The 63715-nt window shown below is 44.6% G+C and overlaps 1 protein-coding gene across 4 annotated transcripts; it reads right to left on the bottom strand.

The window, feature by feature from the left end:
* Window positions 1–21481: 21481 nt before the first annotated feature.
* Window positions 21482–51039, bottom strand: CHST10 (carbohydrate sulfotransferase 10). Of its 4 annotated transcripts, none has more exons than XM_070573481.1 (8): window positions 50738–51039; window positions 48737–48843; window positions 40458–40565; window positions 39780–39911; window positions 32979–33070; window positions 27111–27345; window positions 24817–24922; window positions 21482–23343 (listed from the first exon to the last, which is right to left on the bottom strand). In XM_070573481.1, exons 3-8 carry the CDS (start codon window positions 40498–40500, stop codon window positions 22806–22808), a joined length of 1146 nt encoding a protein of 381 aa, XP_070429582.1. In that variant the 5' UTR covers window positions 40501–40565; window positions 48737–48843; window positions 50738–51039; the 3' UTR covers window positions 21482–22805. The 4 variants fall into 4 exon arrangements, with proteins under 4 accessions (XP_070429582.1, XP_070429581.1, XP_070429583.1 ...); XM_070573480.1 differs by having other exon boundaries at window positions 39780–39907; window positions 40454–40565; window positions 50738–50892; XM_070573482.1 differs by lacking the exon at window positions 50738–51039 and adding an exon at window positions 49491–50342.
* Window positions 51040–63715: the final 12676 nt, after the last annotated feature.

The raw sequence follows: 63715 nt of genomic DNA, 5'->3' as shown, positions 1-63715 counted from the left end.
CAAAGAAATAAGACAGTTAGGCCCATACACAAGGGAAAAAAGTGATCAATAGAAAATGTCCTTGAGCTGGCTGGGTAGCGCAGCAGTTAAGTGTGCACATTCCGCTCTGGCAGCCCAGGGTTCGCCAGTTTGGATCCTGAGTGTGGACATGGCACTGCTTGGCACACCATGCTGTGGTAGGCATCCCACATATAAAGTAGAGGAAGATTGGCATGGATGTTAGCTCAGAGCCAGTCTTCCTCAGCAAAAAGAGGAGCATTGGCAGCAGATGTTAGCTCAGGGCTAATCTTCCTCAAAAAAAAAAAAAAGAAAATGTCCTTGAGGAATCCCAGATTTTGGATTTACTAGACAAAGATCAGCTATGTTAAATATGCTAAAAAAAAAAAAAAAACTACAGGAAAACATGTCTAAAAAATGAAAGGAAAATATGAGACCAATGTTTCACCAAACAAAGAATATCAGTCATGAGATAGAAAGTATAAAAAAAGAACTAAACTGAAATTCTGGAACAGAAAAGTACACTAAGTTAAATGAAAAATTTACTAGAAGGTCTCACCAGTGTATTTGAGCAGGCAGAAGAAAAGAGTCAGCAAACTTGAAGATAGGTCAAAGGGATTATATAGTCTGAGGAAAAGAAAGAAAAAAGAATGAAGAAAATGGACACAACCTCAGAGACCTCTGGGATACCATCAAGCATACCAACATATGTATAACGGGAGGCCCAAAAGGAGAGGAGAGAGAGAAAGGAGAAGAAAGAAATATTTGAAAAAATTATGGCCCAAAACTTCCCAAATTTTATGAAAAATATTAATTTAGATATCCAAGAACCTTTAAAAAATTCAAGTAGGATAAACTCAAAGAGACCTACACTTAGACAATTCATAATTAAACCGTCTTAAGACAAAGGCAGAGAGAGAGTTTTGAAAGCAATAAGAGAGAAGTGACTCATCACATACAAGGAATCCTCAACAGATTAACAGCTGATTCCCCATCAGAAACCCTGGAGACTAGAAAGCAGTGGTATGAAATGTTCAAAGTGCTAAAAGAAAAGAGACTTTCAACTAAGAATTCTGTATCCAGCAAATGGTCCTTCAAAATTAGTAGAGTAATTGACATTCCAAGATACTCCAAAACAGAGAGACTGTTGTTATCAAGCTTACCCTACAATAAATAATAAAGGAAGTCCTTCAGAGTGAAATGAAAGGGCACTAGACAATAATTCAAATTCACGTGAATAAATAAAGAGTATTAGTAAAGTCAGTTATATAGGTAAACAAAGACAATGTAAACATAAAAGACAATGCAAATTGTTTGCAACTTTTTTCTCCTATATGAATTAAAAGATAACTGTACAAAGCAAAAAATTATAAATCTGTGTTGATGGGCACAAAATGCACAGCCTTGAATGCATATGTTAAAAGAGAAGAGGGGCTGGAAAATCAATGATTTAAGATGTCTTCTCAAGAAGCTACAAAAAATGGAGGACATAGTAAGGACTAAAGAAGTCAATGAAATAGAAACTAGTTATACAATAAAGCAAAATCAATAAAGCTAAAAATTGTTTCCTTGTAAAGAATAATAAAATTGATAAGCTCCTAGAGCAAGATCAATTAAAAAAAAAGAAAATCTAAATCACTAGTAGTAAGAATAAAAACAGGGGCATTGCTATATATCCTTAAGTCAAAGAAAAGAATATAAGAAGATAGTATGAACAATTTTGTACCAGTAAGTTAGGCAACTTGAATGAAATGAACAAATTCCTTGGAAAATGCAACTTATCAAAAATTACAGAGGAGAAAATAGAAAAATATTAAAAGTTTATACTTATCATATAATTTAAAGTCATTTATGAAACCTTTCCCACAAAGTAAACCCCAAGCCAAGGGGACTTCACCAATGAATTCTTCCAAATATTTAAGGCAGAAATAATACAAATATTACATAAACTCTTAGAAAAATATAACAGAAGTGAATACTTTCCAATTTTTCTATAAAGCTAGCATAATTTCTACACCTGAACCTGAAGAAGACTTCACAAGAAAGAAAATATTGATTTAATATTAATATTTAATACTAATTTCAATCTCTTTGATGAATATATACATAAAAATCCTAATGAAAATATTAGCAAATTAAATCCAGTGAAGTGTATTTGTAGGTATGAGTATGTGATTAGGAATATACTTTGTCTGATAATGCACCAACACTAAATGGGGTTTTACTCCAGAATTGCAAGGCTGGTTCAACATTCAAAAATTAATCAGGGGTTGCACTTCCTGAATGACAGCATAGGGAGTTCCATGAACCTGCTCTCCAGCAAAACTAGTAAAAAGCATGGAAAGAAAACAATAGAATTTTAAGTCTCTGAAATGGCCCTATGGACATGCAGCAAATGAAGAAATATTTATTTTTAAAAATGTACTAAATCTCAGTAAGAAGTGCAAGAGTCTCTGGTATAGAAATCAATACCTTCACGCTCTCTCCTCCCAGCTTAGTGAGATGGAACTCCACTCCAGACTGGCACAGCCAAGAATTCAGGGCAACTTCTTTGCCCTTCCCCCAGCTCCTACTCAGGGGACTATCTTCCCTTTCAGGGCAAGGCATCAGATTTCCCATCCTGCTACTAGCTACCTGTTGCTGAGGCCAAGTTCCAGGCTAGTGCAGTAGAGAGGTGAGGAGTCCCTTAACTCCACCCAGTCTACAATCATGGGATGGAGGCTCTTCCTTATGCAGAGCAATAATGAGAATACTGGGGCACCAAGTGCCTTTGCCCTGGCTTTTGTGTCAGGGAATCAATGCCAAGAGAGGCAAGCTGAGGAGACCTGGGACTGCTGCCCCCAATCCACTGAGTGCTCAGTTCCCAAAGCAGGGATGTCACTCAGAGGGAAGCGTGCCATTGTCCTCACCCCCAGTACCAGAGCAGTGGCTCAGAGATTTTGCTTGAGGGGATAAGCAAGCCATATAGCAGAGAGCTCCAAATTCCTCTGGAAGGGAACTGACTTCATCCACAATAGAGTGTGGAGAAGTTCAAGCTTAAGGGCTTTCTCAAAAACAGTGCAAGTTGCAGTACAAAGCAATTGGGAGGAGACTGATAGATTCATTGGAGATATCAGTGAAACTGTAGGCCAGCTATTTTCATGAGAGAAATAGGGAAAGAAAAACCTGGAAAGAACCTTCTTTGAGTCAGAACAAATTTCAAACAGTGGCCTAGGGTACTATTCTTTCAAAGCAGCCCAAAGTTGACTAGATTAGTCTATGAAACAATTCACATCCCAGGCATTGTTGAAAATAATAGGGCAAGCAACCAGAAATTGGTGGAATTTAACAGCTGAGCGTAGTCAAAGAAATAGACAAAGAGAGCCCAGTCAAAGCCACTGTTATCCCAAGGTGACTGATGGCATACCCAAGGCTGTGCTGTCTGAAGAGCAACATCAGAGGCTTCATATTTGGAGTGGGAGTTTGGGGCAGAAGTAGACTTCACAAAAATAACCCAGCCAGTCACTAAACAAATAAACAAGCAAATAACAATAACAAGCCCGGGGGGGGGGGTGACCAGTACCCAGAGTTGCTATAATATATTGTATAAAACGACCAGTTTCCAACAACAAAATCTTGTGATACATTCAAAGAAACAGGACAGTAGGATCCATACACCAAAAAGTTTTAAAAGAGCAGGCAACAAAATTTGGCTATGAAAACAATTAGAGATGGAATTAAAAGAGAAAAACTTCAAAGCAGCCATTACAAACATGTTTAAAGAACTAAAGGGACTCATGATTAAAGAAGTAAAGGAAGGTATAATGACAATGTCACATGAAATATATGATACTGATAAAGAGATGGAAATTAAATTATATATACATATAAAATTTAATTTCTATCTAATATATATATTAAGAACCCACATACTGAATAGTGTATATTCATATATATATATATATATTAATATATATATATATATATATGAAAATTCTGGAGTTGAAAAGTACAATAAATGAAATAAAAAATTCACAAGAGGGTCTCAACAGTAGATTTCATCTGGCAGAAGAAAGAATTAGTGAATTTAAGGATAACTCAATAGAGATTATGCAATCCAAAGAATGAAGGAAAAAAGAGTGAAGGAAAATGAAGAGAGTCTCGGAGAAAGCTGGGACATCACTAAGTGTAACAACATATGTGTAACAGAAATACTAGAAGGAGATAAGAGAGTAAAGGGAACAGAAAAAATATTTGAAGAAATAATGGCTGAAAACTTCCCCAATTTGATGAAAAACATTAATCTACACACCCAAGAAGCTCAATGAATCCCAAGTAGGATAAACTCAAAGATATCCACAAATGGACACATGGCAGTAAAAATGCTGAAAGCCAAATACAATGAGGAAATCTTGAAAGCAAGCAGAGTAAAACAAGTGTCACTTATGAGGGAACCCCAGTGAGATTAACAGCTGACTTTTCAGCACAAACAGTGGAGGCCAGAGGGCAGTAGGATAGCATTGTCAAAGTGCTCAGGGGAAAAAACTGTCAACCAAGAGTTCTATGTTAGCAAAGTGATCTTTCAAAAATTCAGGCAAAATAAAGATATTCACAGATAAACAAAAACTGAAAGAATTTGTTGCTAGTACAGCTGCCTTTCAAAAAATACTAAACAAAGTTCTTCAGGCTGAAAGCAAGTGACGTCAGACAGTAACCTGAACCCACACAATAAAACAAAGAGCACCAGGAACTATAATCATGTAATTATAAAACACAATATAAATGCATATTTCTTCTCCTTTATTCTAACTGGCTTAAAAAACAACTGTATACAATATGTATAGGATGTATTACTGCATCTATAACATATAGAAATGTAACATATTTGGCAATAAGAGCACAAAGGAAGTGGCTGAGAGAAAAGCTGTGTTGAGCTGGGAAAATTACTCTAGATAACTGAAATTCACAGAGAAAAAAAAAAAAAACGAAGAGAACCAGAAACAATAAATAAGAAGACTAATATAACAAAAGCTATAAATGTATACCTGCTCTCCTTTCTTTCCTTAGCTTCTCTATTAGTTTTCTAGAGCTGCCAAACTAAATCACAAAGTAGGTGGCTTAGAACAACAGAAATTTACATATATTTACATATATGATATTACACATCATATACAATCATATACACATCATATAGTTGTGGAGGCTACAAGCCTGAAATCAAGGTGCCAGTAAAGTTAGTTCCTTTTAGGGGTCTCTCAGGGAGGCTCAGTCCCATGATTCTCTTAGTTTCTGGTGGTTGCTGGCAATCCTTGGTACTCCCTGCCTTGTAGATGAGTCCTTCCAATCTATGTCTCCATTGTCACGTGGCTCTCTTCTCCATGTGCATCGTTGTATCTTCACGTGGCATTCTCCTCTCTCTCCTCTTCTTATAAGGACATCAGTTATATCAGGTTAAGGGCGCACTCTACTCCAAAATGATTTTCTCTTAACTAATTATATCTGCAATCACACTATTTCCAAAAAAGACCATATTCTGAGGTATTGGGGCTTAGAACACATTTTTTTTGGAGGACACAACAACATAGCTTCTTTAAGACATAAAATTATTAAAATAATAATTATAATGATATAGTGTTGTGTTTCTAACATTAATAGATGTAATAAATCACAAAAAGTGGGAAAGTGAAGAGAGCTATACAGAAGTAATATTTTTGTTTTTTTGAAGGTACGCTTTTTGGTGAAGAAGATTGGCCCTGAGCTAACATCTGTTGCCAACGTTCCTCTATTTTTTTTTCTGCCCAAAGCCCCAGTACATAGTTGTATATCCTAGTTGTAAGTCCTTCTAGTTTGTGTATGTGAGATGCTGCCCCAGTACGGCTTGATAATGTAGGTCTGCACCAAGGATCTGAACTGGTCAACCCTGGGCTGCTGAAGCAGAGCATGCAAACTTAACCACTATGCTGCCAGGCCAGCCCTAGAAGTAATATTTCTATATCTCACTGGAATTAAGTTAGTATGAATAAAATTGACAAAGCTTTAGCTGGATTGAGGAAGAAAAAAAGGAAAAACACAAATTAATAGAAATGAAATAGGGGACATCACAGGAATAAAAACGACTGTAAATGAATATAAGCAATTGTATGCCAATAAATTAATAAGTAACTTATGTGAAATAGACAAATTCCCATAAACTTAAAAATTACCAAAACTCACTCAAAAACAAATAGATAATCTACATAGACCTATAGCAAGAAAAGAGATTGAGTTAGTAATTAAAAACTATCCACAAAGGTAAACACAGGCCTAGATGGGTTCACTGATGAATTCTACCAAACATTTAAAGAAGAATTAATACAAATTTTTAACAAACTCTTCCAAAAAATAGAAAAGGAGCAAACACTTCGCAACTCATACTACTCACGTTATTATTACCCTGATACCAAAACCAGACAAGGAAAAGAATGGACCACTATCTCTTATGAATATGGAATGCAAAAATCTTCAACAAAATACTAAGAAATGGAATCCGGCAACATATAAAAAGGATTATGTACCATGACCAACTAGGGTTTTCCCCAGGAATACAAAATTGGTTTAACATCTGAAAATCAGTTAATGTAATATGCCATATCAATAGAACAAAGGAAAAACTATATGATCATCTCAATTGATGCAAAGAAATCATTTGATAAAATCCAACACCTTTTCATGATAAAACGAAAAGAACACTCAGCAAACTAGAAATACAAGAGAACTTCCTCAACCTGATAAAGAGCATCTGTGAAAAGTCTGTAATTAACATCATGCTTAATGGTGAAAGACTGGATGTTTTTCCCCTAAAATCAGGAACAAGACAAGAATGCTGGTTCTTACCACTTCTATTCAACATTGTAAGTGGGGGATCTAGCCAGGGCAATTAGGCAAGCTAATTAAATAAAATACATTCAGATTGGAAAGAAAGAAGTAAAACTATATCTATTTGGAGATAGCATAATCTTGTATAAAGAAAATTCTAAAGAGTCCACTAAAAAACCAACAAATGAGTTCAGGAAAGTTGCAGGATTTAAGATTAATGTACAAATCTGTTGCAATTGTATATACTCGTGATGAGTTACCCAAAAATAAATTTAAGAAAACAATTCCATTGACAATAACATAAAAAAATATTTAGGAAGAAATGTAACACAAAATGCAAAATTATACTCAAAATTATAAAATATTTTTCAAACTAAAGAAGATCTGAACAAATGGAAAAACATCCCATGTTCTTGGATCAGAAAACGTAATATTGTTAAGATGACTATACTCCCTGGCAATACTCTCAATTATCTACAGATTCAATGCAGTCCCTATGAGAAACCCAGCTGGTTTCTTTGTAGAAATTGGCAGACTAATCCTAAAATTAAAATGGATTTGCAAAGGACTTAGAATAGCCAAAACAATCTTGAAAAAGAAGAAAAAAGTCAGAGAACATAATTTTGTTTTCAAAGTGTACTATAAAACAACAGTAATCAAGAGTGTGGTACTGGCACAAAGACAGAGGTATAGACCAACAGGATACAATTGAGATTTCAGACGTGAATCATGTCTCTATGGTGAATTGATTTTTGACAAGGAGGCCATGACGATTCAAGGAGGAAAGAATTGTCTTTTCAAGCAGTGGTGCTGGTACAACTGGATAGCCACATGTGAAAGACTGAAATTGAACCCTTACCTCACATCATATACAAAAATTAACTCAAAATGAATCAAAGATCTAAATATAAGAGGTAAAACGATACAACTCTTAGTAGAAAACACATGGGTAAACCTGCATGACCTCAGATTTGGCAACGAATTCTTAGATACGACACCAAAAGTACAAGCATCAAAAGAAAAAACAAAGATAAATTGGACCTCATAAAAAATTTAAAATTCTGTGCTACAAAGAACATTATCAAGAAAGTAAAACTACAACCCACAGAATGGGAGAAGATATTTGCAAATCATATATCTGAAAAGGTGCTTTTATATAAAATATATAAAGAACACTTACTATTCAATAATAAAAGACAAATAACCCAATTAAAAATTAGGGCAAAGGATCTGACCAGACATTTCTCCAAAGATATATAAATGGCCAATGAGAACACAATTGACATCATTAGTCATCAGGGAAATGAAAATCAAAACCATAATGAGATACCACTTCACATCTACTAGGATAGCTAGAATCAGAAAGTCAGATAATTACAAACATTGACAAGAACGTGGAGAAATTTGAACCTTCATACCCTGCTTATGGGAATATAAAATGATGCAACCAATTTGAAAACGGTCTGGCTGTTCCTCAAAAGGCTAAGCATAGAATTACCTTTTGACTCAGCATCTCCTCACCTAGATACCCAAAAGAAATGCAAACATATGTCCACACAGAGACTTGTACACAAATGTTCATAGCAGCATTATTCACAATAGCCATAAGGTGAAAACAACACAAATGCCCATCAACTAATGAATGGACAAACCAAATGTGATATATCCATATAATGGACTATTATTCAGTCATACAAAGGAACAAAGTATTGACACATGCTACAGCACAGATGAACCTTGAAAAATTATACTTAGTGTAAAAAGCTAATCACAAAAGACTACATAGTGTATAATTTCACTTATATTAAACGTCCAGAATAAGCAAATCCACAGAGACAGAAAGTAGACAAGTGGTTGCTTAGGGCTGGGGGGATGGAGGAATAGCAGTGACAGCTAAAGGGTATGGTGATGCCTTTTAACATGATAAAAATATTCTAAAATTGATTATGGGATGGTTGCGCATATCTGTGAATAACTAAAAACCATTGAATTAGATACTTTAAATGGGTGAATTTTATGGTATGTGAAATATATGCTAATAAACTGGTAACAAAAATAATTCTTTTCACAAAACAAACACATACTTTTCAAAGTTGCTTATAAGCCCCACATCACTCTATGCTCAAGTGAGACAAAGGATGAGAAAATTATCTTTCTTGCTTTCAAACATTGATTTCAAAATATCTTGTTATGATGTTGTCATCTTCTGTTTGCTCTCTTCATTCTGTTTCCTCCTGTGCAGCTTTCTCCCTTGGTGGGGCTTGTGCTTCTGCTCCATTGTGCTGTTTTTTCCCCAAGTGTCTGGTGCTTCTTGATTTTGTGCTGACTCACTGGTAGCTTTGAGGTTCCAGGCTCCCACATCATTAGCTGTTGTCCTTATTTGGGATACCATGCCTCCAGTGTTTGAGGGGAAGGAGGCGGTAGACAGCAGCTCATTTCCTAGGTGTGAAGCTCCCTGTTCCTCCTGGGTGTCTCCGGGCCCAAGAGTTGAGTAGAATCCCCAGCCCAAGGGCACACCCACTCATGGCTCCAAGCTGGGAGCCAACACCTCTGTTGTAGCTGCTAGATACAAGCTAGGCAAAGGATCAACCCTAGCAGGCTGCTCCTAATGTAGTTCCCCAACCAGCGACTTTTCAGGTTGCCCAGGTCCCCTTGCTGCACCTTGTGTCTGCTGCCCCTAAGCCTAGAGCAGCTCCAGGATAGCAGCCGCCCTTTTGCCACAGCCCTCTCTTTGTGTGCTTTGGGGCTATTATTTTCTCCATTAATCTTATTCCATCTGTTTTCTGTTTTTCAGAGATAACCCAAAATTTATGTTCAAGTTATGATATTCTTTGTTTTTCTGGCATTGCTGTTGATTTGTCCTTCTATAAATATATTTTTTATGTTATTGCTATGGAATTTTGTTCCTGCTTCATTGTGCTGTTTTCCCCCCAAGTGTTTGATGCTTCTTGATGGTGTGCTCATTCGTCATTAGCTTCCCTGTTCACATGTCGGTGGCTGCTCTTCCTGTTTACTGTAACCTGCCTCCAGTATGTTAGACGAAGGAGGAAAACTTGCTCCCTGGGGAGGTGGGCAAGAAAGAAGTTGGAAAGCAATAAAGACAGAAGTGGGAAGGAGAGGTGACTGTTTGTGCTTAGCCCTCTTAAACTGTCTTTATATTTAGTCTAACTTCAACTACCTTGACCTCATCCCGCCAGGGGTCTACGGTGCTTTACTAATGAACTATATGTCCTGGCATTCAAAGTCACCCCGAGCTTACTTCCTACAAGAGGTTCAAGTTCTCCAAAAATATATTTGTTTAAATTTCTATGTTTCTCATTTACCCAAGGACATACTAAATTATTAGTTGATTTTAGAGTGCACATTCTCTGGAGACAGAGAGCCCTATCGCTAGATTATAAGCTCTTTGTGCGTCATATCTGAGCACTCCAAAGTGGTTGTCATTTGATGGTGATGATGACGAGGATGATGGCGATGCTCTCTATTCAATGCATCCTTTTGTTTCTGACAGGATCACTGAGCGATGGTATTTTGGAAAGGCTGACGGTGTCCATTGATCAACCTCAAAGTGAAGAATAAAACCAAAATATTCTACTTTCATTATTGAATTCTGTAGCATTATTATTTACTAAAGCTTGTAAAATCCTGATCTTAAGTACATTTTTTAGCCTGTATCACATCTTAAACCTCAAAATTTGAGGAATATCATTAGGTTTTGTAGCACAACATCTCAACGTGGTAGCTGGTATTACCATTCCTACTGAGAAAGACTAAGGAACACATGGGGTGAAGTAATTAATCATATGCCAAGACAGGAAAACAACCAAAATGAGACATTTTAAAAATTTTTTTAAATAAACAGTTTTTTGTTGCAGTAACATTGGATTATAACATTATATAACTTTCAGGCGTATATTGTAATATATTTCGAATTCTGTGTAGATTACATCATGTTCACCATAATGAGATGTTTTATATGTGGAAAGCCTACACTATCCAATAAACTCTGATGCCAGCCCTTGATGGGCCTGAGTATGTTTGTTCCTTATTTTCACAATTATACTTACACTACAATTATATTGAGAAAACATGCTGATGCCCAAATGACTAGGACTCTCTAAGGATGAAAGCTGAATGATGGATGAGGATTTCCTACAGGATGGTGAGGTGAAAGCCACTCAGCACAGTTAACCGCACCGACCACTGCATTTTTATACTGGCCCTTGGCAGACGGTTTTTTTACATCAGGCACAGACTTACAGGATTCATAGAGTATAAAAATAAACTATGGGAAACATTCCAACCATCTGTGAGACAGATGCACAGGGAACAGGAAATGGTATGGATTTCCATAGAAAGTGACCATCAGTCATTCTTCAAGCTCGGAACTTGCTGCCAAAAGTAGAAACAAGCCATCATTAGAGTTAGTGGAGTTACTGGCTGAGTGGTAATGAGGCTATTGATCAGACAAAAGCTATGTGGCCCTTTTTCCCCCTTGGAACTCCCTGAACCTGCGTATGTATAGGATCACAATGGAAATTTCTCTTGACAAATCCTTTCCACAATGTGCTGGTGAATCTTCTTCACAAAGTAGTCCTTAAATGTATAACTTGGTTTCTTGTACTGCCTAACGATTGGTTTACATTCTCCGGAATCATCTGGTAAGCAAGTAGGCTAAAAAAAAAAATTAAAGACATAAAAGCATCCTACCTATTCTGCATTGTCTTCATTCACAGCTCTTTCTGGGCTAGCACCCCTTCCTCAGACTCCCTCACTGTCCACATTGCTGCTCTTTACTCCCGGCACTAAAGGACTACACCCACCGAGGCCTCCCAGGTGACTGCATTCACACGTGGGTTCCCACCTACAGCTCTTGAGCCATCTTCCATTAATAACGCGAAGGCAGAATCAACAGGATACTGTGGTTTCCCTACACAGGGGACAACCACCTCAGTGATACAGGTTGTCAGAGAAGTGTGCACATGACAACAGGGCAAGCAGACACCAGGCAATGTATACAGCATAAAACTTTTAAAGAAGGAAAACTACAGTGAGTCACATAAAAATTAAGCGAACATTTTATATCTATTTGCCAAGAATGGAAGCTGTGGGCTTACTGAAATCAACCTAAATTATATACAGATGTACAGATATGTGTGTATGTGTACAGATAGACACACATGCACAGAGACACACAAAGCTTTTTCTGCATATTTTGATTTTACTATATTTGCAGGGCTCTTATTAAACAGGAAAACCTTTCTGTAGAATAATTAATCTGCAAGTTTGAGTGGTTGTTGAACAGAAAAATTGCTCATGAATGCTCCATGCCTAAGCTTTGTTTGGTTTTAGTTAGCTGGGTTTTGTTGATGCTGATGGGTGTGCAATTCTTGACAGGCCTGGGGAAAGATTTCTTTTTCTGAAACTTCCGCCAAAGCCCTGGGAGTGTCTGTTCAGGCCGAGCAGGCCGAGCCCTCGTGCGACATGTGCTTTCTTCACTGCAGGGGAAGACCGCCCTTCACAAACAGAAGAGCTGCTCTGGGCCCACAGGAGGTCTCCACTCCTTTCAGAACCAGATGTAGAGAGTTAGCTTGATTTGCTCCAACGATCACTGGGACAAGTTCCAGTAGGAGTAAAATAACGGTGGAATCATACAGGGACCAAAGCAAGGGGTTCCAGATTTAACACTAACGACCACCACCACCGACAAAAAGCCTGCAGGCTTTAGCAGCCCCTTGCTAAGAATTACCTCCTGCGAAGGGACGCTTTCGACAGTTTAGTTAGCACTTGTGATTCAGTAAATTAGACAACATTTCTATATCCATGGCTCAGAGATTTTTGGCAATCCTTCTGTAGACTTAGTCTGATTTCCTGTTCTCTACCTGCTCTTCAGCAGAGAAAATCTGACCATGTGTGTCCTGGGCCTAATCTCAGTACAGTAGTGTTTTGTACTGCCATCACTGGAGCTTCCCGGAATATCTTACTGAGCTCACCTGCTCACATAAAGGGAACCTGGGCTTAGCAGGTGCTAGAATAGGAGACAGCGCTCCCTGGAGGAATGTGGTGAAACAAAGCTGGTGGAGAAACTGCCACCGCAGGACAGCCAGTAAGGGGTGGCCTGGGACCCCCTTAACTTGTGCAGTTCCTGTACTTTGATACCCCAACTGTAAAATGGGCTTTCTCACTTCTTCCCTCCTATTCATCTTCTTATCCTTGGAAGTGTATATAATACTCTGCAAGTCAGAGGTCCTTGACATTTTCCTCCTAAAGAACCACTTTTGATTTATCCAAAATTTTAGGCGTTTCCATATTTGGCTATTTTTTTTTTTTTTAAAGATTTTATTTTTTCCTTTTTCTCCCCAAAGCCCCCCGGTACATAGTTGTGTATTCTTCGTTGTGGGTCCTTCTAGTTGTGGCATGTGGGACGCTGCCTCAGCGTGGTCTGATGAGCAGTGCCATGTCCGCGCCCAGGATTCGAACCAACGAAACACTGGGCCGCCTGCAGCGGAGCGCGCGAACTTAACCACTCGGCCACGGGGCCAGCCCCATATTTGGCTATTTTTAAGATCACTGAGAGATGCCATCGATGGGAATGCCGAAACCGTGAAACATCAGGAAGTTAATTAAAATTAACCATGAGGTTTCAATCAGGTATTCTGGGGGAGAAGGAAATGGGTTGTCACTTCTTTCTACTTTCCAGATCAGATGTCCCCGGGTTTCCCGCCCTCCTGGCCTGGGAAGGGGGACTACGCCCTTCTATGGGGTGGTCCCTGGTCCAGAAGTTGGCTGCTTTTGGTCATATTTATCTAAGATCCACCAACAATCTGAAGACTAGGGAATACATCACTGCTATTTTTACTATTATCCATCTAGTTTCCAGACAATTTCTTGGTGCAATTTGCTCATAGCTAATTCCTTAGTTTTATTCTCCATGTAACATGGACATTGGTTCTATTTTGTCTTGCCCTTTAGTAACTTCCTTCTAGCCATAGCACTGGTTTTTCTTTTAAGAATAATTTTTCTATGACCCAGCAATTCCATGCTTAGGTATCTACCCAAGAGAAATGAAAACATACATCTACCCAAACTTTTGTATGCAGATGTTCATATCAGCATGATTAATAAGAGCCAAACACTGGAAACCATCCAAATATCCATCAAATGGTGAATCAACACAATGTGTTATTTCCACAGGATGGAATACCACTCAGCAGAAAAAGGAAGTAAATATTGATACATGTGACAATGTGGATGAACCTCAAAGACTATATACTAAAGGAAAGAAGCCATACTCGAGAGTTTACCCGTTGTACGATTCCATTTATGTGAAGTTTCTGGTAAAGGCAAAACTATAGAGATGGAAAGAGGATTGGTGGTAGCCTATGGCTGAATGTGGGCACTGGGATTGACCTCAAAGGGGCACGCAGGGATGTTTTTGGGTGATGGACGTGTTCTAAACCTAGATTGTGATAATAGTTGCACAACTATATCCATTTGCTAAAAATCACCGAACTATAGACTTAAAATAGGTAATGTTTATGGCTTGTAAATTATCTCAATCAAAATGAAAAAAAACATAAAATTTTCAAAGTGTATCACCTTCAGCTTCATGAAGTTCGTATACTTAAAAAAACGTTATTTTGATAATTGAACTTCATGGTTATTGAGTTGACTTATTGACTTTAGAAATGTATTAGATTTATTTATTTTTGAGGAAGATTAGTCCTGAGCTAGCGTCTGTGCCCACCTTCCTCTACTTTCTATGTGGGACGACTGCCACAGCATGGCTTGATAAGCAGTGCATAGATCCACATCTGGGATCCAAACCAGTGAACCCCGGGCCGCTGAAGCAGAGCATGCAAACTGCTACACCACGGGGCCAGCCCCTAGGAATTTTTGGCATGCTAGTTAAATAAATCACACCAAAACTTGGGCAGCAAAACAATATCGTTGTTCAGGGTCTATCAGATGGGACTCTGCCTAAAGGGGAGGGAGTAGCAGAGAGTGGCAGGTGCTACAAAGCTCCAGGGAAAACAGCAATGTCCAGAGTGGAAGAAGGCCAGGGCCCAGGAAACGTGGAAAATGCTGGCTCAGTATTCTCACCCATAACCCAGGTCTGGGGGCTGAGAATAAATCTTTTTTTTTTAATTTTTAAAGTTTTTTAAAAATTTATTTTATTTTATTTTAGAGGAAGATTAGCCCTGAGCTAACTGCTGCCAATCCTCCTCTTTTTTCCGAGGAAGACTGGTCCTGTGCTAACATCCATGCCCATCTTCCTCTACTTTATATGTGGGACGCCTACCACTGTGGCTTGCCAAGCGATGCCATGTCTGCACCCGGGATCTGAACTGGTGAACCCCGGGCCGCCGAAGCGGAATGTGCGCACTGAACCGCCACCAGGCCGGCCCCTGAGGATAAATCTTCAGGTCTGGAGTTCTGAAAAATGCAGGGTCCAGAGCGCAGGTCAGTGTTCGAGTAACAAGAAGCCAGGGGCTCACACGAAGTTGCCTGAGGACTGGCTGGAACAGCAAGAAAAGAGAATTCCAGCCTTATGTTGACTTTGTATCCCAATGTTCACATTATGGCCTATCCTGAGATATGAGTGTACTTACTCATGTAGGGACATGGGTCATAATTATGAAATTAGAAAACATAGCTCTTGTATTGATACAGAATCAAAAGGTCTGTGAGCCAGATGCTTCAAATTTTTGTATAGGGGAGGTAGGAGGAAGGAAAAAGGAATACTCTTTTTCTCAGCACCTGGATTTTCAGCGAGTTTTCTGTGAAGACTTTGAAGCAAGGTTATTAAAGGGTATTCTCCTCCAGCCACAAAGCACTGCTCTAACCTACGCTAACCTCTCTGCTGTAGCCAGGAACAGTGCCCGGACAGGCTGCCCTGCTTCCTTCTTCTGCCCTGCTTGTGGCCACTCCCTCCGCTTCAGCTCGGAGGTGTATCTGCCTCTCTTCCTTAAAGCCTCTGGCCTTGGAGGAGTTCCTCTGGGCCTCCAGATCTTAAGGTGGAGCAGAGCCACCTTGGCTGGCTCAAGATGAGATTCTCATGTTCTTATTTCCGAAGCAGTGTGACCTGACATCAGTTGAACTGCCAAATGTTCACAGATCATTTTGCTATCATGCACAAAAGGTTCTAAAGTATACCTTACACTCAGGTCACTTTAAGGCATGAAGGAAATGCAAATTGTCACTGTTCTTCGACATACGGCACTCTGCTAAGGAAAAAGGCAACAGATAGCCAACAAGAAGAGCATGCATTTAGAAACTGGCAGCATTTTTGTGTCTGGGTTTGCTCCTTTATTTAGCAGCCCCATCCTCAAGTTATGGGATGGGGAGAGTGGGAAGTAGAACAGCCGCTCCAGAGTCTTTGGCATGGGGTGGGGTGGAGGCAGCTTCAGCGCCAAACTTACTGCTCAGTCGAATGCTGGCAGCTGGGGAGGAGGGCGGATCCAACGGTTGCTGCAGCTGTGCCAGGCTGTGCACTAGATGGGCAATCCAGGGAGTTGATGAGCGCCCCTCGGAAAACACTCCACTCAGAATGACTGCACCAAGTCAATTCAGCATTCAGGGAGCACCTACTACATTGAGGCTCGGGAGCCACGATGATAAATGGAAACAGTACTTGTCCTTGAGGGTCACACAGTTTTGGGTGGGAGGAGGAGAAGTGGGTAGTTTGGGGTGAAGGAGAGCAGGACATGTGAGAAGATATATCTATTTAAAAAATTCTTTCCTCTAACAGGTAACTGACCAGAGGCTTCCTTGCAGGGTGAGCAGGAGTTAGGCTCACTTAATCCAATATTCTGTTCGCAATTACAGCAAGCCCTCAAGGACTTGCAGAATGATGGCCTAATTTATCCACCTTGATGTAAATGTCAGAGGCATGGTAAAGCTCTGCTTTTCCTAGAAACTGTACTTGGCTTTGTAATTCATCGGCAGTGTGTGCTGGAGAAGAGGATAAGTGGACTGAAGTTAAAGAATGTGGGTTTTCTTAGTTCTGCTACTATTTGTATGATCTTTGTAAGCGGATGGGTTGTACACAACATATATAGTGAGGTCTTGCTTTTCATCCACTCTATAATCTCTGTTTTTTAGTTAGGGTATTTTGACCATTTACATTTAAAGTTATTATTGATATAATTAGATTAAGATCACATTTATAACTTCTATTCACTGTTCTGTTTCTTTTGCTTTTGCTTTTTCTGGTTTTGAACACTTTATATGATTCCATCTTCTCTCTTCTCTTGGAATATCAATTGTATTTCCTTTTTACGTTGTTTAGTGGTTGCCCTCAAGTTTGCATATACATGTACACTTCATCTAAGCCCACCTTCAAGTAACCCCAAACTGCTTCACGTGTAGTGTCCCCACTACTGATAAGCCTGTCACAGGTATTCTTAATTTGTGTTAAGTTGCTGTGGGTTTCTAGTATTTCCTTCCGATTTTTCTTAGTTTCCATCTCTCTGCTTACATTACTCATCTGTTCTTTCACAGTGTCTACTTTTTCCATGACAGCCCTCAATGTACTAATTGCTTATTTAAAATTCCTTGTCTGATAATTCTGACACTTGGGTCATATCTGTCTAGTTCTGACGCTCTTCAGATTATGTTTTTTCCTTGTCTTTTAGCATGACTTGCAACTTTTTGTTAAAATCCAGACAAAATGTATCAGATAATAGGAACTGAGGTGAAGTCCTTTAGTGTGAGGATTCACGCTCATCTGGCTGGGAGCAGGGCTGTTGAACGTTTCTGTAACTGTGGGTGCCAGAGGCTTCCGCCCCCTCTGGTGTGCTGTTGTCGCCTCCTCTGTCGCCTCTGGGCTGCCCTGAGAACCCCTCCTTAAACAGTCTGCACCTTGCAGCTCTTTCAGCTGTAACTCACTGTTACTATACTCAATTCCTGTTGATGTGGAGGGGAGGTGTCAGGGAGGGGAAGCATCCTATAATTTTAATGATTAAATCTCAGTCTTTTACTGGGCCTGTGTCTCTGGGCTGTCACCTTCACAAAGGATTCTTAGCACGTTTTTCACTCCTGAGGTGAGACGGGAAGGCTTGAGAGGGCTGGAATTGGGTAAATGCCCTTTTCTCATGGGGGATAAGGCTCTGGTAAAGTCTTTTCCCCTAGAGAGGAGGCCTTTGTTATGGAGAATGTTCTGGGCATATCTCAAAATGGTTACCTTTCTCTTCCACCTGCCAGAGCCAGCAGGGGATTTTTCTTGACTCTTCACCATAAAAAACTGGTGGGGTTCCTGGAGGTAACTGGAGAACCCCCTAAGACTGTGGCTTCCAGGAGTTTCTCCCTGTCAAGCTAGAGCACACTCAGCCCCCAGCAATGTCAAAATTACCATAGAAGGGATCCTACCAGTTTATGGCTCCAGCAGCTCTAGGCAAGCTGATCTCAGCTGTGAATCTCTGCATTCACCCATCTCTCCAGATATCAGGTGAGCAGTTTGCCCTGCAACCTCAGTTCTCTGATGAGTACAAGAAAAGGCGATGATTTTCAGTTTTTTCAGCTTTTTTCTTGTTCTAAGGACAAGAGTGACAACCTCCAAGCTCTTTACACATTGGATCCGAAACCAGAAGTCTAGCTGTATAATCTCGAGCAAGTTAACTCCCCTGAATCCATTTCTCCCTTTATGATATGGAGATAAGTCTTTTAGGCCTACTTCACGTCATTATTTACATAGTAAACTACTATCCTTACATAAAGGGTTATTATTTATTTGTCAGTGTCCACCACAAATTTGCGTAGTTTCACCAGGAAATATTAAGCCAGGAATTAGATTTCCCAGCTCCCTGGAAATTGCTCTGTGCCAAAAGAATGAAGTAGAACACATGCGTCCCAATCCCACAACTGATCCATAATAACGTCCCCTGTGGCTCTCCAAGCTCTTAACCCTTCTCCTGGAAGCAGAGGACCATGAGACCCTTGGACATGATGGACCCATAAGATGGAAAAATCCCAGCCTACAAGGAACAGACCACTGGATTGTTAGGTGTGTGAGAAATAATCATTTTACTGTCTTAAGTCACTGAAATCTTGATGTTTGTTACAACAGCTAATGCTATCCTAGCTAATAAAGAAATCGATGTCTTGATATTGGGGATGCAAGTACAGAAACCTAAAATAAGTGACAATAGGGGTTAGCGGCTGTGTGGCAAAAAAAGATATGGTAGGCTGGAAAGATTGGGACTCAAGCTGCGGTGAAATACTGAGTGTAACTGTCACCTGTGGTAATATGGACGACAACGAGAAAACAGAGACTGTTAGAGAAAACGGTGGGAAAGACGCTAATGCTGATGTGTACTGACTGTTGCTATTAGGCAAGCTGACAGAAGGAGAGAACTGACCAAACTGGCAAGCATGCACAAAAAGAAAAAAAAAGTCCAGAAATTTAAGTCCTTGCAGTGTTACAAAAATTGACTGTTTAAAGATTCCAGACCATAGGAAATAAGACTGAAAGAAGCTTTGAGCAAAGGCCCATTAAGACTTCTCAACAAAGCAACCAGCCTTGAGGAAAACACGGGTTATGGATGTGATAGACCCTTCCGAGGCTTGTTTTAGACGGCTTCAACGTTAACTTCTACGAAGTCCACGGGGAGATGGGTTGGGGTGAGGAAGCAAAAAGAATTCCTGCTCTCTACACTTTCCCTAATCCTCCCAGTGCACCTGCCACTTCTGCCAGAAACTGTCCCCACTCACCCCGGGCCTGTGCAGCCCTGTCCAGCACGTGCTGTGCCTCTCCCCTCCTCTGAGCCTGCTCTTCTGCTCCGCTCTGGAACCATAACCCTGGTGCAGGGCTTGGCATGTCCGAGGGCCTTGGAAACTGTCCCGTGAACAACTTAAATTTCATCAAATAGGAGAAGGGGCCTCTCTCTTCTCACGTTTAGCTGCCACCTTGATTATTTCCCCCATCCTGATCCAGGTTTTTGCTGTTCCCTGCTTCTGGGAGATTCCAGTTGAGCAGGCTACACTGGGATTTAGAGTGGGGATGTGGGGGTGGGGGTAGGATGAGGGGTAGAGTGTGGGGGGATGGGGACCAACATCCTTGAGTAACCCTCTGAGACCCCTCTCTCCTCAGAGGCTCTCCCTCCCACGAACCTCTTAGGGGAGGCCGCCTGGGTCCCTTGCACGTAATGATCTGCCACATCTCTGTGTACAGTCAGCCACTATGAAAATCAAATCTCATTTCAGCTCTGGACGTTTCACTGCAATGGTTTTCAACATAAGATCAATAAAACTAAAATGCACGTGAAGGAGAGAAATCCATAAGAAAACTGCAATTTAAGACACAAGCCTATTAAGTCCATCTAATATTATTAAACTTCTATATTCAGGAACTGCCTTCCCTGCCTTAAGACCACTTCTTAAAGACAGAGTTGCTTCTTATATTTCTTTCAAACCCAGGCTTACTGTTACTTCTGAGTTCTGAGTTCTGACCTCCCTTGGGGCCACCCTCTCAGGCTGCCCACAGCCTCCTTATGCGCAGGTGTCTCCTCCTGGGAATCAGTTGTGCTCCCTGCTCAGTGGCAGCCCCGTTTCTTGGCCTTCCCCCCGCCCCTCCCCGTGGTGGCACCCACCTTGGCGGCCCTGCCCTGTGATGGCACTCCGCCCCTCCCCAGCCCCACCCCTTGGTGGCACCCCACCCCCAAGGCCCTGCCCCATGGTGGCACTCCACACCCGTCCCCGGCCCTGCCCCATGGTGGCACTCCACACCCCTCCCCGGCCTTGCCCCATGGCAGTGCCCTGGCTCAGCCGAGAGGGCCCAGCACTGAGGGCAGATGGCTCCCGGGAGCATGGCTGGTGCAGACGATGCCTGCTAGGTGAGCAGGGTTCTATCAAAGGCAGGGCACTGCCAGGAAGGGTCTGGCCAGGTTTGCTCCAGGCTGCGTCTGTAAAGCTCTGTCTGGGGAGCAGAGGGGTTAAAACAGCCCTCAGGTGACAGGAGAAGGGGCACCTGCTCTAAAGGCCTGGAAGGGGATTCTGAAGATGGCCATTTGACGACCTCAGGAGGGTGAGGGGCTGCACGCTTCCAGGGGGCTGGCTGTGCGGGACAGGAGCGGCACTGAGCAGGGGTGGTGGGGTGTGCCCCTTTGGACCTACTGTGAAATGTCCAGGAGACGTTCTGGTGGCGAGCTCCACTTGTTTGGCAAAATGTTAGGAAAATGACCCAAATGCTAGAGAAAAATGACCTAAATCTAAATGCCAGAGGCCCCGGGGAGGATGGGCATCCAGGTGTGCAACCTTTTGTTGTTGAGAGAAAACGACTTTTTAAAAAAATTACAACTAACTTTAAGGCCTTAAATTCAGATACATTATTCACACTATCACAGTTCAAGTAGGAAAGAGGTAATCAATTGGCTCATTAGGAGTGAAGTGATTTTAACAAGGCTTTGCTAAAACTTTATAGAAAAATAACTTGGGTTGCATCCTTTGCATGTCAGTGGAGGATGAGAGACCACTACACTGACTGCCCCTCGTCAACGTCGTGGTCAGCGGCACCCGAGCAGCCTCACTTCCCTTCCACGGTCCTGTCACCATATGCCGTCCGCGCAGACCCGTGTGGCCCATCACTGGCAGCAGGCCTCGGGACTGTGAGTGGCCAGGGAGCCCCTTGCCTGGAAGTGCAGCACGTGTCAGGTTTGGCACATATTTTTAATTTTATTTTACTTTCACATTTACAAACTAAGGAAGGCATTTTGAGGAAGGGAAGGCTGAGGCTGCCTGGAGGAAAGGCTGGGCTCGGGGCGCTGTGCAGAGTCAAGCACTTGGGACTGTTACCAGGGAAGCTGTCCCATATCTCGAGGGCCCTCACTGTCAGACAGCATGAGATGGGAGCCATGGCATGCTCTCAGGGCCTGGAAGATGCGTTCCTGGAGGCTGCCGGGGCCCAGGATTTTATTGCTGGTGAACTTGATTATCCAACTTATAGTCCGGGATGATGGCATTATCAGAAATGGGTTCAGTGGTGAGCATTTTGCTGAGATGAAAGGAAACTGAAATGTGTAAACTGCACTGATTCTGCGATGCTGGCATGTTGCCCTGCTTGCCTTCGGCCCCAGGGGTGGGCCCTGGAGAAGACAGGGAGAGAACCCCGCATCCAGACAGGACAGTCAAAGACAAGAGGCAGGCAATAATCAGGATGGACGTGACCAAATCCACAGCAGCCTGAGCTCCGGACCCAGCCAGCGCTTCCTGTTCCTTCTAAGTTGCCCAAAGATGGTCCCTTTCTCAGGTAGAAAGATCATACATTCCCCTCACTTCAAAATACATCTCTTGGGCTAAATGAGATAGTCAGTTGGGAGGCGGAGGTTCAGACACAGGGACGAGCAGCACGCAGACACGTACCCTGAAAAGACGGATTATTGAAAAGGGCCCTCGGGCATCCTGAAGTTCACAGGAACAAAACAGTCACAGAAAGAATGGTTTGCCTCTGCGATGACAGCAGCACCAAGGTGAGGGCCAGAGATGCCATGTTATTACTCAGATTTCACCGTGTGAGCCCCTGTGACTTCTGCAGACCAGAAGCTTCTCCATCCCTTGTGAAAGTGCTGGGTGCCATTCCTGCAACCCACTGGCGGCAGGCAGCACCGCCCCACCATCCACAGGAGCCGGCAGTGTGTCCGCCTCTTTGACAACTGAGGGAAATGACTCCTGACGCCGTGTAATGTTCCCTCCCGGTCTGTAAAACTGCGATGTTTAGTCCTTTTCCCCTGCTGAGGACAGCAAAGGCCCAATGGCACTGGTAGGGGTGGGGAGGGGCCAAGGGCCCTCAGCGCACCTTATGCCCAAAGTGAGTCGTAACGGTCAGGGTCCAGCTTTATCAGCCGAGGCACGCACAGGTCCATGGAGACTGCGGGAGTCTTCAGGAGCAGCGCGATGATGGAAGTGTCATTTCTGTGCTCAGATCTCCACTTGGTTAGCCTCTGGTCTAACAAAGATACTTGAATTCACAATCCTACGCATTAGTTCAGCAAAAAATCTGGCTTCTGGTACCCAAAGAGCTTAAAGTCCCCTTCGAAACGTGCATACAGGCGCCGGATGTCTCGTTTGCTGATGCCCAGGAAGTAGTGCTGCACCTTGGTTTTATTATACATGGTAATGCCTGGAGGGATGGTGGGGTACGACACCAGGTGGTCTATGCCCGCTTCTTTTAAGATGTATGGGGCGTCATCCTCCAGGGTCTCGTGGTGACCAATCACGCTGTACTTGATCTCGCAGGGTGCGCACAGTTCCACGTACGTCACCCAGTGAATGATGTGGTCCCCAAACTGAAGGTCCAGCCACCTGTGGTTTGGATCGCCCAGGTAGCGCACAAAATCTTCAAACTGGATGCCCCTGGTCTCTGTCCGGTTCCTCCTGTACTTCCTGATGATGCCGGGGGCGATCTCATGCCTGTACCAAGGTTCGAAGCGGGGGTTGTGAACAAACTTATCCTTAAAGGCAGAAATCAGTCTCTCGAAGGGGTCTCTTACAATAAAAAACTTGAAGTATGTTTTCAAACTAAGGAAAAAAGGAAGATAAAGAAGAGGTTAACCCGATGTTGTTGGTTGTCACAGTTGGGGGCGGAGAGTGAAGACCACCAATCGGGGCAGCCACGGCCCCCGTTCCCTGAACCCTCACCCCGGCCGAGCCTGTGACGGGTGCATTACGTGCAGCTCTTATGTAAACTGCTCAGGCACCTTGGAAGCAGACCCTGTGACTACCCCGCCTTACAGGTGAGGAAACGGAGGCTCGGAACCTGCACTGGTCTAAGGCCACAGCACTCAGCATCCTTCGGGGCCACCGTAGAGATATCTACTTAACCTACGTTTGGTGTATCTGAATAGTTCAGAACTTCAAGAACATTTAAAGGTTTTCTTCCTGGGCAGACAATCATAAGGGCAGGAACCGTGAGTGAGTGAGGAACAGTGGAGGCCAGAGAAAAGTTACTTTAAGGGCATGTCTTTAAAAATTCAATTCCAAACTGCCAAGGAAGGAAAAACGAGGGAGGAGCAGTAAGAGGAAATAGAGAGCGAGGCTCCAGTTGGCAGGAAAGGTGGTCTGGGGAGTGGCACAGTGGTGCCAGTGTGAAGGGCCTGTGATGAGGGTGACCACAGAGTGACGACATGGACACGGCTGTGATTACGGTGTGTGTCCTCCACGCCAGAACCTGCTCTCAGGGCTCTGAGCATCTTAACTCACTCACTCTCACACAAGCCCAGGAGATCAGTGCTTGGGGGTAGCAGGACCCCTCCCCAGGAGAATCTCTGACCGGGCATTTAACACCTGCGTTCAAAAGGTTCTGCACAAGTTGGGAAGACCAAATAAGCCACGCCAGAAGCAATGACAATGAAGTAGCTGACAAGCAAGGGAAGTCAAAGGGCATTTGGTGCCCTGACATTTATCTGCTGCTTATGCATTCCTATTCCTCTGAAACCTTGCTCTACGGGGCTGTTTCACAGCTAACAAAGAGAACTTTTCAACGACTAGCTAAGTAGTTTCTTCATTGCCAGTCTCCATCCTTGCCATGATCAGTGAGGGCAGTCTCTCCCTGCCTGTGCCAGGTCCAGTACACGCCACCACTCCTGGGGGCAGCTCCTGGAGAAGCAGGCCTGACGTCTTTGGAAAAAGGAAAACCTAAGGGGGTTTCCCTGCAACCCAAACCCCTTTTGTATGAAATAAAGATCACATTCAGTAAAGAATCCATAAAACTTAACAGAACCAAAGCAGAACACAAACAGCCACTCATTTCCATTATGTAACCTTCACTTTCATGGCCTGCATACAGCCAAGGGTGGAGACGTTCTGAAGTTCTCAGGAAGACGTGTGAATTTAAGTGTGCTGAGTGCTGGCGTATGCCTGGCTGCCTCCACCAGCGCAAAGCCACGGCCCCCAGTATTCCCGGAGCAATCTGGGATACACGGCCAGCAGGGAACTGAGCCTCAGCGTTCATCAGAATCGCTCCCCCCAGCCCCCCCAGGTACTCGCTCCTACCGCTTCTGAATTTCTGCTTCGCTGAAGGAAGAGAGTCGAGGCAGGCCGTTCTTCTCGTGGTCATGAACCACGTTTTCGGGGATCTCTTCGATGGAAGGGAAGGCTCCTGTGAAGGAAAGAGGGAGAGGCCTGGGTTGGCTGCCTGCCTCGGTGCCATCCTTAGAGCAAGATGCTCATCTCTTGACTCAGGCCCCAGGTCCCCCACAAGCCCACCCTAGTATCCAAGTATAGGTTACTGAATTCCAAAACTGCTTCTGCCAGCAGGATGAGAGATGAAAGTGAGGAAAGCTGCTGGTAATCCATAAGCCAACTAGAGGAAACAGACGAGCTAGGAGGAGTGGGGGGCAATACCTACCCCTGGCAACACACCTAAACTGGGTTAAATCTGACATTTGAAAAAGATCACTGCATGCAAACAATTGCTAAAACCAGCAACACTTATTCTGCTCTGAAGCTGGGGGAAAACGCTGGAGGAGCAGACCATGACACAGTGATTTACACCCACAGCACCGTCGCGGGCCCATCGCTCTCAACAGACCAGGCTTTCCCAGCACCACAGCCCCCGGGGCTCAAGGTGGCTCCTAGGGAACCTCACAGCACCCCAGGCTGGCAAGTGGCAAAGATGTTTGGTGCTGGAAACGTGGCTAATGCTGTGGGAGTGACGTGATCTATTTGAATCAGGGGTGAAGGAGGACAGGGAGTGTCTGAGGCGGCGGCAGGGCAGGATGGAGAGGCCAGGGCCTGGGGCCACTGCTGAACAGAGGCTGCGTGCAGCCCATCGGCGGGGTGGGGGGTTGGGCAGGTTTTTCACTCTTTTCTCCACTTAGATAAATGGAAATAAAGCGTCACTGAGAAGATCTTAGCCAGGCCTCTGCAAACCTTCACACCCGTCTTTATGTTAATCCTCTCTCGTTAAACTTAGAGTCTGGCAGGGAAGAATCTGTTTCTGACCATCTAAGCAGTAGCCACGGCCTCACCTGCTTTATTCATTCCTTCCCCAAATGTGTAAGCACCGTCTGGATCTCTGCGCTAAGTGCTGTGGAGGCTGTAAAACCAGCAAGAGGAACACCCGCCCTCAATGTGCATTTGCCCCTGGGCCTGCGCAGGCACCTGTCCCCGTGCAGGTGTGTCTGGAGACGACTGACGACAGCCATAAGGACCATCCTTTTTCTATTATACGGCCTGGCAAACCACTCCCATTTTTATCCCGCCCTTGTAAATGGGTGTTTACTTCTTTAAAGTCTGACGCTTCACACCGTGCTAGCAGATTTGTAAGACTTTTATATATTTATTGTTTTAAACTTGATTTGTAACCTCATTCTTTGATATCAAAAATCCAACATACTGTCAGATTACTCAAGAAGCACATTAATTATACAGACGATGAGGCCAGTGTCTCCCTTTCCCTACCAACCAACCAGTGAAAAGGCCAAACGACAGCAAACTCTGAGAACAGCAGCAGGAGTGGTGGGTGGAGGACGGAGGCCCCAGGGCCACCTCCCACTCTGCTCCAAGGCCTGATTCCAGGTGCAGGAAGTCACAATGCAGGTGACTGGAATCAAGTTCCTTCTGAAGCTGAATTTAACAGATGGAACCCATACTTATCTTGGATCAGTTCAGAGTAATTGGAGTTTAAACAAATAAACATGGTGTCTGAAAAGAGTGGTGAGTAATCAAAAACTGCAGTGTGTGAGGCCACTTCTCAATGGTCTGATCTGTTCCCAAATTTCCTGAAGTCAATTAAACCCTCTGAATATCGATGCTCAGTGTAAAATGGGGACAATTCCTTTCCACCCAAGCGGCACAGAATACTGGGTCTGTGGGTGAAGAGGCTCCCAGGCCACCTGGCCAGGCTCCCCTCCCAGGCACGGGGTGTGGGGGGCCCTTCTCACCACACAAAGGGCAGCTGTGAGGGCAGCTTCCTGGGCTCAGGGAACGTGACGCCTTGACCTACCAGGCCAGAGCGAGTAGTGATCAGTGCACTGCGTCTGAGAAGAAAAGGGATCCACCTGGGTGGGCAGGCTGCCCGGGATGGGGAGCCCGCTGTGGACAGCCAGGAGATCCTGACCTTAGGTGTGGCCCTGAGAAAGCGATCAGTACCGAAATTAACCCACCAACTTTTAAAGTCCCACACTAACAGGAAAAACACGACAGAGAACTGCCTTTTCAGGAGAACCGTGCCTTCCTCTGCTCCTCTCTCCACCCTCCTCTGCCTCCCTACCCAGGCCGCAGTGACCTCCCTGGGCAAACCCAGCTGTCCCCCGCCCACCACAGTCACCGGGCGCTGCACGCACCATTTAACACGATCAGCACTTTCTTCCACTGCGTGTTGCCCACTTTGGGAGTCTGGCAGAAAAGAATCTTGTGCTTGTCACAGACAAATATTCGGTCCAGGACAAACTTAGAGACGGCAGTGTGCGAGAGATTCCTCAGGGCTTCATCCCTGCAGACATTGCGGATGAGTTCCAGGCGCTCCAGATAGACCAGGGGTTGAGCAAGCTGGCTGTCTGGGAGCATTGCCCCAGTGGGCTGCAAGCAAGGAGGAGGCACAGGCTTCGTTAGCAGCAGACAGGGCAGAGCCCTGCACGAGCCCCTGGGGGCCATGCAGGAACACTCGGGCGCGAGAACCTCGGAGCCACCCTCGCAAACAGCAGGGCTCTGGGGTGTGACCCACCCACAGGGGCTGGGGCTTCAGGCCACGCGGCTACGCAGGACCACGGCTTAATCAGAGAGCGGGCCTTCTTCTCCATCCTCAGCTGGGACAGACCGAGGCGGCAGGTGGGCTGCCTGCCTGTCGCTTTGCTGATGGCATTATGGCCCATGGTTTCCCAGAAACAGCGGGTACTTCTCATTCAGGGATTTTAGTGCTGGCCAGGTTCCCCCTTCGTTCTCCCTAGCAGGTCCCTCCGGGTAATTCTGAGTGTCTGTGTGACGGTACCTAAGGACCAGCTGTCTACACACATGGTGACTGTTTTGAAGATACTCTGGTCTACTGGTATATCTGGTTTATTAATTAAAAAAATACCTTAGGTCATTCAGCATGGGTTTTAAAAATGCAGAAACCATTTGTTTCCTTCGTGAAAAGCACCTGATTGCGTTTCTCTGTGAGGTAGTTTCAGGAGAGGGGAGGGTTTGGCTTGGTCGTCACGGCTGTTGTCCCAGAAGTTTAGCCACCGTGAGCAAATGCTGGAGCTCGGCGGCGGTGGAGTCATCAAATCAGGAGAGGAAACCCGAGCAAACTGTGGGGTGAAGACTTTGATGCCAGACACCCATGCCCGTGAGGACAGTGAGTCTAGAACCAAGCAGGGGCGGGCGAGCTGGAAGCGCACCTCAGCCCCTAGGCCATGGGACTTGCTAGGAGCCCCACCTCCGGCGGGGTTTCTGAGGCCAGGGTCCAAACTGCACAAGGGAAACTGCTGCTGCTTTTATTTTGTGATGTCTTTTTTTTTTTTTTTTTTGTGGTAAGGAAGATTGTCCCTGAGCTAACATCTGTGCCAATCCTCCTCCATTTTGCATGTGGGATGCCACCACAGCATGGCTTGACGAGCGGTGTGTAGGTCCATGCTAAGGATCCGAACCTGTGAACTCCAGGCTGCTGAAGCAGAGAGCACAAACTCAACCACTATGCCACCTGGCTGGCCCCATGTATCAATTTTTGATCATCTCTGAGTTATCTGGAATAGGTCCCTGAATAACTTTTTTCCCCTCAAAAAATCAGCATATGGGAGGTATAATTTCCAGCCCGTGTGCAGCTAAGGCAGTTCCTCCGCTGCCTACACACAGAGAATACAACTCGAGTGAAAACACCGAGTCACAACTCTCCCCATGAAATTCTTGAGCTGAGGCTTCGTCACGTTCTGGGACTGACCAGTGCAGAGAAGTCCGTGCCCCTGCCACTGTCATTTCGTTATAGGCAACCGACTTTTCATACCTGGGTGCTTGCAGGACTTTTTGGTCATGATTCCAGCACATTAAAAGTTCTGCCAGGAAATGCGAGCGTGAGTGTCCTCGTTGATTCTGCCTGGAATGTGGTGAGCCCGTGTGCCAGCGTCCCAGGAAAGGTCCTTTCCTCGGGACACCTGGGCGGGGGGTGGAGCTCACGTGAGACAGGAGGAAAGTCATTTTACCTTAGGAGGCGGGCAGGGGTGTCCAGTCGGAGCCTCAGCCCCCGGTTCACGCAGGTTTCCTCTCCTGGTTTGATGACCCCTTAGAGCAGAAACCAGTGCCAATGCGCTCCAGCATTTGCTCACAGTGGCTGAACTTCCGGCACAACTGACATGACGACCAAGCAAAACCCTCCCCTCTCCCTAAAGTGCATTCCAGAGAGGCACAATCGGGTGCTTACCACCAAGGAAACAGTCATGCGCCACGTATGTCACACTGCAATGAATGCTTTCTAAAAAGGAAATACACAAAAGTCCTAACAGCTCTCAAAGAGAGTTACGGCTTACAACAGTAGTTGATGTTTTCTCCTTTCAATTCTGGGTATTTCTTTAAAATACAGAGCGAGTACATATTACTTCATAAAAAGTCTGATTTAAAAATAATGGCTGGTGGAGGGAGCACCTATAAAGACTTCTGGGAAGTTCTGGAAAACCGTTCAAGTCCTCCATGGACTACTTCTACCACATTTGGGTACTTTCTGTATCCAAAGGCAGCCCTGCCAAGACAGCACGTCATTTTCTCTCTTCCTTCAGCAGGACTTCCACCAAGTAAAAGCCACAACTCTCTCCCAGAGTCCCCTCTGAACGTCCTTCCAGGGCTGGCCTGTCCCTTTCTTACCTTCCACGGGCCCCCGCTTTTCTTTCCTTCCTCCCTTTTCTACTGAGTGACACACTATTTCCAGGCACTTCCTGAAGTGGCCTCAGGGCCTTTCCACTGCCCAATAAAACAGAGATGAATCAGGATAGCTGGCAAGGAAAACGGATGCAAAATGGGTTCATTTAACTTTCCTTCTTGAGTGAAGGTTGACTTAAAAAATCAATAAAGATGAAAAAGCTCAGTTCGAAATTATGACACACATTCCTTGGGTCTGCTTTAGAACCTAACCGACTGTCTGTAACACAAGAGGCCTTTTGTTAATGCTCGAGCCAAAATTTTACAGCTTTGTTAGGAGGCAGAATTGATCGTTTGACAAATATTTGCTGAGTCTTTACTCTGTGCTTGGATGCAGTTGTAGAGTTTTCTAGAGATACTGGGAAGGCCTCAGCTGAGAGAGAACATGCGTGACACTGTGTGTGTACATGTATGTGCACATGCATGTGTGCATACTTGTGTGTGTGTGTTGGGGGTAGGAGGTGAGGGGGCTGGAGGGGGTAAATGGAGATGCACCAACACAGGCAGAAGTTGTTCAGTGCCCCCCATCCTTGACTTTTTATCCCCTCATTGTTCACATCCTGGTGGAATGTCTGCCCACAGATGCCTCCTGGTTTTCCAAGAAGCATCTGGAAAGGCAGTTCTGAATAGGGAGGCTGTTTCTTCCAACCCTACTCCTTTGGCCACCTCTAGTTGTGGCCTTGTTTCTCAGCATTTTGAAATGTATCTGCTGTTAGATCTATTTATGCCCTTAAAGTTACACAGAACTTCTTCCCAAGATTTTAAAGCAGATAGTCCCTCCAATTTAACTTTATCGAGTGGACTAAAATGCCCTGGGCTTTCCAGGCAGTCCACTTATGCGGCAGTTGTAGGAACCTGTCCTCCCTGAGGGACAGGTTCAGTTACAAAGTGGGGAGAACATAAGCCTCTGGAACACTCTGGAACAGGGACACTGGGAATATGGGACACAGAGGTCTCCACCCCACCGCCCTGGCTCCTGGCTCTTTCTCCAAGGCTCTACCATAACCAACTCCCTGACACACATAACCTTTTCCAGGACACTTTATCTCTTGTGTGTCTCACTCGATTTCCTGGGTTTCCCTGGAGGCGGAAGGATGTCTCGGGGATCCCTAACGGCTCCTTCCCGAGGTGAAGACATTCTGCAAGTGAGAGCAGGCACCTGCAGACTCACCACCTCCGCTCCTTCACAGAGTGACCTCCGCTCCTCCCCAAGGAGCAGGAGCACCATGCTGCTGCCCCGGCCCACGCACGTCTCCAAGACCGCGCCAGGCACTCGCCTTCCTGCTTTGATAAACGGAGTCTAGTTTTACCTCGTTCCCTCATTGCTCTCAACTCTTGCTCACTCAGAGTCTCTCTCTCTTCTCCGCACTCTATTCCAACTTTTGTAAACCTCAGATCTAACCTGGATCACGGCCGACACTCAAGAGCAGCACAAGCCAGCACCTCCAAACAACTTCTCTCCAGAAACTGCAGAAAAATCGCCATCATTTTCAAATTTGCTTTTCTTAAGCATTATATATATAAAAAAAATTTTTGTTCAATTGCGTTTACCAATTGGCGTTTTCTATTTTTTCCCTTTGCAAATATACTAAATCAATTTTAATGACTGAGATTATTTTTCACTCTTTTCCACTCAAGTATTCAGCTACGTTATGCACAGAATAAACTTTTAAAGGTGGGCCATGCAACCTGATCACCTTTCTAAATCACCTTTCTTTTGGGAAAACCTATGCTGAGTTCAACTTCTACCGATTCTTGGCCTCAGAGGATGATGTCCGACCACTGCTCCCCAGCTCCTTCAGCCCACTCCTGAGTGCTCTGAGGATCAGCGGGACGGGGCAGGAGGGGAAGGGGACAGAGGACACTGAGTTGAAAGCCCAGGCCCACTACTTGCTGCCCCTGACACACTGGGTCAGCTCCTCGAGCCTCACATTTCCCAACTGCACATGAGAACAGAAATACTTACACCTCCGAGGGCTGCTCTTGATCACCAGTAGGATTAAAGCCCAGTAAAGTGCTTTATAAACGGTAAGCACATTCAGGTGCAGTATTTTCAACCACAGTTACTCCTGAAGGCCAGCAGCCTTCACAGGAGGAGCACCCCTCCGTCCGCTGGGAGTGACCCCAGGATGAGCGGTCTCCTTCCTCACAGCTGCGCAGCACCAGCCCCGCCAGTCTCAAGCTGTGCTCCTCCTGCAAAACCCTTACGCTACCTTCGCGTCATCATTGATCCAAGTAACGAAACAGTTCTCTCCTTAACTTTTTCTATTAAAGCCACCCTCCTATTTCCTATTGGGATTTCTGGTTTCCTGTCTCTGTGGTCCATCCACGCTCCCTCCTTGCCCTGGAATGCTCATCCTAAAAGCAACATTCCCAGTCAAAGAGACCTGCAGACTTGATCTCTAGTCCATCAATGTCCTGCAGAAAGTAACCCCCAGCAGCATTTTAGTCTGAGCTGGTACATGCTTTCTAGACTTTGCTGGCTTCTAATCTGTTGCCCTTATACTGCAAATCCTGGACAGGAACTGTCCCCTTCTCTATGGTTTAATTCCGGGCTGAAGAGCCTTCTGGCACAATTGCAACCTGAACCTTCCAGACTCAGAATGGGGGTTAGGAAGGGAGAGGGGATCTCAAAGAGTGTCCCCACCTTGGCTGGGAAACGATTAGCACTGTACGTGCAGAAGGCACCTGAGGAGAGAGACCTGCAGTCTGAGTGTAAGGAAGGTGCGCCGGGCGAGAGCCACAGTCGCGCGCTCCGCCGCCAACGCCCACACGATTTGGGATGATCGGCCGTTCTCCAGAACTCAGTTCTCTCAGCCATATTGTTCAGAGGCTGGATTAGCTGCTCTTCTGTCCAGGACCCCTTCTAACTCTAAGATTCCATGATTCGAGGCCAGAAAGCTTTTCCCACTCCCTTGGTTTTCTCCTGCCCTTGCCTACCACCCTCCATCCCCCTGGCAAGGATCGTTCTCAGCTGCTCAGGAATTTAACTCAGTCAACATGTACAGAGCACCCATGATATACACAGCACTGTGAGGAACATAAAAACAGATGTGACCATGCCTCCCCCAAAGAGAAGTAAAAAGATGAGCAGAAACGTGCAGAAGCAGCAACTTTAAAGCAGAACGTGATGGCAAGTGGAAACCAGCTGATGAGATGACAGCACGGACAGAGGGAGGCCAGTTCCCACACAAAGGGGGACCCACTGGGGCAGGAGCGGGGAGCAGGTGGGAGGGAGACACCACAGGTAACAACCAGGAGAGGCTGCCCTGCTCCTCTGCTGACCAGGTCAGAGGGGACAGTGCCCTCGGTCTTGCTGTGCCCACCTTCAGTTCCTCAGGAAAGTGCTTCTCTCCTGGCAACTTCCCCGCGTCTGGCACGGCTGTCAGGAACAGAAGCTCCTGTCTGGCGCTGTATGCTAGGAGACAGAGAGGTTAAAACGTCTTCTCATGGAGCAGCAGACACACAGATCAGCAGGATGGAACAGAGGCCCCAGAGGGAGACCCGCACGAATACGCCCGACCGACATCCGACAAAGGTGCAAAAGCAGTTCAGGGGGAGAGTCCTTCCAACAAACGGTGCTCAACTGCACCTCTACAGACCCCAAACGGAGCCTTGACCCAAACCTCACACTTCATTCAAGATCGAACTCAAAGAGGACCAGCACTTAAATGTAAAACATAAAGCTATAAAAAACAGGAGAAAATCTTTGGAAAAATTGGTAAACCCAATCTCATCAAAATTTAAAACTTTTGCTCTGCAAAAGACCCTGTGAAGAGGATGGAAAGACAAGCCACAGATGGGAGAAAGTATTTGCAGACGACACATCTGACAAAGGACTAGTATCGAGAATATGCAAAGAACTCTCAAAACTCAACAGTAAAAAAAAAAATAGACAATTTAATTAGAAAATGGGCAAAAGACATGAACAGATATTTCACTGAAAAGGATCTACAGGTGGTAAATAACCACACGAAGGCTGTGCAGCATCATTAGCCATCAGGCAAACGAAAATTAAAACCACAGATGAGAAACCACTACACATCTATCAAAATGGCTAAAATAAAAAATAGCAAAAACTCCAAATGCTAGCGAGGATGCAGAGAAACTGAATCACTCATCCATAGCTGCTGATAATGTAAAAAGGTGCAGCAACTCTGGAAAACGGTTTGGTAGTTTCTTAAAAAACTAAGCGTGCAACTACCAAGCAACCCAGCAATTACACTCCTGGGCAGAGAAATGACAACTTCTGTTCACACAAAAATCTGCACACAGATTTTGTGGCAGCTTCATTCGTAATAGCCTCAAACTAAAAACAACCCAGCTGTCCTCCAACAGGGGCAGGTTAAACAAATGGTGGTACATCCATACAATGGAATACTACTCAGCAATAAAAAGGAACAAACTACTGATACACACAGTAAATCGGATGAAGCTCCAGGGGACTACAGTGAATAAAAAAAGCCAGTCCCAAAAGGTCACGTACTGTATATAAGATTATTGAAATGACAAAATTACGGAAAGGAGAACAGATCAGTGGTTGCCCAGGGAGGAGGGGCAGGTGTGGAGGATGGGAAGAAGGAGGTAGGTGTGGCCATAAAAGGGCAACACAGGGATCCTGGTGGTGATGGAGAAGTTCTGCATCCTGACTGCATCAACGTCAACATCCTGGTTGTGATTCTGAGCTGTGGTTTTGCCACATGTTACCTGTTGGGTTAAACTGAGTAAAAGGTACACAGAACTCTCTGTGTTATTTCTTACAATTGCATATGACTCTATCTCAAAATTAAAAGCTTAATTAAAAACAAAGCCAAGTTAGCAGTCAAGTTAGTGATTACACATTACCTAGAAATTCATGGGAATTGAAGTAAGACTAGAGAGGGGCTGGCCCAGGGGCACAGTGGTTAAGTTCACACGCTCTGCTTCGGCAGCCCAGGGTTCACTGGTTCGGATCCTGGGTGCAGACCTACACACCGCTCATCAAGCCATGCTGAGGTGGCATCCGACAAAGAAGAATTAGAAGGACGTACAACTAGGATATACAACTATGTACTGGGGCTTTGGGGAGAAAAACAAAAAAGAGGAAGACTGGCAACAGATGTTAGCTCAGCAACAATCTTCCTCAAGCGAAAAAAGGAAGATTGGCAACAGATGTTTGCTCAGGGCCAATCTTCCTCACCCCAGGGGGAAAAAAAATGCTAGTCCAGGGTAATAATTTACAACAAAGTGATTTGGGGGAAAACTTTGGGGTAGAACTTGAAGTTAATGTTCAGATCTTCACAACCAAAGAAACATTTGCTTTCAGAATTTTGCAAAGCCTAATAAATAATTAGAAAGAAAAAGCAAATATCAAATAAAAGCATAAAAATCAGCATAAGAAAACATAAACAAAGGCACACTTTGCTTTAAAAAAAAATCAAAACCCACTCCTCCTGGGTTATTAACACCAACACTTTCCACACTCTACTGCAGCCCTGTCCTGCCCCCGTCTGGCTGTTAAACATCCCCCAGAACCGACCCGCCGAGCGCGGCACTGCCTAGCAAGCTCCTGTGGCGTGAGGCCCTCCTGCAGGGGGAGGACAAAAACCCCTCACAAGTGCTCTGACAAGAATGACAATCCCACCTCCCCATCTCTGAAACCTCTCAGTTATCGGACTCCAACAGAAATCTCCCCGCCACACACCTTTATGAATGCCACTAAAATCTTTTTTCCTTTTCTATGTTTGAGTTTAAATGCAATCCTGACCAGAGCTGTGCACAGGAGCTGTTCTGTACCTGCAATGAGGACAAAGAATATTACATAAGGTGTAAAAATAGAGAAAAGCGCCAGTGCCCTCAGCTCCCAAAGCTCCTGCACGCACTCGAGGGCTGAGAGACCCGGGCCCAGCCCTCTGCCTCCTGCGCGTCCTCGTCATCTTTGAGCACTGACACAGTAATCAATTCACACTCCCCTTCGTTGGGTCACTTTGTGCTCCAAAAACAACGACAACTGTAGTAGCACTGTGGCGCTCAGCTCTGCCACAGGCTGAATGGGTTTCGCAGAACCCTAAGCTTCCTTGACATTTTACAGAGCACAATGTATTCTGAATTCTAAACAATTGACTTAATCAATGAATTTTTGAAAAGCAACCTCTCTCACACACTCTGCAGCACACAGAACAGGCTGTGGAAGCTGTGGAACATCTCACACTCCAATGCCACACACACCAGTCGATCATCCACAATTTTTAACATTTTTATGATTTTAGACTTCCTGGTATTTGCTCCTCTACTCCCCTCTGTCCTGATTCAACTAGAGTCAAACAAAACTGATAACACAATTTACATCTGGTTTTGTATTAGCTCACTTTTGTTATAGGCATCATTCTATTGTTTTACAACATGTCTTTAAGTTTGCCAAGGATGTACTGCCTTGTTTTTCCAGAAGTGATCACACCCACGCATCTGCCTCTTCATGCTGTGCGTCAGCGGCCCAGCATCACCCTCACCACACGCTGGGCAGAGGGTGTGCAGAGACATTCGAGTCAGGGGCTCTGCCCTTAAGGATTTACAGCCAAGGTGAGGGGCTGAGTCGAGGCAAAAGGCTGGAAAAGGAGTCAAAGAGAAGTAAGAAGAAAACCAGTGTCTCCACACACACACCAGATTCACAAGGACGCCATTTTTTATTTCAAGTCTTAACATTCCATGCCACGGAATTCCAATTACTGAACGGGATTTATTTCCCTATGATAACACCTGATTCTAGTTCAATATAACGCTGACATTTGTCAACCAAGGATGTGTCATTGCCACAAATATCACTGTGACTTCAATGCTGAGCTGAGTGACCAGAAAACCATTTTTAAGAACAAGGTAAGCACCGCTTTAAACAGCAGCTCAAGACAAGACTGCTCTTCCCATCAGCTCAAGTGGTGGGCAAAGCATTGAGAACAGGAAGGTGAAAAGCAAATGCGCGTGTCCACTGAGTGGGATTCTGGAACGGAGCCCCATTTCCCCGGAGACAGAGCCAGAAGGAGCAGCCCCACAGACACCCAGTTACAACCAGCTCCCCGAACACTGAGAGCGAGGATTTGCTATCCGCTTTCCAGGAAATGCAATTCATCGCATAGGACACCACTGTGTTGTCACTTATTTCCTCATGATGATACTTTACAATGGGCTTTTGGTTCAAAAGCAAAAACACTGCGAACACGAGTGAAACAAATTCCAACACCTGAGAACAGCTCTTATGGCCACGCGTTTACAAACCTCTTTCGCTTTCCTGTACAGCTCCAGGATCCATGGGGGAGGCACTGACTGCCTCCCCTAAGCCTACATGACCGTACCCACCAAACCACAGCCCTGGAGGGGCAGTGACGCCTGAGCCACCCGGCCCAGGCCCTCTCTGACGGCCTCCAGGGAGGCTGTGTTTAACTTCTTGTGGGTGCCAGACGCCTGCTTGTCATCCAGACCAGCAGGACACCCTGCGAGCAAGCTCACCTCCTTCATTCAGAACTCAGCCAACGGACATCCATCTTTGTGATGCTAACCAGGTACTTAGGGACAGGTAGATAAGATCCTGTGTGGTCAAGATGCGCTGGGTTATGTTTTGGGCCCGAAACAAAGGGTTCTCACTCTAAGTTCACCACACTCTGTGGTGCCAACACCACCGCCACGGTGACCCACCCTGGGGAGCTCTCCATGTTTCCCGCAGGTGGCAAAAGAGGAGTGGGGTCACGTGTCCACCAGCACCAACGCTCCCAACAAAGTGGCCCTACCACCGCGCTCCCATCCACCGACTACAGCGACCACAGCGGACATCAAAGGGCGCGAGGAATTGCCACTTGCGGAAAGGGCCGGGCACGTGGGGAGCAGCACCCAGGACGGCCACAGGGCTTTCCTCCAGGTATAAACTCCTACAGCCCGGCATCCTCCTCTGCAGGTTTACCTCCTGTCCCTTTAAGTTTTTGCTCCCTTCACAAAACTCTCTAGAGCTTCTACACTTTTCTGAAAAGGTTCAGCATGAAACTGGCCACATTACAGCAGAAGGGCCCCTCACTGATCAGAGCCACCGAGGAACGAGGCGTCCTTTAGAACCTATTCTGCCAGAGGACATTACAAGGCAAAGGCACACTTATTTCATTATTTTTAGTGGAAGTCTCATAAAATGTATTACATATACTACTACTTTTTTAAACAAAATAAACCATAATTTAACCTCATGACTTGCCTTTAAGTGCCCTCCCCACCAGGGGTGACATTTGAGGGAATCAGGAGTAAAACGTGTGGGCTCCTGGTAATATCGACTTCAGGCTCTCAGCAGCCCGCTTCTCCTTCAGTTTCCCAGCTGCGCTCTACGTCTGTGCTTCTCACTGGGACCCACTGCTAGAGACCCTAATGCACTTGGTCTCCAGTTGGGCCCAAGCAGCAGAAGGTTTACAAAGCCCCCCAGTGATTCCCAAGTGTCACAGGGGTGAGAACCACTGCTCTAATGCTTAACAGGGATCTCCATCACAGGTAGCATGTAACTGTGCCGGAGCAGCTGGAGAAATGTCCAAACTGTCAAGCTGAGATCTTCGTCTCAACTCAACAACCCTCCAACATTCGGCCCTTGAGTATCTGTGATGCTCCCCGATTGCTCTGTAATGCTCCTGGTACCCCAGACACCTGCACGTCTAACACTACCTTCCGGAGGCTGTGAAAACCTCTCAGTTCTCAGGAGGGTTCCTGGAAGATGAGGGTGGGACTTGTGATGACAGCCAGTTGGGGCCTGAGAACTAAGGGCCTGAGAACTTACTGAAACGAAGCAAGCTGAGAACCAGCCCCTGGGGCTAATTTCAGGGCTTCCCTCTTTGGCCTGCAGATCTGCCTTCCAACCTTGCTGTTCCTCTACAGACAGGGCAGGAGACAGAGAGGATGGGGCAGGGGTGAGGCATCAGGGACCACCAGCACAGCAGGGACACCCAGGAACTCTCTGGGGTGCAGCGGAGCCTGTAGCCTGCTGGTCACACGGGTGGCACAGGTTGTGCAGCTGCCAGGAGTAAATCAGGAAACTGCTGGAATGGATACTTTCTAATCTCCCTTTCTGAAAGGCTGCACCTGCAGGAGAAAGTGCAGAGTGCTATGCAGACTAAAGTGCTGTGCACACCCACATTCACAGGCATCGTCCCTATCAGGCAGGTGGTGTCAGGCAAATCTAAAGCTGTTCATGAGCCTTTTTTTGCTTAGGAAGATTTGCCCTGAGCTAACATCTGCTGCCGATCTTCCTCTATGTATGTGAGCTGCCGCCACAGCATGACCACTGACAGACGAGTGGTGCAGGCTCATGCCTGGGAATCAAACCCGGACCACCCAAACGGAGTGTGCCCAACTTAACCACTAGGCCACTAGGGCTGGCCCAAGCTGCTCATGAGCCTTTTCAACATCTCCTATGTACCTTGCCTCACTACACCACTGAAAGGAGTGGCCTTGCAGTTCAAGATGACCATCCCTGCACCTCCTTAGGTGTACCCCACACTTCACAGTACTCAGATGCCCGTTCTGCAGAAACAACACTACGGTCCAGGGAAGCGAAGGTCAGAGGCATGAACTAGAACCAGCTCTTCGGAAGCCGGGCTTGGTGCTCTTTATACGCCCTCATCTGAACGCCGACACCAAGTCAAGGAGAGTTAAAAAATCTTCAGAGACAACCTGACATACAGATATTTAAATCACCTTTCTTCCGGTGGAAGTCACTGAAGGTCACTTCCAAACAGGTGGCCGCCAGTGTACAGCACCTGCTGGCACCGGGTACGCTAATCAATCATGGCAGCATCTCACGATGACACCGAGCAGGCGAATTCCCAGACTCAGAGCCTGTGAGCCGCCTTGATGCCTGATTCTGCTGGGAGGCCACCAAAGAAGCCCACAAGGAAAGCACGTTCCGCCCACCCCAGGGGAGGTGCTGGGGAAGAGCCTTCCGTCCCCTTCCACCTCGCCTCTCACACCTCTGTTACGTGAGGGATTTGCACACCATGACCTCTGAGGTCACTTCCAGCATTAAAGTCCTTTGCCTTCTGTGACAAAGGCCACGTGTGGATATACCTAGGAACAATATCACAGCAAGGTCTAGATTAGCCAAAATCCATTCCATGAGGAAGCATACCCACCTTCGGGGTCTTTAAAGGTCAACGTGATGAATTTGCTAGCCACCATGAACATGAAAATCACCCAAAAGCATGCGGCCAACAGAAGCCACTGGTGGTGCATGTTGTCAAAGGTCAGCCATTCAGTGATTCTTCCTGGAAAACAAGCAAAATGCCTCTGCTGCTTACAGATGAACCAATTAAACAAAAGGCAGTCAAAAGAACAGGGGATTTCAGTTAAGAGAAGCAATATGAATATTTCAAATTTTTTTTTTTTGCTGATTCAACGTGTATTTTGACCCGGTATTTAACTTAACATTTTATTTTTAATTAGTAATATTAATTTATGGATTTGACAATTAAATCAAATTTAAAGCAGCCATTTCTACTTGTTTTTGGAATACGTGATAAGATTTTACTTCCTCAGATCTGTCCTCCTGGCTCCTTTCTGGCCCAGGCTAACATCAGAACGTGTTCCTAGTAGCCGGCACCCAGCAGGACCTGGAAGCAGGTGGGCAGGGGGCGGCCTGCCAAAGGCTAGACCTTTGCTGCGCAGAATTCACAGGGCGCAGACACCGTTCTGAGGCAACGACGAGCAGGCTGCGTTTAAAATCCTGATTCACTGGGATGTGGCCACACCTAGAGAATCTCTAAAGCAGTAAAGGAACGAACACGGGAGCTTCTGCGTCTCCATTCACTTGCCTGCAAGGGCCTGGGTGGAACCTTGGGGGTGGCTGTGTTTCATGCTATCACTGCCCGGAGTGATGCAGAGCACGTCAGTCCTCAGTGGATCACAGAAGTCACACTCTGCTGCAGGGGACACACAAAGAACCAGGGAGTCGCACTCAATTCTTGGCAGGAGACACAAAAAAGTGTGTTTCATTTCACCTTTAACACAGTGCTTCTTCAAGCCAAACCAAACCACTTCAAGAGACCCTGCCGGGCGGGGCTGGCTTCCACCAGCTGACTGGGGCATCCGTCACTCCTGGGCTGCAGGGAGGGCCAGTCCTCTAAGCACAGTGCTGACGGCAAAGGATTTCAGAGAGCTTCTGAACGCTGGAAGGGACAGAGCTCAGCGACGACCCAGGTCATCAACTCTCCTCCTTGTCTCAACAATCTCACTGGGACCAGGCATCTGAAACCCGAGCTCCCTCCACCAGGTGGTTATCCAGCCTACACCTGAATACACACTGCCATGGGGAGCTCACCACCTGCCATGCGGCCTGTACCTTTACAGGGTGGTTCATGAGCCACCTTCTGTCATCCTCGTGGGCCCACACATTAGCCCCAGTGTGTTTCCTGGGGTTCCCAAGTAGGGTTGTCAAATTAAATAAAAATACAGGACACCCAGTTAAGTTTGAATTGCAGATAAATAATAAACAATTTTTTAGTATAAGTATGTCCCAATACTACATGGGGTATACATTTACTAAAAGAAGCTATTTGTTGTCTCTCTGAATTCCAGACTTAACTGGTGTCCTGCATTTGATTTGGCGACACGACCCAACAAGGAGAACAACAATCCCGCTTTAACCGCCAGACGCCAGCGGGCTGCCCCAGCCGAGCCTCCCTTTCTGCTCCTGCCCTTCCTCACCTGAGGCAGCTGCACAAAGCAGAGAGCCCTGGGTGGCTCCACCACACACCAGCTCCGTGACTTAGCAAGTCACTTAACCCCTCGAAGCCTTGACTTCCCAGCCCTAATACCAGGCCCTCCTCCCGGGGTGGCCATGAGGATTAAATGAGAGAATGCACATAAAAGGACCAGTACCCACCCGGCCTGGGGCAGATCCCCTATAAACACAGATCAACCCATGCCTCAGCATCCTTTGTGACTTTCCAATTTAATCCACGTGTACCTTTCTAAGTGAAGTGGCCAGAAATTAACACGACAGCCTGGTCTGCCCCAAGAGGAGAGGAAAAGGCGGTACTGCCATCGCAGGCGACTCCAGCAACTAACCCTTCTCTTCTAGAGACAAGCAAGGCATAGACTGTGCCAGAGGGTGCAGGGCTCCCCAGACCTGACCCTCCAAGACGGCAACACTCGGAGGGGTCCCTGTGGGTCACAGTGGGGCGCTGCACTGAGAAACCCCAGCTGCAGGCCTTTTCTAACAGAGGGCGGAGGGGCCAGTGTGGGTTGGGCAGCAAGCAGAGAGAAAGAAGACAGTACCAGGAGGGTGGCCTGCTTCCAGACAGATGGGCCTTGGTTCCTGGGCACCAGTTCTCAGGAAGATTAGAGACCAAGGTTCTGAGCGGCCTGGGGCCTGCAAGCCACAGTTAGCTCAGACAAGTGAACGTAGACGAGGGGTCTGCTCCCTCATGCACGCAGGCATGCTCACTCTGCAGGGCCGGGAGCAGAACCCTCTGGTACGGCCACTCTCGGCGGCCTGCTCTGCTCAAGCCTGCTGGGCTTCTGGCCCAGGAGCCCCCTCCCTGGCATCAGGCCAGCACTCAGAAGGTGCTTATGGTTCAAGGATCTCCTCTTTCCCATGGGAACTAGTCTGCTGAAGGGATCTGAGTCTGCCCACCGAGCTCACCTCTAGATAAAAGTGGAAGATAATCAATCAATAGCCTTTCATGAAAATGAGGATCACGTCACCTGCTCTCCAGAAAGCCAGGTGGCTCCCAGGTAGGATTTCTCCATCTGGGCTAATTGAAAAGTGAGAAGCCTTGCCTGCGTGCCTAAGTCTTGGATTTTCATTTAAAGTCAGGAGCCCTTCACTTCTTCCCTGCAGGCCGGGGTGGGCGCTGTCTATTCTCTTCCTTTCCCAGCTGGGGAGCTCTCACCTATAAGAATACAACAGCCACCTGCATACCCATCAGTGTGCTGTGAGGGCCCGATGAGACAGAGTCTGCCAAAGTACCTCGTCCACAACTTACTATACGTCACCCACTGTCTTCTTTCAAATGGGAATTTTATTTTAGAAAAGCTCAACTTCTGAAGTGACTTCTGCCAAACTCCTAGTAAACTAAGATGCCTAGAGAACCTGACCCCTTCCAAGCCCAGCCACTGCAGCGGGGTCGGGAGAAGGGAGGTCTGCCAGGTTCCCACCTGCCCCTCCTCTCCTCCACGGCCCACCTGGACTGGGCAGGGGTGGCGCGCAGGACACATGGGCACTCTGATGGGGGCTGCAGATTTGGAAAGCTGGGGAGCATAAACCCTAGCCCCTGCCAAATATGTTCTTTTAAAGCAGAGTATAAAGCCACAGGCCCTCGCCAGTATCTTGAGTACAGCCACCAGGACCAGACTGAGGCCTGCTGATGCCCCCCGTGCCACAGAGCCTGCAGGGCTGAGGGTGAAGGCCCGCGCTCAGGGAGCCTGGGAGGGATCTCTCTCCTGGCCACTGGGCTTCTGTAAATGCCAGGTCGGCACAGCAAGGGAACACTGGGCTCTCCCTGATCCACACCCTGTCGGCGCCCCCAAAGTTGCTCTCCGTTACCGCATCTCATTTCACTTCCTCCAGTGCTCCCACCGCAGCCTGAATGCTTTGGGCGTTTACTGTCTGCCTCCCCGAGAAGGTGAGCTCCTGTGAGTACACCAAGGACCCAATGGTCACACAGTAAGGCTGCAATTGTTATGTCCTGAAGGATTATGTCAACCAAGGAACTTAGGAGAACTCAGGGGAGCTGAAAGGTACTTCAGAAGACACCTTGCCCAATCCTCTACCTGGGAGTTTCTAAACTCTTTAAGGTATGAGGCCCCATTTCAACCTCAAAATATTTCTCCAGTCTCCTATGAGAATAGATAAATGCTTAACATCTGATAACTGAGACTAGAAAACGACCAAAAGCTACTAGGACTTTAGTATTACTTGAAAACGCAATTATGTTTTATAAATCACGGCACTTACATGCATTTGAACAGACGTACAACATTAAACATACTGACTGGGGTTAAGAAATCATGGCAGAGTCCAAAATAATTTTTTTTAACTATAAATAAAACTCTCTGCTGAAAGGCAAACTAATTGCCTAGATCTAAAGCATTAAGATATATTAGTAAACAAAAAGGTAAGCTGCAGAACTGAATGTAGGATCTTACCTGTTAAAAATCATATACATGTGGTCCTATGTGATTACACACACACAAACACACATGGATGTAATGCACAGAATAAAATCTTCAGAGCATGAGTGGAGCCATTTTTTTACTTTGCACAATTTTGTATTTTAAAAAACTTTTGCAATAAGCATGCATCCATTTTACAATAAAAACCAATAAAAAATAGAAAATGCCACCTACGTCTATGACCGTGATGTTTTTATTTCTGCTGTTTAGTTTTTTCTACCTGACTACCACCAACTGCAGTCTCCTGACCGCTTTGCACAGTGTGGGAAAGGACGGCAAATACCCCTCCAGCCAGGAAAAACGTGGTGAACGGACAAGGTCAATATGTATCTGAATATTTAGTAAATACATCTTTGTCTTCTTAGTTTTTATTTAGTTTAAAAAAACGATTTAATATTTACAACATAAAGTATAGTAAACACCTGTTTACAGACACTCGGCTCTATAGTTTTGCTGTACTTGAGTTTTCCAAGGAAAGAAAGTGTTACACACAAGGTTGGAGGCCCTCCCTCCGCAGAGGTCCCCTCCATCCAGGCTATTACACGTTTACATCAAATACGACTCCTCTGATAGGAGCGGGAGCATGGGTGTGGGAAGGTGTCCTCCGGCCCAGAGAAAGGCAGGGCAGACTGGGGAAGGCGGGGAGGCGTGCTCACCCAGGGCCGGCCAGGACACGCTGCCTTATGCACGGATGCTTTCCAGGGAGGCTCACGCTGGCAGTAAGGCCTAGGGTGAAGAGATGCACGGTTTTTAAGCACTTAATTTTTTTTTCTTGTGTTCGACAGCAAGAAAATTCACAAATTATACACAGACTCAAGTGAAAAAGCTGTCAAAGCAAGCAGGTTAAAAATCTAGATAAATGTGGACTTGTTCTCCAAGTGGCATGTATGTGAGCCACCCAGAGCCAGTAAGACAGAAGCCTGGTCCTCTCAGAACCCACCCCGACTCTGGTCCAATACCCCTACAGCTGACGACATATGACAATCAAACATGAGCAGATGTATACCTGCATGTACGTTTAAGGACAAAATAACCTAAAACTGATGATTTGCCAAGATCATCATGAAAAGGGGTACACATTCACCCAAAAAAATAGGTGCCAAGGATACAAGACTGAGTCTCAAACCAAACACAGATGCACACACAGTCCATGTCCTCCTGGAGCCTACAGTCTAACGGAGAGACACATACGCACCAAAGAATCTGTCCCAGAAGGGGGAGGAGGAGAGCGACACGGCGCTGCCAGAGGAAAATACAAGGGGACACGACCCGGGCGGAGGGGTCAGGGACAGCAGTTACCTAAGGAGGTGAAGGGTCAGGGTTCTGTGGCAGGGGTAGGTGGGAACAAGCCAGGGGCCCTGAGTAACTACAGGAAGACCCCTGCGGCTGCAGTCTCCAGAGCGCCATCAGAGACAAGCAAAGCAGATGCGGTCAGACAACGCGGGGCCTCAGAGAGCTGGTACGGAACCTGGCCTTCACCTTGTGGGCAACAGAAAGCCATCGACGGGAGTTTTACGTGAGAAGAGGGATGCCGGTGTCGTGATCGGATTTACATTTTGAAGCTATTTCTCTGGCAGCAGAGGCAAAGACATACAGCACACCGTCCACTGGGCAATTCCCCAGTCTCAAGGTCATTTCCATTGGTGGAGCAGGAGCGCTCAGCTCAATGCTCCACGTCACCAGCTCAGCATCCAGGTCTCCAAAACCAGTGAACGACCTAGTAAGATCCACACTGTCTGACAGGGTTGGGGGTTTTAGGACTCCTAAAGAGTAGGGTTGGCTGTGGCGTGTCTTTCTTTGAGGTTACATGCATTCTGAATCTAGATATCTGCCGAATGGTGGTTCCCAGCCCTGGGAACATTAGAATCACCTGGGGAGCTTTTAAAATATATAGCAATGCCCTGGGCCCCAAGAACACCAGAGGCAAGACAACACAAATCTCTGGAAATGGATCCGGGGCATGTTTTAAAAGCTCTGCCCAGGATTCTAATGAGCAGCCAGGACTGAGAACTGCTGGTCCACGCCTCTAGCCTTTCTCAACTTTTACCGCCCACAGGAATCCCTGGGGATCTTGTTAAAATGCAGATTCTAGGCATTCTAACATAATAGCCATTCTCTCACTACCTCCTTCCAGTATAAGAAGAAAAATTGGTAGCAAAAGAGAATCTGTCAACCAGAGTCTATTGATGCTCTGAAAAAACAGCTTAAAGAAGTTTAATTGGAATCAAAGACCTCCACTGCTGTTCCCTTTTACTCTCTTATCCAGTCCTCACATCTATAAGTAACTAGACCAAATTAGGATTTGGTCTGACCTTGGAAAAAGCATAATAATCTGTCTTATTTTTTTTAAACAAAAAGGAAGGCATTCCAAATTCGCTTAGCCCCAATTCCTCTAAGCCTGCCCCACTACCTGCATTGTTCCCTGAAACACACAAATTCTCCATGGGGTTTGTCTCCTGCCCAAGCATGACACCCCAGGGCTCACTATTTCTGTCTGCAGAGAGATTGGGGCCTGACATCAATAGTCCTTTCTTCCATGGCTCTGCCAAGGGCCACTGCTCTCCCTGTAGCCCAGTGACAAATGGCCTTTAAAAGGCCTGACATTTTCTGTAATTAACTCTCCTTTGTTCAAGGAGCCAAGACAACTCCCCAAGTGCCTCTTGTAGCTAATGGTAGCAAACCTGAGTGTGCCTCAGCTCCCTGTGGTCAGGGTGTGCTGCCCGGAACAGAGCCCCCCAGCCCCCAGGAGTCAGCACATTCGTCTTCAGAGCTTTCCCACCTCCGGTCATTAAGTGGGATTTTCACATGTCAGGATGGCGGGAACTGAAACCAGGCCAGGGTCAGGCTCCTTGAAAACCCATGAGGCAGAACTGCTGGTTAAGGAACGTAAGAACATGTGGGCAAAGCAGGGTCAGGGAAGCGAGACCTTAGCTGAACCTACAAGAAACCCCAATCAGTTTTTCTCTGTCTCTAATACAAAAGAAAGAGAGCACACATTTCACATGCTTGTAATTACTAGCAACAGGTTTGGTCCTATTACCATCTTTCGGTGCAAATTCTCCCTCCCCTGCATTTTCCAAAAGATGCCTGTAAATGCATTTTGCTCAGCTGCCAATAACACTGCTGCCTGAGCTCTTTCCCCCGTGTTTGAATTGTCATCCAAAAAGCACACAGCGTTTCTGAATTTGTGTGGAAAATCCTGACTCCCACCTCCTTGTTCTTTTACTAGGCACAGTCACCTCCAAAAGGTCCTGAAAAGTCCTGTAATAAGACCACTTAACTCTGTTTAAAACAGAGTTTAAATCAAAAAAAAGCAAGTGGTCTAGATGTGCACACAGCAACACGGTTAAATCTCAAAGCTGTGATGCAAAAGAAATAAAGTAAAAATAGAACGAGATTATGACACAGTGCCATTTCTGTAAATTAAAAATGCAGGCACTGAAACCAAAAATACATGTTCTACAAAAACATATAGGGAGAAAGAAAAGAATGACCTTTCCAGTGATTTATGAGGTGGGGGATGGGAGATGAGATTGAGGAAAGGGAATTAAAAAAGAATATGTAGGTAAACAAAATAAAAGAGGGGGCCTGCGGACATCAGTGATGGTAAGTGAGCAGTAATAGTCACTTATCTCCTTGAATGTGAAGGAGAAAGAAGGACAGACAACTAGATAGAGACAGAGAAAGGAGATGAGATGAAACAAAACAAAAACCCCAGCTTTTTTCCAAATGTCATTCATTCAGCAATGTTTACCAAGTGCCCACTCTGAGCCAGGAGCTCTTCTAGGCCCTGGGGACACAGTAACAGTCCCTGAGCTCCTGGTGCCTGGTCCTAATAGGGGCAGATAGGCCACAGGCAAACATAACGTCTACCATTCCACCAGGCAGGCGCTGAGCGCCAGGGTTAATAACGAAGGAGCGTCAGGGTTAGAGGGAAGGCCTCTGGAGGGGGCGGGGGCGGGTTGAGAAGACAGAGAATAGAGCGAGGGAATAAATCAAGCAGCCACCAGGGTGAAGAGCTTGGTCTGGGTCCCAGGATCCCAAGAGCAGCAAGGTGGCCAGTGTCCCTCTCACAGAGTGAGCAAGATGACACGGAAGTGCCCAGATAAGAGTCCCATCAGTGGCCCTTTACCGAGATGGAACCCCCTGGCTTCCCCCTCCCTCACACACACCGCCCAGGGAGCGGATCACACGTCCGGTGTTCAGTTTTTAAAACACTCTTTGAAAACACACCCTGATACTGAAGGAAACTTCACACAAAAAATCTGGTAAGGCACAAGGAACTGGTAACCCCAGGAGGACTAAGAGGGGGAAGACGGGAACCAGAGAGCAGGGCTGGGGCAGTGGGGACATTCCACAGTCAACCCTTCACACCTTGTGATTTTGATCTAAAATGTATTACCCAATCAATGAGACAATTAAATTACAGCTTAATAAAACAAACCATTGCATATCAATTTATACAATCTATAAAGTTCTATTATTGTCACTGCGATTTTTAAATTCACAGTAAGGGGTTCTCTCGATCGACACTCAGAAATTTCCTTTGTTTATTCTGCTGTAGTCTTAACTTGTAGTTACCATCTTAGAATGACTGATGATCTCAGTCAGCGGCATGAAAGCACATTCCTAACTGCTCAGGGAAGGCACGTCCCTGAGGTTAAGACAGAGGCTCCTGAGTGAGAATCAGAAAGAGCACACGCCTGGAAGGGGCTGGAAGGGGCTGCTGCGGGCCAGGCGCCGCTCTCAGCAGGCACTAAACTCTCCTAATTCTCAGCCTGAGAGGGTGCTCTGATTACGACATCTAAGAAAGCGTTTCTAAGTATATCTGCACGTACTCCTACTTAAGTTTTAAGTTTCCTAAAATCTCCATACAAGCAAGATAGGAGGTAGTGAGAATACTAATGACACAGACCTCAGGCAGCCAGTGAGCTGACGGTCTCCTTCACGGGCCTTCTGAGGCCTGGGGTGCACATGTCTTGCAGTATTCGCCTTGTCTGAGGTTCTCGGTTCCTCCTGTCACTGTACAGAACAACCAAAAAAACAAGAAGCACCATTAAAAGTTATCAAATCAACTTACTGAACGTGACTTGGTTTATACTTGAGAAACAGTTAACCACTCTGAGTATTCAAGTATATTTTGCACAATAGGTCTCTTATAGAAGTAGGTTATACTTAGATTTATTGGTAAAAGAATAAATACTCTAAATGTACCAAAAGAGCGAGCTGTTTAAAAGACTCTTCCCGGTAACTTAGTGTGAAAAATGAAATATTTTATGTAGCAAAAATAACCAAATCCTATTACACCTGTTTTCCATGTTTGATATTGGGTAAAGCATTTCTGTATAAGATGATCTTCCAGTGCAAGAGGTTCTCCGGGTTTTGCATTTCTTCAAGCCTTAACAACCTGGCAAATTCTAGCCCAATGTCGTACAGTGAATAAATAACTGGAAACAAGTCAAACTTACAGAACTGGCAAGACTACAGGTTTAAAAGAGTTAGCTGGCAAAATAAACATACAACTTATTTAACACACAATACAGCCCAAGCTGCCTGGGACGCACGTAGCACAGTTCAGCTGCGCTTCCCTTCACTCTTATTAACGCAATACTAAAATTAAAAGCAATTCCATGTTATGTAGATCAAAAGATTAAGCTTTACGTACTCACATCTAGATTGTTCCAGACCTGTGTCTTGGCTTCTGCAATCTCTAAGGTCCTGCATTCACCTCTCTCGTCTGTTTGCATTTCTGGCTTTCCCCCACCTTTTTATTATATGACCTCAAGCATTTGAAAAGTAATCTGAATATAACTGCAAATTGCCTAGGATATTTACTCATTCTTCCCTTTCTTTGCAAGGCACTCCAGTTTTCATTCCAGAGAAGGAAAGAATTTTTCTCTCAGGTATTTCTTTGAGATTCTCAAAGCAAAGATGGAAACATTTTTCTTTCCATCGTGAAATTCCAGCTTTGACCCACGATGGACTATGCCCTAATTACGATGGGAGAAAAGGGAGAAGACTGTTTCTCTCTGTGTCTTTTCTTTTAACCCAGTCGTTGAAAAGAGAGAATAAGTAGGTGTTGGAGACCAGCATGTGGGAGCTAAACTGAGCTGCCTGATTTTAAGAACGTCTGAGAAATTTCTCACTCTGGCAGCTAAAACTGACCAATACCCAACTCTCTATGGCCCAAAGCCCCAGACTTTGGGTGTTTCAAACAAAAAACCCTTTATGACAGTCCTCCCGTTTAGCTAACCAGAACCTGGCCGCACTGCTTTCTATTCACTGCCCAGCCCTTTCCTGCCTTTAGCAGGCCTGGAAAACAAAAACGACAGCTTTTGGAAAACCTAGTTCATCCTTCCAGCCAGAAGTGCAGAAATTTATGCCTCAACCTCCAACTTCTGACAGGCCTCTCATTGTGAGCATCAGAGCTGAGAGCACTCCGGAGCCGATCTGGCAGGAAACATGCATTTCCAACCACCCCTTCTCCTCTCATCCACCAAGGAAGACGTGCCTAACTGGGCGCTTAGGAAAGCCTGCACATGTTCCTTCTTCCCTGCCCTCTCTCTCTCTCTGCATGCCCCCTGCACTCCAGGGGAACATTTTCTTCCTCTTTCCGTCCCAATTAAAAACGCAAATTCTCAGCCAAGGATGAAAGAAGTAAATTATAGATCGCCGGGTAGCAATAATTCCACTGATCACAGCATCCCGCAGCCAGGACGCTGCCTCATTGCATAATTAACGTGATGAAGCTTCTTCCCATTAATCCCACGAACTAGGGAGGTCCTCAAGTCGCCAAAACACACTGGGACGTCGGTCGCAATGAAAACCGGTTCACCCCGTTTTCCCGTCCACCCAGGGTGGGGTGTGGGTGCGGGTCCCCATGAAACCCACCTCCCCTGCCCGTCCCCGAGCTCACCCTCGGCGGAGCCGGAGCTGGCTGGGCTCCTCGGGGCCCTCCGCGCGCGGCCCTGGGGCGAAGCTCGGCTGGGGCCTCGCGGGCCTCAGGGCGAAGCGCGCGGGGGCCCTCCGTCCCGGGAGCGCGGGAGGCTCGCCCCGCCCGACGGCCTCCGCGCCTGCCCGCGGCCCGCCCGGCCCGGGCTGTGGCGGCGGCGGCGCCGGAAGGAGGAAGCCGGCGCGCGAGGCCCGATCCGGGGGGCGAGGCCGCCGCCGCCCCACGCGGCCCCGCCGGCCCCTCCGTGCGCGCCGCCGCCCGGCTGTGCGCGGCCCCGCCACCGGCCCCGCCCGCGCGCGCCGCCAGGCCCGCAGAACCCCGTCTCCCCGGCGCGTCGCCGCCGCACGGTCCCGCGCCGGGTCCTCGCGCCTCCCTTCCTCCTCCTGAAACCGTATTACATCCCAGGATGTTAGAGACGCGTGCGGCCAAACCAAATTCCGCCAGGTCTCCAACCAGAGAACCGGTTTGGTGTTTGGGAACGAAAACCAGTCCCAAACTCGGAAAAAAGGGGGAAAAAAATCCGAACCTGGGGAAGGGCAAAATTGCTTAAGTTTGGGATTTCTCCCAGCATTTTCTAATCAGCCTACCTACGGAAAGCAGGACCTATTCTTTACAGAGCCGCCTTCGGCTGACAGCCTGGGGCATGTAACTTCGTTGTCAAGGTGTAGTTGATTCATAAACTGCTATAGGCCCGAACAGTTTAACTTCTTAACCCTATGGAGTTGTAACTTCTTAACCTGCAAAAGTGGATAAAGCATTAGGATTTTAGAGCCTGGTAGAGAAGTCAATCCCAAAGGTGTTAGGTGTTTTATTGCCCTGGAGAAAGTAAACTAGTTTTCTTTTGATCTAACCTACATGTTTGCTGACTTTCTATCTATATCTCTTTAGCAAACAGGGTAATATAGATATGTGTGTACACACACATACACATGCGCACATAAAAGTTTTGTCAAGCTTTCAAAGAACCAGCTTTTTCTGGTCTCCCCTGTTGGTTCCCTCGTTAATGAGTAAAGTATAATATTGTTGGGGCTCACCACTTTTAACAGGATTTCACTTTTAACAGGATTACTAACCTCCATGGTTCAAGATGGCCAGGTGGTTTACCTGGCCTGCTGGTCGCTCGTTCCAATATTTATGGAGCTGTTTCTTTGGGTGCTGTGGTTGACAAACATTTGCCTTCTCCTTGAGGATCTGAGTGGACACACATCCATGGGAGAAGCACGATAACTAAATTTGGAGCTTAGATTTGACATAGAACATTATGCAGGGTTTAAGGGCTCAAGTTCTGGGAATTAGACCTCATGGGTCCAAATCCTTATTCCATCACGTATAGATGGTGACCCTGTCAAGTTCTGTCATCTCTCTGTGCCCCAATTTCCTCATCTATAAAGTGGGGATATATAGCATTTACCTCGGAGTGTGGTACTAAGGAATAATGGAGATGATGCAGGAAGGTACATAGCACAGTTCTCCGCCAGACGTGAACACTACGAGGAGCATTAATTGCTGTGCATTCCCGAGATGCTCTTCAAATATTAAAAGATACAATTCTTTCTAAGGGCTTACCTACTGGCGACTAAGGTAACTGAGAATTTTTCTTGGGTTTTTCCAAATTATTCTAGTTCTTCTTTTTGTTTCTATAAATGAACTACAGGAAAGTCTTTGTATGTCTTTATAACAGGAGGATAGTTCCTAAAGTAGCAGTTCTCAAAAGTGTGATCTGTGGACCCATGGTGGTCTCCAAGATCCTTTTAGGGGGTCTGCAATGTCAAAACTTTTCACAATAATACTAGGACATTAGTTGCCTTCACTATTTAGACATCTGCTCTGATGGTGTAAAAGTAATGGTGAGTACAACTGACGACACAGCACGAATCCAGGCCATGGAACGAAACTGGATTGTAGTCATTGCATTCATCGCCACCATGCACTTGCAGTAAAAACAAACATACAAACAGAAAGTGTCACTGAAGAATGTCCTCCGTGAAGCAGCCGAGCCCTTTGGAACAGATTGGGACATGCACATAAGCACTCCTGCTGCATACCTTGGTCTCTTGGGCCGTGGTTTGCAACGCAAAACAGCTGGCTGCTTTTTTCCTGGAACACCATTGCTACTTGAAAGAAGAACTGACAGACAAACTGTGGTGACACAGACTTGGGTATTTGGCAGACATTTTCTCCAAAATGAATGAAATGAGCCTGTCACTTCAAGGAAAACAAGTGATAGTATTTGTTGCCAATGATAAAATTCAGGCTTCATGTGAAAATTCAGACTTTCGGAAAACCTGTACCTCCCACTATGAGTTTGACTGCATCCCAATATTTAACGATTTTCCTGATGAAATCAGTGGTCATCCTCACGACCATTTTTTAAATATTGTATACTGATAGACTGATGGTGGCACAATAAGAAATATATATTTGGTCTTTTCCCCTGTTCCCGACACAGAGCTTCTAAAATCTTTGTAATTTACCGAATGATAGGAGTGACAGGAGCATCTTTTGTTCTGATATTTGGCCTTTGTTCCTGGTTGCTGACGCAAAGCTCCTAAATTCCTTGGAATTTTCTGGGTGGCAGGAGGGTCTAGTTTTAATGAGGCAACTCTAGGCAGGCCCCTAGGCAGCTTCAGATAGGGACCAGTAGGACCAAACCTTGATTAGAAGGCGTGAACTTTCAGCCCCACCTCCTGTCCACCTCTCTCTTTTCGAGTTAGTGTTTTTATTTCATACACCTTTGAAATATATTATCAGAAGTGGAATTGCTGGATCATACTGTAGTTCTATGTTTAGTTTTTTGAGGAACTTCCATGCTATTTTCCATAATGACTGTACCAAATTATAATCCTGACCAACAGTGCACAAGGATTCCCGTTTCTCCACATCCACGCCCGCATTTATCTTTTTGATGATAGCCATTCTAACAGGCATGAGGTGGTGATATCTCATTGTGGTTTGGGTTTGCCTTTCCCTAATGACCAGTGATGTTGAAATCTCTTCATGTACCTAGTGGTCATTCATATATCTTCTTTGGAAAAATATCTGTTCAGTTCTTTTGCCCATTTTTTAAATTGGATTATTTGGATTTTTTGCTATTGAGCTGTATGAGTTCTTTATATATTTTGGATATTAACCCCCTATCAGATATATGATTTGCAAATATTTTTTTCCAATCCATAAGCTTTTTCACTTTGTTTATTTCTTTTGCTGTGCAGAAGCTTTTTCATTTGATGTAGTGCCACTTGCTTATTTTTGATTTGTTGCTTGTGCTTTAGGTGTCATAGCCAAAAAATCATTGCCAAGACCCGTGTCAAGGAGCTTTTCCCTATATTTTCTTCTAGGAGTTTCATGGTTTCAGGTCTTATATTTAAGTCTTTAATCCACTTTGAGTTAATTTTTTTTTGAGGATTAGCACCTGAACTAACATCTACTGCCAATCTTTTCCTTTTCCTCTTCTTCCTCTTCCTCCTCCTCTTTGTCGTCTTCTTCTCCCCAAAGCACCCCAGTACATAGTTGTATATTGTAGTTGTAGGTCTTTCTGGTTGTGCTATGTGGGATGCCACCTCAGCATGGCCTGACCAGTGGTGCCATGTCTGTGCCCAGGATCCTAACCAGTGAAGCCCCGGGCTGCTGAAGCAGAGCGCACAAACTTAAATGCTTGGCCATGGGGCCAGCCCCTGAGTTAATTTTTTTGAGTGGTGTAGGATAGGGGTCTAATTTCATTCTTTTACATGTAAATATTCAGTTTTCCCAGCACCATTTACTGAAGAGACTGTCTTTTCTGGCATTGAGTATTCTTGGCTCCTTTGTCAAATATTAGCTGACCAAAACCCAAATTTTTAATGGCAGAAGAAAAATATACCAGGCTCTCTTACCCTTCACAGCTGCCAAGTGTATATTCCTAAAGTCAAGGCTGGAGGTGATACTGGGGAATGACTGAAGTTAACCACTGTTTGAACCCAACCAAGGTCCTTCCTGAAGGTGGACTAATCAGACAGATACATCTAGAGAAACCAGATGCCTCTTACAGGGAGTAGGGGCCACACAGGGCACCACTGTCTCATGCAAGTCGGAATTTGCCAGTTCCTCTGAGCATTCTGTGGTATTAAGTTTTTATAAGTTTCTCTCCAGTTCTTCATTTTGAGTTAAGCATATAGGGACTTGGGGTCCTTTGGTGGTGAGTACTAGAAACTGACATTGTTTCCCTTCTTGCCTGTTTCCCAGTGCCAACACCCAGCCATACCACAGAGAGGCTCCCGCATGCTCCATGCCAGCCAGAGCAGGAGATGGTTCCCACAATATTGGCTTTCCTATTCCTGAACTCTCATCTCAGTATACATAGTGGACGCCAGCCGCTCACAGGCTTCCTTTAAAAGGAATCAGGTTTGGAAATTCTTTCTCAGCCTGTCTGGACTGTAAAGGTAATGGACAATTGCAAACAGAGAATGCACATCCCAGTTCCTTTTCCCCAGCCCACTGAAAAATTGCACTTGGCTCCTGTGGTGAGTATATGAGGAGAAGCTTACCAGGGTTGAAATGAGATTTTGTCCAGGTTAAGGCTTTGGGAGAGCTGTGGTGACTACAAGCAGGCTTCTCTATGTGTAGTTCTGGAACTGTGAAATGTGAGTTAGTTAGACTTCCCCCAGACGTGGAGTTGGAGGCAGGAAATATACAAGCTCACACAAGTTGATTTTCCCTTCCAATCTGTAGATGGCTATGTAATTCAGTTTTGTTTTGTTTTTAGCCAGCAGGTGGCTGAGTGGAACGGGCTGGATTCCGTGCTCTGGCCCTCAGAAACCGCTACTGACTTTGTTATGGTCTTTATGGGGGACTGTTTTGTCTTGTTAGTAACTTCTCCTTAATTAACTAAAATATGATGGGACTTCATATTTGGAGAAATTCTCCAAGAGGATTTATTTCATGTTTTAAGTATAAGAGGCATTTATTTCGTGTTTTAAGTATAAGAGGCATTTTCAAGACCTACATTCTGAATTGTTGAAAATATATTTTAAATGATACTAAAATGAGAAAACTTAAAGAGGTGCAGAACTTTTGAGGTAGAAAGAGACCACAAACACGCCCCACTGTCAGATTAGACTATATTCTCGATGTAATTGGCTAAGGATAGAAAATTATATTGGCAGTAAGATACCTACCTACACAGAGTAGGTGTGGGCCACGGACTGGCGTCTAGCCAGTGATATGTGTGCAGAAGTGATCTAAGCCACCTCTGCGGCTTACCCTGAAGTTATCTTCCCCTGACATGTGCCATGTATTCTAGAAGGCAGACACACAAAATGGAAGCGGCTGTGATCCCTGAGTGACCATCTGGAGGAAAGTGCAGTAGCTGCATAGAATAAGATGAACAAGAAATCAATCAGCCTTCATTGTTTTAAGACAAGGAGAGTTCAGGGCATATGCCTTAGATGCACAGCTTATCCTGACACAACGTTCTGGTTTAGTGATAAGAATGCTGGACTGAAGGTCAGGACGCTTAGGTTCTATGAGGCTGAACTGTAAGAAATTTCTGATAATCCATAGTTTTTGATGTTCAAGAATGGCAATTTCACATGATTTGCCCCAATATTTTCATCTCTGTGACCAGCTAGATATATAGCATTGAATAATCCACTAATCCCATTTGGATCTCATTTTTCTCATCTATAAAAATCAGACCTAATTGGCATCTATGGAACACTCCAATACAGAAGTTCTATATCTATGGAATCATCCAGTAACAGCAGAATACACATTCCTCTCAAGGATACATAAAACGTTCTCTAAGAGATATATGCTATATGCCAAACTGTAAAACAAACATCAGAAAGTTTAAAAGGATTGAGATTATACAAAGTATGTTCTCTAACCACATTGAAATTAAATTAGAATTCAATAACAGCAAGAGATTTGGGAAATTCACACAATTACATTAAATAACACACTCCTAAATAACAAATGGGTCAAAGAAGAAATCACAAGAAATTAGAAAATACTTTAAAATAAATGAAAATGAAAGTATAACATATCCAAACTTATGGAATACATTGAAAGCAGTGCTCAGAAATTAATAGCTATAAATGCGAACATTAAAAAGAGAAAAGATCTCAAATTTAACCTAACTTTTCACCTTAAGAAGCTAGAAAAAGAACAGCAAACTAAACCCAAAGCAAGAAGAAAGAAGGAAAACTTACACTCTGAAAACTGTAAACATTTTTGAAAGAAATTAAAGAACACCTAAATAAATATAGAGACATTCTATGTTCATGTATCAGAAAACCTAATATTGTTAAGACAGCAATACTCTCCAAACTGATCTGCAGATTCATTGCAATCCTCATCAAAATTCCAGCTGGCTTCTTAGCAACATAACCATAATATTCACATGGAAATTCAAGAAACTCAGAGTAGCCAAAACAGTCTTGAAAAATAAGATTGAAGTCAAAGGAATCACACTTCCCAATCTTCGAACTCATTACAAAGCTGCAGTAATCAGGAGAGCATGGTACCAGCATAAGAATAGACATAGAGATGGATAGAATAGAACTGACAGTCAGGAAACAAACCTAAACATTTATGGTCAATTGATTTCTGGCAAGGTTGCTAAGACAGTTACATGAAAAAGGAGAAGTCTTTTCAACAAATGGTGTTGGGGTGACTGGATATCCACATGCAAAAGAATGAATTTAGATACTTTCCTCACACCATATTAAAAAATTAACTGGAAATGGATCATAGATCTAAATACAAGAGGTAAAACTAAAAAATCTAGCAGAAAAACAGGCGTACATCTTTGTAAACTTGAGTTAGACAATGGCTTCTTAGATATGACACCAGAAGCACAAGCGATAAAAGAAAAATAGATTAATTGGACTTTACCAAGATTAAGATATTTTGTGCTTCAAAGAACACTATCAAGACTCATAGAATAGGAGAAAAATTTTGCAAATCATATATCTGGTAAGGGACTACTATCTAGAATATATACAGAACTGTTACAATTCAATAACAAAAAGACAACCCAATTTAAAAATGGACAAAGGATCTGAATAGACATTTCTCCAAAGAAGATATGCAAAAGGCCAATAAGCATGTGACAAGATGCTTGTCATTAGTCAGTATGGAAATGAAAATCAAAATCGCAATGAAATACCACTTCACACCACTAGAATGGCTAGAATCAAAAAGACACTAACAGGTGTTGACAAGCTGTGGAGAAATGAAACCCTGATATATCACTGGTGAGCATAGAGATGGTGCAATTGCTTTGGAAAACTTCTCGGCAGCTCCTCAGAGTGTTACACATAGAGTTACCATGTAACCCAACAATTCTACTCCTAGGTATATACCCAGGAGGAATGAAAACATATGTCTACACAAAAAGTTGTACATGTATGTTCACAACACCACTATTTATAATAGCCGAAGAATAGAAACAACATAAATGTCCATCAAGTGATGAATGAGTAAGCAAAATGTATTATATCCATGCAGTAGAATATGGCTTGGCAAACAAGGAGTGAAGTACTGATACATCCTACAATACGGATGAACTTGAAAACATTGTGCTAACTGAAAGAAGCCGGACACAAAGGAACACATAGTGAATGGTTCTACTCATGTGCAATGTCCAAAACAGGCAAATCTATACAGATAGAAAGTAGATTAGCGGTTTCCTGGAGCTGGAGTCGGGGTCAGGAACTGGGAATCACTACCAACAGGTACAGGGTTTCTTTTGGGAGTGAGGAAAATATTCTGAAATTAGATTGTTGCAGAACTCTGTGAACATACTAAAAACCATTGAACTGTACACTTTAAATGGGGGAGTTTTAGGGTATCTGAATTATATCTTAATAAAAATGTTAATTAAAAATGTGGATGTGTAGTGATTTAAAAAAATACCCTCCCATATATTACAGTTCACTTCAGTGTGTGTATCTAGTGAGCAGAATGGCGGGTGGAAAGGAAGCTCGCTAACAGGAGGTGTGATTTCCATTCTGGCTTTGATATAGACTCTGGTAAATTACTTAACTTCTGGGCTCTGTTTTCTAATATGAAATCAGTCTGTTATTTTGAATGATTGCTGTGTTCCTTTCCAGCTCTAATAGCCTATTATCCTATGGAAGCTAGACCTGAATATATGCAGAGTTGTTGTAGGAAATAGACATTTTTATCTGGGTTTAAGTTCTGTAACAAAAGTAGCAAAATGTGGAAGGAAAAATGTGGGAAACATTCATCCAAGAAGAAAAAATAAGGAGCAAAAAATAAGAAATGAGTAAGCAGATTTTTTTGTATGTAGCATATAGTTAGATAATTAACCACCCATCCAATTACAATTACTTAGAAATGTAATTACTATTTTCTCTAATCATGCAAGAATGAGACCTATTTTTATGTCTTTTACTTATGATAAAGAGAATGCCAATTAAAATAAAGTTACTATTATCTTTTCTCATACCGGATATGCTGCTCAGAATGCAACAGTGGGGCCATCTCTTATGGTGACATAATGTAATGCTAGGTTGGCACTTTGAAAAATTAGTCCTAACTCTCTTCTAATACTGAGTTCACAGAGTATGGAAAAATGTGTCCTTCTCAGAGAAGACCTGTTAATAATAAGGCGTGAACAGCCTGTAAGTATCGACCAGTAACAGGCTCCTGCTGTCTTATTGCTAAAGATCGTTTTAGGATTGTTATCAGAAAGGCTCTATATCAAGTGGAAAGTTGGAAACTCACTATGCACGTGCTCTGTCTTCTTCCAAATCTTCCCCTGGGAATAAGTTAGTGGCAAAGGAGAGGCTTTGATTCTTCAGGCCACGAGGGAACCACTTGGTTCCCACTGCTGTTGATTCTCAAACGTGGCTGATCAGCAGGGGAGTGTGTAAAGAAAGTACGGATCCGTGCTCTGCCCTCTCGAGAGTCTTACCCAATACGTACTAATTTTTAAAAGCTCCTCAGATGATTCCAGTGAGCAGCCAGGTTTGGGAACACTGGCCTAGTCGAGGCCCTGAATTACTGGATATCCTTAGCACTTAGATGCCATGACTGTAAGATACTAGGTTAATTAAGGAACAGCTTTGGTGGGGACAGGGCAGAGAAACACTACATTTAATTGTACTAAAATTCTTTTTACTAAGTGAAAATAGTAATCACGTGTCCATACAATTACATACCCTTTCTTTTTCAGTACCACAGTCAAAGTTTTAGCCTAAGTCCTCTTTGTTTCCAGAGTCTAACGATACCTCTGAATCCCTGGCAATGATGCACAGCATCGTGGAAACATGCTGCGGGTATTGACCTGTGTGCATGATCTCGATTGCTTAAGAACTCCAGAGGCTGAGAGATTCGGAAATTCACCAAAGAATACTTGTGTTTTATTTGTATTTCCCATTTAGTCAAAATCTGTTTTCTTCTCCCTCCTCCCCTTAATTGAATCACTTATGATTGGATGTTCAAAAGCTCTTCAAAGTTGACCAGAAGCTTTCGACAGAGAGTAGTTCAAAGCGTTGGAGTAGACTGTTGCAAAGTATACGTTGGTTACGATAACCTCTCCTAGTGTGGGAAATTCTGTGATTTGAGAGGTCTGATAATTCCCCCTGCCTTTAATTGACTGGCTTTGTATACCCAGAGACCCTGTTTCAATGGTACATCATGGTTGTAAGCCTTTTCTTTGTTAATGAAAATTAGGAATCCAAATTCAAGTTAAGATTCAGCCACATTTGGGGCCACCAAAGTACAGTACCTAACTGAGGTAACAAGGGGGGATCAGACAGATGCCTTGGCTGCATGAGCCAGTTTGTACATGCGCAGCCAATGTAGCTACATTACAGCCTTTTCTTCGATCTGGCAGGCAATTTCTTTTGCTATTGATTGTAAAAGGCAAACATGGATCCAGAGGATACCTAGTTCCCAGAAAGAGTCGAGGTAAAGAATGTCTTAAGGGGGGATGCTACTCCCAGCCCTTATTGAAACTACTCTGTTAAAGGCCACAGATAACCAAATTTATTCTCTTATTCATTTATCAAGTGCTTACTATGTGCCAAGTATCACACAAGTGCTGGAGACACATAGATGAAAAATAGTAGTAACAATAGCAAATATTTATGCAATGACCACGATATGCAAGCAACATTTTTCAAAATGCACATGACCACCTATTAATGGGTCACAAAATCAGTTTCGTGCTTCACAGCCATCGAAGAGAATTGAAATAGTAGAGTGCTTCCCTCCTATTAAGAGTAAGAATTGTTTCATAAAACTTTTATTTCGTACAAGTCTATGTGTACTGGGTCACAATATAAAATATTTCTTACTGTTGTGGTCAAAACAGTTTTAAAACCACTGACCTAGAACATTGTTACAAGAAGTATTAATATGTGTTTTTTCACGTTTTTAACTCTTCTCAAACCAATGTGCATTTCACATTACACGAAAAAAAATTATAGATAGTATTTGTCAAAAACATGGAAAAATCCTAAGTAAAATAACAACAAATTGAACACAGCACTATATCAAAAGGATAATGCATCATAACCAAGTAGAGTTTATTCTAGAAATGCAAGGTGGGTTTAATATTTGAAAAGCAATCAATATAATTCACCGTATTAACAGAATAAGGGAAAGAATAATATATCATCTCAATAGATGCAGAAAACACATTTAATAAAGTTCAATACCCACTGGATAAAATTCTCAGCAAACTAGACATGAAAGAGAATTTCTATAATATGTTAAAAGGTATCTAAAAACAAACAACAAAAATAGAACTAAGGAGGTGGCCTGGTGGTGCAGTGGTTAAGTGTGCACATTCCGCTTCGGCAGCCCAGGGTTCAGCGGTTCGAATCCCGAGTGGGATCGTGGCACCGCTTGGCAAGCCATGCTATGGTAAGCATTCCACATATAAAGCAGAGGAAGATGGGCATGGACGTTAGATCAGGGCCAATCTTCCTCAGCAAAAAGAGGAGGATTGGCAGCAGATGTCAGCTCAGGGCTAATCTTCCTCAAAAAAAAAACAAAAACAAAAAAAGAACTGAAAGTGCTACTGAGACCAGCTAGGCAGCCAGCCGAAGGGGCGGATGGAATTAATAGACAGAACACAATCTATATTATTCAATGGGACGAGGGACCATCAGCCTCAAGGACTGAGGTGAGGTCCCTCGGATCGCCACATGTTTATTTGCAGGTAAAGAATCTCAAGCAAGTACAATAGCCAGAACTCATGCCTGCAGGGATATGCAAGCCAAAGTCCAAAGGTTCTATTCTTCATCCCCCTGAAGCACACCAGCCCATCCCAGGTCATTCACTTAGGGAGTATCTTAAGGACAATCAGCAAGGTCTGCAGATTGTGTTCCATCCCTGCAAGGGCCCAGCGTTCCTAAGCCCCTTGCCTTCATGCTCGATAAGATATTCCCTTCCAGCCTTTGATTCCAGGGTACAAACAATCTGGTATCAGATCACAGATCTCCCAGTTACCCATTTGGAATTTATTTTTCCTAGGATTAAAGCCTAGCAAGAATGCTGCTATGATCTCCTGCAGCATGAAAGCAAATACACAAAGTCTTATAGCTAATGCCATGCTTATTGGGTGAACAAGGCAAAGATATACACTATCACCATTTCTATTCAGTATTGTACTGGAGGTTTTAGTTGAGAGAAAAAAGTACAATTACCTTTATTCACACATGAAATGATTGTGTATAGGAAATCCAAAGGATTACACATATTATTAATTTATTTAATCTGCACAACAATCTTATGAGGTAGGTAGAGATTTTGTAATATTGATATTAGTTCTTGCTGAAATGTTTAGAAGACTTCACTAGGGCAGTGTGTTGCTGGGGTTTTCTTCGTGAGAGAGTGTTTAATTATGGATTCAATTTTCTTAACAGATATAAGGCTGTTAAGAAATTTTTTTTTCTACTTTGTAAGTTTTGCTTGGTTTTGTTTTGGAGGGAAATTTTCCATATCGTTTGTTTTCAAATTTATTTGCGTAAAGTTATTCATATTATCTTATCTTTTTAAAATATCTGTGAAATCGGCATTAATGTCTCTCTTTTCATCCCTGATGTTGGTCATTTTTGTTTTCTCTCTTTTTTTCTTGCCCAGTCTTGCTGATGTTTATAATTTATTAATATTTTTCAAAAAACCAACTTTTGATTTTGACTTTCTCTGTCACATGTTTGCTTTCTATTTTATTGATTTCTGCTTTTTCCTTTATTATTTCCTTCCTCCTCATATTTTTATTTACTTGCTGTTCTGTTTAAGAGAGAAGCTTAGATAATTTATTTTCAACGTTTCTCTTTTTTAATATTTACATTCAAAGCTATAAGTTTCCCTCTAAGTACTACTTTGGCTGCATCCCATAAGTTTTGACATAGAAGTACTCCAGGTGATAACTCAATGCTTGTTCTGTTTAGTTTGGCTAGCTTTTTCTGTCAATGCATAGTGTTTCTTTTCTTTCATCTTGGGGAGTTATGACAGCACAATTTTGTGGTCATTGGAGCAATAATCATGTATTTTCCCAAATCATTTTTACTTAAAAAATATCTAACAAAACATCTTCTGACATTGAGTCTTTTGAAATGGTTTTGACCAGGAGAGCCTGCTTGATCCTTCTCTTCTTCTGTAAGATCTATGAGAAGCAGCATCTCAAAGTGTTTTAAAAATATAAACAATTAAGTGTTGCTTGTTCTTATTCTTGTTGTATTTGGGCAAATAAAGACATGACAATGATCCTTTTTTGTCTTAATTAATAAAGCTCAAAGTATTTAAACTTTCCAGAAAATGGAGATGTTAAATATTATAACCAAGACTGTCGTTACTTTTATAGTAACAACTTCTGAAGTCCAGTTACATTTGCAAGAACAGCTTTATTATGCAAAACAGAACCTGTTTTCTCAGAGATGTGGAGAAAAGATGCTTCCTGAAATATCTTTCACCTACTGTTAG

The sequence above is a fragment of the Equus przewalskii genome, chromosome 14 (assembly GCF_037783145.1).
Source record: "Equus przewalskii isolate Varuska chromosome 14, EquPr2, whole genome shotgun sequence".
Lineage (NCBI taxonomy): Eukaryota > Metazoa > Chordata > Mammalia > Perissodactyla > Equidae > Equus > Equus przewalskii.
This window is presented reverse-complemented; position numbering and strand designations above follow the sequence as displayed.

Bases quoted from the DNA above. Each gene is read 5' to 3' on its own strand.
- CHST10 (XM_070573481.1), bottom strand. From the start codon at position 40,500: ATGAAACACAGCCACCCCCAAGGTTCCACCCAGGCCCTTGCAG. The intron at 33,071-39,779 runs GTGGGTATGCTT...TCTGTCTCCTAG, and splicing joins GACCTTTAAAGACCCCGAAG to CATACAGCGCCAGACAGGAG. The intron at 27,346-32,978 runs GTGGGCACAGCA...CCTTGCTTGCAG, and splicing joins ACTTTCCTGAGGAACTGAAG to CCCACTGGGGCAATGCTCCC.